The following is a 70,674-nucleotide window of genomic DNA, read 5'->3' as shown; positions in this document are numbered from 1 at the left end:
AAGGAGGCGCGGGGCGCTCGGGCCCGGGAGGGCCTCCCGCGGGCTTGGGCAGGCCGGCGGCGGCTGGCGGCGGGGAGCGCCATGTGGCGGCGGCGGACTGGCTGGGCGCGGCGGCGGGATCCGTCCGGCGGCGACGGACGCGTCCGGCCGCGGAGAGGACGAATTTTAGGGTTTTATTTGCGAAACGTTTCGGGAGGGGAGGCAAGTATATAGGTAGAGGGAGCTAGGAGAGTCCAAATGAGGTGCGGTTTTCGCCCACACGATCGTGATCGAACGACCTAGAGCATGGAAGAGAGTTAGGTGGGTTTTGGGCTGTTTTTGAGAGGGGTTTTGCTGCAACACACAGAAGGCATTTGCGGTTACCCGGTTAACCGTTGGAGTACCAAAGGACCTCCAAATGGAACGAAACTTGACCGGTGGTATACCAAGGCCACTTGACAAGCCTCGGTCCATTCCGAGAACGTTAGACACCCGCTCGCGAAAGAAAACAAGAGGGGTGCACCGGAGGAGATGGGAGCGCCGGATTGCAAAACGGACAACGGGGAAAATGCTCGGATGCAAGAGACGAACACGTATGCAAATGCAATGCACATGATGACATGATATGAAATGCATAACATGAACAAAATGCAAAACGAAAGACAAAACCCGACCACGGAGGGAATATCATAACACATCGCCGAAAATGGCAAGAGTTGGAGTTACAAATATGGAAAGTTACATCCGGGAAGTTACACCACTAGAGCCAGACGAGGTCATGGCTTACCTTAACTGGTGAAGACACCACCATCACCATGTACAAGAGGGTACCATCAAGTATGTCGTCATACTAATTGCCAATGACCTACAGGTCCATCTCTCCTGCTCTCTCTCTCTCTCTCTCTCTCACCCCACTCGGTTCTTGACATGCTCTTTGCAGCCACATCCCACATGGCATTGATGGAGATTCATCTTTTATGATTTTAAGTTGAAATTCATTTATTATGATCCGAAGCTGCAATTCCTTTGTCAACAACAATAGTGGTTAGTACCTTTAAGTCAGGTTTTGATTACAAATCCTACTAAGTCAGGTTTTTATTACGAATCCTACTATTTTTTGACTCTGGTAGTTAGTTACCTTTAACAGAGCTAAATTTCTTATAGTACTACATGTGTTGCTACTATTTTTCCTGCAGGAGTGTCATTCGTAGCAAACTCAGTAGATTCTCCTTGCAGTTTTCTGGGTCGTTCTTGGTCATAGAATACATATACCTACCTTCTCATATATATGATTATATTTGGTTTTTCAGATTTAGCTATATATTCCGTGAATTTCTTTAGTAGCTCATAGTAATAATCAGATTTTAACTATTCATATGTTTTGCTTACCTAACAAGACAGTAGGAGAATTACAATGGAATTTGTGCGGGCTTGCTTACCAAACAAGACAGTAAGAGAATTAGAAACATTCATTCTAAATGGTTCAGCCACTCAGGCTTGCCTGGATCTTTGTTTTGGTACAAACCTCCCTACATTTTGAGTTTATGATAAATAATTGTGATGTCATTTAATCATGAGGGTACTGCTCTGCCTTGCATAATTGCTTCTTATATACTCTGCCTAATGAGTGAATGGCTTTTCCAGCCAGTAAGATTACTAAATTTCTATTGGTTAATCTTGGTAGCTCCACTGTATTAGTTTTTCATGTACATCACTATCCTACCAGTTAGTGTACTCCTTTGATATTGATAATTCCTTGTGTTTTTATGCTCACTTCCTCTCCTTGATTTTCAATCCATACCAGCAGAGATGCATCATTATTTTCTTACAAATTTACAATTTTTTTTCTACGCAGATTGCCTATCTATTTGTTGCATCGGAGGAGGTAAGCCAGAGGCGAGAAATAGAGCATGCCATGTGTGGTTTTTCATTTCAGGTATCCGTTTCATATCATTATTATAGTTGCATATAATATGGTCACAAAGTATGTTTCTCGCATATTAACCGAGGATCATGCTGCTACCAGGCCTAAGAAAATCCCTCATGCTCAAAATATTAGTAATGGGGGTTTGTGGCGAGAGGGGCGTTATTTTACATCAGTCAATCCATTATGCATCTTCAGCATGTCAATCACCTCCGCATCCATGTCCCCTTTGATAACATAGGAAGTAATCGAAAGGCTATATGTCCCTTGACTAAATTTATCAACCTCTAGGTCATGGTTGGTCATCTTGCTGCACATCATAAGGGCTTAGGTATAGAATACAAGTGATTCGTTATCTGATTCAAAACACTACTTGTTGAGGATATAACCATTAGAGTCACCCGCCCAGGAGGGGCCGGGTTACGTCATAATGGTCATCACGTGAAGCCCAGCACCAAACTTGAAGACGGCGGGTCAATAATGGGCTTAAGACCCGGAGATGGCTTAAGGCCCGTAGTGTTAACCGCCGTTAGGGTGAAACTTGTAGCGTAAGGCAAGAATAGTTAAGAGTCCGGGACGGACACTATTATGAGCCGGCCGGGACTCTGAGAGCCGCTGGGCGTCAACCTCTCTATATAAAGGAACGAACCGGCGGCGGTTTAGGGACAAGTAAGACAAACTCGATAAACAGGCAGGACGGTTTAGCTCCTGGTCATCGAAACCCTAATCAATACCACCTCAACTGGACGTAGGCTTTTACCTTCACCGTAAGGGGCCGAACCAGTATAACCCTCGTGTTCCTTGTCCCGCTTAACCCCTTTAAGCTTCCTAGCTGCGATGGCTCCACGACTAAGTCCTTGCGCGAGGACATCTGCCGTGACAATTCCACGACAGTTGGCGCCCACCGTGGGGCCAGCGCACGGTGGATTTGAGTTCTTGAAGGGCAGCTTCGAAGGGCTCAAGGGATACGCTGTGGGCCAGATGACCAAGAGTCGTCGCGGCAAGCTCTACATCAACGATGCAAACTGGGGCCCCGACGCCGGCTCAATTGAGTACGGGTACCGGGTCCCCTTCGGAGGAATTCATGTCTTCATTGGCAAGATTGGTGAGCCGGGCCCTAAGTCGGATCTCTGCGCCGATCTCATCGAGACGGCTCAGCGCGCACGACCCGCCCGGGCTCTACCTGCCTTGAAGCACGCTTTCGTGGGATGTGTCCATGGAGGACTCTCTCAAGGATCTGGATCTGGTGATGAGACGGCCGCCGGCTCTGACGGCGAGTCGTCTACGGATGAGTCAAACTCGTTGTATCAACTTCAAGATGGCAGGCTCAAGGGTTGTTCCGATGGTGACAGCATTCCGGACCCCTTTGAGCCGCCGAGCCGGGTTGGAATCTTCATGGCCGGCGCACAACCTGTTCAAAACCCCGCCTCCGGGTCAGGAAGCCCGGTGCCCTCGCCGGCTCAGGCGCTGATGGATCTCACAGACAAGATGACGGTCCTGTTGACCGCTACGGTTGCTCCGGCGGATCAAGCTCAGCATGACGCGGAGGTGGCACAGTTAAAGTTGGATTTAGCAAAGGCCAAGGAGGATCTGGCGGCGGAGGGGATCAGGATGGCTGCAGAGAGGGCGGCTCTCGACGCCCAGACTCAGCTGTTCAGGCACGGTCCTTCCGGCTCACGATGGATCAAAACGCGTCCAATGAGGTCATGAGAAGGAGGCATCAAAAGGCCCAATCTCGACTCCCTCCGGTTTACGATCCTCGAAACCTCTTCAACACGCCGGGTGCAGGGTCTAGTAACCCGCCAGAGATCATAGTGCCCGGGGCTGGGACGCCAATTCAGCCCCAAGTGATGGGACCTCCTCGGGTGAACCCTGCCCCACCTCAGTACGTGCCAATACCACCGGGTCATTATGCCAACCCGTTGGAAAACATGGTCGCCGCGGCGGCGCGGCTGGCGGCTCTCCCAATTGATGGTGACTCTCCAACGGCGGTTGAAACCCGCCGGGTCAGAGAACTCCTTCAGACGGCTCTGGCGCAGCAAGAGGCATATTCTTATAGCCGGGACAGGATTCATTCAACCCCTCGTCCAGGCCGGAGCCCGAGTTATAGCAGACACATGGTCTCAGCGACCGGCTCAAGTAATGTCCGATGCCATGACTTGCCTCCTGGCCACGGCCCGGCTCATAACGGAGCCTTTCACGCAGTAGACCAAGACAGAGCATGGCAAGAGGCGGAGAAGGTGCCTCAGTTGACGGCTTACCAGCCACCCCCGGCTTATCCGACGGCTTCCATCGACATGGGTATCCCTACGAGGACTGGAGGTGTCCCTTGTCTGGTGCCGGCTCTCCGCAATGAACGTCTGCCCAAGGATTTCAAAGGGCCTAGGAAGGTGCCTAATTACACGGCTGATTTACAACCCAGAGCCTGGATCGAGAGTTACGAGATGGCCATGGAATTGCTGGAGGTCAGCAAAGCGGCAATGGCCAAGTACTTCACCATGATGTTAGATGGGACTGCCCGCACTTGGTTGAAAGGGCTGCCACCGAATTCTATCGGGTCTTGGGCTGAGCTGAAAGCCCAGTTCATCCAAACTTCAAAGATACCTGTAGGCAGTCTATGTCGATTGTGGATTTGACTAACTGTAAACAGCAGGAGGGTGAGTCTACAACACATTGGGTTCGCCGGGTCAAAGAGATAATACATTCATCTGATAAGATGGATGCCGGCTCTGCAGTCTTAATGTTGGAGCAGAATTGTCGTTTCCTGCCCCTGAAGATGAAACTCGGGCGGCTCAAGCGTGATTGCAATGATATGGGTACGCTGATGGCGGCTCTCGTCAAGTACGCCGACTCTGATAGTACCAAGGACCCCGCGTCAGATGATGAAATGATAGGGAAGGGAAAGAAGAACGGCAATGGCAAGGGTCCTCAGCATAACCCGGCGAACCAAGGAGGTAGCAAGCGTAAGGCTGGTGGCAGCATAGAGTTTTTGGCCAATACCAGCTCACAGGGTAACAACCAGCGACGTAAGGGGAGGCCACCTCCCCGAGCCGGCGGTTCAGGCCCAACGCTTGAGCAGTTGTTGAATGAGCCTTGTCCAAGGCATGGCCCTAGGGAGAAGCCAGCTACTCATCTATGGAAAGATTGCGCAATCATGAAGGCCTTTAAGAATTCCAATGCCTTTAATGGCAACAATGGCTCGGGCGGCGGCTCAGGCGCTGGCAGCTTTCATGGCCCGGGCGGCGGCTCAAATTCCAACCCTCAGAATGTTCAAGGGGGCTTTAATCAGCAGTCCAGCCAGGGTCATCAACAGCAGCAGGGGGATACTAGACCAATCCAAAGCAGCTCAATGGTGGACAGTATCATGTGTTTACCACCAGTCTGTGTAAGCGAGATCAGAAGCTTCATAAGAGGGCTGTGAATGTTGTTGAGCCGACGGTTCCACGCTATTTAAGATGGTCTGAGCAGCCTATTGTGTGGAGTAGGGAGGATCACCCTCCCCGGGTTGATAATCCGGGTCACCTGGCCCTGGTGGTGGCTCCTCAGGTGGGAGGATATAAGTTCACTAAAGTGCTCATGGATGGAGGCAGCAGCATCAACATCCTCTATTATGAGACCTTCCGTCGTATGGGGTTGATTGATAAGAACCTCAGCCAGTCCAATACTGTTTTCTATGGTGTGGTGCCTGGTAAGTCGGCTTATCCAGTTGGTAAGATCGAGCTAGAAGTGGCCTTTGGAGATGAGTACAACTATAGGGCGGAAAAATTGACCTTTGAGGTGGTCAAGATAAGAAGTCCGTATCATGCCATATTTGGGCGGCCGGCTTACGCCAAGTTCATGGCACGGCCGTGTTATGTATATTTACAGCTCAAGATGCCGGGTCACAATGGGACCATTACGGTTCATGGCAGCCGAAAGATAGCCTTGGAGTGTGAGGAAGGTGACGCGGCTTATGCAGAATCTGTTTGTGCAACAGAGGAGTTGAAGTTTTACAAGGACAATGTTGACCCAACAGATATGACATCTCTGAAAAAGCCGACCACGGAGCATGAGCCGGCAATGAAATTTAAGTCAACTGATGAGACTAAACTTGTTGATTTCGTTCCAGGTGACTCATCTCAGCAGTTTAGCATCAGTGCCAACCTGGATCCAAAATAGGAAAGCGCGCTCATCGAGTTCGTCCGTGAGAATAGGGACATTTTTGCATGGAAACCTTCTGACATGCCAGGTGTACCTAGAGAACTTGCTGAGCACACTCTCAATATTGATCCAAAATTTAAGCCGGTCAGGCAATTCCTTCGACGGTTTAATGAGGAGAGGCGGAAAGCCATTGGTGAGGAGGTGGCCAGGCTCTTAGCGGCCGGGTTTATTGTCGAAGTCTTTCATCCAGAATGGTTAGCTAACCCGGTGCTCGTGCTCAAGAAGAATGGCACCTGGCGGATGTGTGTGGACTACACGGACTTAAACAAGGCATGTCCGGCTGATCCTTTTGCTCTCCCCCGTATTGATCAAATCATTGATGCTACGGCGGGTTGTGAGCGCTTAAGTTTTTTGGATGCTTATTCTGGATACCATTAGATTAAAATGGCAGTTAAGGACCAGGAGAAGATGGCGTTCATCACTCCCTTTGGAGCCTTCTGTTATGTGTCTATGCCTTTTGGACTCAAGAGTGCACAGGCGACTTATCAGCGTTGTGTGCAGAATTGTCTTCATAACCAGATTGGGCGCAATGTTCATGCCTATGTGGATGATATCGTGGTTAAGTCCAGGGAGAAGGAGACCCTGGTCTATGACCTTAGAGAAACCTTTGATAATCTCCGGGTTTACAAGATGATGCTTAACCCGGCCAAGTGTGTTTTTGGTGTTCCCGCAGGCAAGCTCTTGGGTTTCCTGGTTTCTAACAGAGGCATTGAAGCTAACCCGAAAAAGATAAAGGCAATCACCTCTCTGGCTAAGCCGGCGTGCATCAACGACGTCCAGAGTCTGGCAGGCCGCATCGCTGCTTTGAGCCGGTTTATCAGCCGTTTGGGTGAAAAGGCCATGCCACTGTACCAGTTGATGAAGAAAACAGATGACTTTATCTGGAATGATGCTGCTAATGCTGCTTTTGAGGATTTGAAGAGACAGCTGGCTGAGCCCCCAGTTCTTGCTGCTCCGGTTGACAAGGAACCCTTATTACTGTATGTAGCTGCTAACACACGAGCCGTCAGTGTGGCTGTGGTGGTGGAGCGCAAGGAAGAGGGTAGGGAGTATCCGGTTCAGCGGCCGGTTTACTACGTCAGTGAAGTGCTCATTGAGTCTAAACAGCGGTATCCACATTGGCAGAAGCTTGTTTATGGTGTGTTCATGGCAAGCCGGAAGCTTAAGCATTATTTCCAGGGTCACCCCATCATTGTGGTTAGTTCTGCTCCCCTTGGAGATATCATCCAAAACAGAGAAGCTACAGGAAGAGTGGCTAAGTGGGCTATAGAGCTTGGGCCTCATGGTCTGAAATACGTACCACGCACTGCTGTCAAATCTCAAGCATTGGTGGATTTCATCAACGATTGGACAGAGCTGCAGGTGCCTGAAGAGAAGCCGGATAATACATATTGGACTATTCACTTCGATAGGTCTAGGCAATTGGAGGGCTCGGGGGCTGGAGTTGTATTGACTTCCCCTAAAGGTGACAAGTTCCGTTATGTGCTATGGTTGATGTTTCCCTGCACTAACAATGCGGCTGAATACGAGGCCTTGCTCCATGGTCTTCGGATGGCTAAGGAGATGAGCTTGAGCCGGGTAAGGTGCTTTGGCGACTCAGATTTAGTGGCTCAACAAGTATCAGGCAAGTGGGATTCCAAAGACCCTCTCATGGCGGCTTATCGCCGTGAAGTTGATGCCATTGCTGGACACTTTCAGGGTTACCAAGTAGAGCACATCGATCGTAGGAAGAATGAGGCGGCTGATGCATTAAGCCGGTTGGGCTCTCAGCGAAAGTCGGTGCCGCCTAATACTTTCTTGGACATCTTGCATAACCCTTCTGTTAAGTTGCCTACAGAGGAAGACTTGGCTGTCCCTGACCCGAAAGCACAGTTGGTGGCGGCTCTCCACATCACCCCAGACTGGACAGTACCATACTTGGCTTACATGACCCAGGGAGAGTTGCCTGAGGATGAAACTTTGGCCAGGCAAATAACCCGGCGGTCTAAGTCAATGATAATTATCAATGGTGAGCTACATCGCCGCAGTGTCACTGGAACTTTCCAGCGTTGTGTTTCCCATGAGGAAGGCCAAGATATTTTGCGTGAGATTCACGAGGGGGATTGTGGCCATCATGCCGGCTCAAAATCTCTTGTGGCCAAGGCTTTTCGTCATGGTTTTTATTGGTTGACGGCTCATGCTGATGCGGAGGACTTGGTCAGTAGATGTGACGGTTGTCAGAGGTTCTCGCGATGGGCTCATGTGCCGGCTCAGGAGCTGAGGATGATTCCAATTACTTGGCCATTTGCGGTCTGGGGGCTTGATATGGTTGGGCCTTTTAAAAGGTCCAAGGATAAGAAGACCCACCTTTTGGTGGCAGTTGACAAGTTCACAAAGTGGGTTGAGGCAGAGCCAGTTAGCAAGTGTGACGCGGCCACAGCGGTTCAGTTCATGAAAAAGGTGATATTTCGCTTTGGTTTCCCACACAGCATTATAACTGACAATGGTACTAATCTGTCTAAAGGCGCCATGGAGGAGTTTTGTCAACGAGAGCATATTCGACTTGATGTTTCATCAGTGGCTCACCCTCAATCCAATGGTCAAGCTGAGAGAGCTAATCAGGAGATCTTGAAGGGCATCAAGCCCCGGCTTTTGGTCCCTTTGCAACGGACGCCGGGTTGTTGGGTGGAGGAGTTACCCTCCGTGTTATGGAGCATTAATACTACTCCTAACAGATCTACGGGTTACACGCCTTTCTTCATGGTTTATGGAGCGGAAGCAGTCCTCCCTAGTGACATCCGTCATGACTCACCTCGAGTGGCGGCTTATGTTGAAGCGGATAATGAGCGAGCGCGCCAAGATGCTCTTGACTTGTTGGACGAACAGCGTGATGTGGCAGCAGCTCGCTCAGCGATTTACCAACAAGACCTGCGCCGTTATCACAGCCGCCGGGTTAAGTCCCGGGTCTTCCAGGAAGGTGATCTAGTGCTCCGGCTCATCCAAGATCAAACAGATGCACACAAGTCATCTCCGCCTTGGGAAGGGCCCTTTGTGGTCAGCAAGAACTTGCACAACGGGTCATACTACCTTATCGACGTTCGGGAGCACAAAGATTCACGCAAGTCGGAGGAAGAGACCCGTCGGCCGTGGAACATAGCTCAGCTTCGGCCTTATTACACTTAAGCCACCGGCTCTCATAGTGTACATATTTCTATAGCCATGTATATATTATGATAAATAATAAAGCAGGACCTCTGTCCTTTTCTCCTCCAAAGGTAAACGTGTTATTTCCATTACAACATCACATGGTCACTTGGAGGTGGATCCGGCTTATGATCGTATTCGAATCTAGCCGTAAACAATATGATCACCTGGGGGCTTCCTGTTCAAACATAGGTTGCATTCGAACCAAAGAGAACATAGCTGTCGATACCCACTTGATTGGCAAATTGCCGAGCTCATTGGGGAGTTTTCTTTGATCATATTTGAATCATAGCTCAACCCCCTTTGGGAACCGACGTGGATCGTATTTGAATCAGCGTCGTTAAACAACTCTGAAGGTCATTTGGGGGCTTCCTGTTCAAACATGGGTCGTATTCGAACCAAAGAGAACATAGCTGTCGGTACCCTCTTGATCGGCATCGCCAAAGCCACTGGGGGCTATATGATCGCATTCGAATCTTAGCTTAACCCCTTTGGGACGGTTCTCTGGTCGTATTCGAACCGGAAGCCCCTATGTTTTGATCTTCTGATTTACAACAAGTTCTTTTGGTCATATCAACAGTGTGCAAGGGCGGCTCTTACTTTGCCGACTTAATCTTGCTTCACAACGTCGATAGCACATAGTAAGTATTATTGATGCTGGTGAACTGGAGTTGAGATCTTAACCTCATTATTCGGGTTACATAAACCGAAAGTATACTTGAAGGCTTGTAAGTATGCTATTATGGTTACCTCAAGGATATAATTGAGGGCCAGTCTTTGGTGACTTTGGTTCATATTCCAGGTTATATAAGGTTTATGATTCTCGGTGCGGTAAGCCACCCAGAGACTTGTGGCTTGTTTTCTATGCAGGATGGTTAAAGACAGCTATTCGAGCTTAAGGAAAATAAATGATCAATTATAACCCGGAGGAATATGAAGAAGCAGCTTGAATGGAGTTAAGCATTCAACACGTGCACGATGGCACGACAAAATTAAGTGTTTGACCTACTCTATTACAAGACTCCCCGAGTCCAAAAGGTGAGGCATTGTTTTAAGGTGTATCCATGAGCCGCCTAAAAGTCAAGGTGCTTGTTGAGTTGAAGCTTCCGGCTCATCCCTCTCCGCTCCTCCGGCTGATTCCATGACCTGGAAGGTTGATGATTTCCAGTCAATGCCGCTCAAAGCTTCAAATTGAGCCTCGTCATCAATTAACCCGGCCGGGTCAACTTCTGGGGCGAAGGTATGCTTACGAGTCGGAGGGATCAAGCTGATGGCTTCATAACGTGGAGTGGGGATCCTTTGATTTTCCGCGTCGTAGCCCGGCTGATACTTGGTAAGGTCGGTGTCATTCCCAATCAGGGTGGCCACCGGGCGCACGCTCTTCACACAGGCAGCAAAGTCTTTTTGGTCAAAGGGGGTGCCGTCTTCCTTCAGGCTGGGGTATCCAAGAGCGATGTCGGCCGGGTCTAGCTCCGGAAGAAAAGCCTTGGCCCGGCTCAAAGCAGCTATAGCTCTGGCTCTTGCAGAGGCCCGTCTTAGCTCTTGGAAGCGCTGAGGAAGAACGGCAAGCCGCCTGAGTACATCCGCCAGGTGAGTTGGAACCTCGTTGGACAGAGCCACAACGGCTAACGCACGCTGTGACCCGGTGTAGAGTTGCTCCACCAAGGTGTACACGGCCTTCAACTTGGTCAGAACATTCTGATTAAGGTTGGAGCTTCTGGGACCTGCATAACCAAATTAGGTGAATTGATGGCAATTGTGGGATTTCTAAGACATGAAGAATGTAAGCTTGTTAAAGGCCTGCAGAATGACTTACCGAAGATTGTGGCGACCATCTGTGACACATGGCGCTTTAAGCCGGAGAGTTCGGCGGTTCTCTCCGTCAGAGCAACCTCAGCTTGTTCGGCCCGGCTGACCAAAGCAGTTTTCTCCTCGGCCCAAGTCTTTCTTTCGGTTTCAAATTTCTTCTTCAGCTTTTCTTGTGCAGCAACACTGAACTCAAATTTGGCGTTGGCCTTCCGGGTCTCAGTTTCCTGAGTCTTCAGGCAGTTCTTCAGCTCAGAGATTTCAGCTTCAAATTTCTTGCAGGCAGCCTGTACAAATTCCGGGTTATAGTATGAGTAATTATTATGCAACATTAAAGTCCCAAGCACTTTGCAAGCAAAGACACTTGGCACTTGGGGGCTAATGTAAGCTGAAAGATTCTATTTACAATTGTCGGTTCATGAAGGTAAGCCGGAAGTTAAGTCTACAACATATTCTATCATAAGTAATAGACTTGGGGGCTAGCATAGTAAGACTGACTATGGAGTAAGCAAGAGGGTTGTACCTCAGACTTTTGCTGTATCTGCTTCACCATATCAATCTCCAAGTCCCGGCTGTTGTGCACTTGACCAATGTAACCAGAAACAATGTCTCCAATGCTCAAGTTAGCATAATCAGTGATCTCCAGTCTAGCCCGGCGGCGCTCTAGCAGCTCTTCCTTGGCAGAGCATCTGGCCAGCACAGTGGGTCTTCCCGGCTCAACATATTCAGTCCGGGTAATCACCACATCCGGGTCATCGGCCGGTTGAGCTGAGTTGGGAATCTCCGGGTTGTCGGAACCCGCCATGGTTTGTTCTTCAGTTGAGGCGGCGGTGTCCGGAGCTGGTGCAGATGGCGGCTCATGAGCAGAAGCTTCCGGTTCAGTCAAGACCAGCTCTTCGACCGGCTTATTTTTCTTGGCCCTTTTGCTGAGCTTGGCTTGGGCACTGAAAGTCAAAAGATTAGTACAAAAACATAAATAAGATAAGCACAAATGAGATGATTATCATTACCCGGGTGCGGTCTTGAAAGCCGGCAGGTTAGATTGCATGGAGTCACCAGAGGAAGGTGAAGTTTCCTGATAATTTGAGTCAGACGAATTGAGTGGTTGACGAGTGACGCCCGCTAAAGGATGAAAAGGGTATAAGTTGGAGATAACCTCAGTCCAGCGCTTTCTTGATGCCTCAGGTAAGCCGGAGGAGAGGTCTGCATCCTTGCTGGCCCGGGTTTGCCTCCGGCTCTCATGAATCTGTTGCTTCAAAAGAAATTGAGGATCTTGATAAGCTAAAGGATGCGAAAATCTTACTTTCCGGGTTACTCTTCGGACTTTCAGCCTTGGCAAGGGGTCCGAGTCGGAGGAAAGTATAGTTACCTCTTCAGTCACCGGGTTACTCGCTCCGGTATCATCCTGCGGATAATCAAGTCAATAAGGTGGTTAAAAAGTAGACAAAAGGCAGAATAGGAGCCTAACGAGTCAAGGGTTACCTCTGACTCGGAGCTATCATCCAACTGAAGCAGCTCTGAGGCGCTAGGCCTACTTCCCTTCTTACGGGGAGCGGCTCTCCTGGCGGCTTTCTTAGCCTTCCTGGCTTTTTTAGCAGCCTCATGGTCATACTTGACCTTCCAGAACTTGTCATTAGCCTGGAAAAATGCAATAAAGGTTTCCTTGAAGTTAAAACGAAAACTGTTAAAATGGAAGGTAAAGTGCTCAGATTGGTAGCTTACCACCGGAGCCGGGTTAGCTTGGCAGAAGGGGCTTAAGCCGGTCCTCCCGCAGTCGGCTAAGCTCTCGTTCAAGAGAGACTTGGTCATGTCGTCCACGACGTCCTCAGGAAGATTGTTGGAGCTGTGCCGCAGAGGGTCATCCTTCCGGCCCGTGTAATCACACATTAAGCCGGGGCGGCGGCTCAGGGGAATCACCCGCCAAGAAATCCAGACCCGGACTAGATCAACGCCGTTAAGGCCATTTCCTAGAAGAGCCTTAATCTTGTTGATGGTAGGGATCAGTGGTTGACGTTCAGCTTGAGATAGTTTGTCTGGCAGGGGGTGAGTTGGCTCCAGACGCAGGGCACGAAAGCCGGGCAGAGGGCTCTCATCAGCCGGAGAAGTGTCTTGGCAGTAGAACCATGTCTGGTTCCAGTCCTTTGGGTGGCTTGGCGGCTCAGCATAAGGAAAAAAGGAAATCTCTCCGTCGTTGAATGGAGATTCCGCCAAGCTCCAAGCTAGGCCCGTTGGCGCACTCATTCTGGCGGTTCAGATAAAACAACTCCCTAAAAAGCAGTAGGCTGGGCTCTTCTCCAAGATATACTTCGCAGAATACTTGAAAGTTGCAAATATTCGACACGGAATTGGGTCCTATGTCTTGCGGCCGCAGATCGAAGAAGTTCAGAACATCTCTAAAGAATTTTGAGCCAGGAGGTGCGAAGCCCCGGCTCATGTGATCAGCAAATATCACCACCTCGCCATCTCTAGGTTGAGGTCTTTCCTCCGACGGGTCAGGGGCACGATAAGACATGACCTCCTTCTTGGGCAGGTAACCCATCTTCACGAAATCAGCTAAAGTGTCATCAGTAACATTGGATCTCATCCAGTTGCACGTGATGGGTGCCTTGGGAGCCTTGGGTGGCATTGTGAAAGACGAAAGCCTATGACAAAAGGAAATGTCCGGTTCAACTATAAGCCGGAGGAAGTTTACAGTTCAATATTCAAGATGGCGGCTTATGAAGGGGCCTAATGACATATGGCTAATTGCGTCGGGTTATCTAAGCCGCTGAGGGCATCGTGAGTAATTCAAGTTGTCTAAAACTTTATCATAAATGAGCCAGAAATTTTACAGCGCGTGGCCTCTTTTAAGCCGGAGATATGAGCCGCCATAGCTAAACAGATGCAATTTTTGACTAAGTGTGGCGCAAACAAGTTTCACAGATCGCAGTAATTATTTTGGATCAAACGATCGGCTAAAAAGGAAAAATTTCTAGACCTAGAAAGCTGATACAGAGAAGTTCATGAGCTCTAAGGGGATTTCTTTGCAAGTAAAGGGGGCGTGCTACTATTGAGAATGGGTGCGAAACCACAGCCGCACGAGTTCTATATGTTTTCTGGATCTAAGGGGGCCGTGCAGAAGAAACTGTGAAGAAATGGCGACGCACTGTGAAGAACAGGGAAGAACAGCAAGAACCCTAATGCGGATCTACTCTATGGAGTGGCAAGGACTTACGGGTGCGGATGAGTCGCGGAGGTCGCCGCCGTTTCTCTGGACAGGTCAGGGTGATGCAGCGGCCGAGGTCGACGAAGACCAGGAGAGCGGCGGCAGAGCTCGAGCTCTCGGGTGTTAGAGGAGGAAGACGATGGAGGCGACAAGTGAATGAAGGCTTATGGGCCAGGCTTATTTATAAGGTGCGGCTAATAAGTGGGCGCGAGAAACGAGGAGGCCACGGCGTGATTATCTCGCCACAGAAACGCCTCGATTCTCAGGATGGCCATTAAAGATAAGATCCGTTGGGATATGACAGAATAAAAAATGAACTTAATGGAAGATGACGTCATGGCGGGTTATCAGGAATCCAGAAGATGACATCACGGCGGGTTATAACCTTCGCACAAATATAAGCCGGAAGATTTTCTCTCAAGGGGATTGAAGATTGACATGAACCGGTTCAAATCAATCTGGGGCCTAATGTTGAGGATATAACCATTAGAGTCACCCGCCCAGGAGGGGCCGGGTTACGACATAATGGTCATCACGCGAAGCCCAGCACCAAACTTGAAGACGGCGGGTCAATAATGGGCTTAAGACCCGGAGATGGCTTAAGGCCCGTAGTGTTAACCGCCGTTAGGGTGAAACTTGTAGCGTAAGGCAAGAATAGTTAAGAGTCCGGGCCGGACACTGTTATGAGCCGGCCGGGACTCTGAGAGCCGCTGGGCGTCAACCTCTCTATATAAAGGAATGACCCGACGGCGGTTTAGGGACAAGTAAGACAAACTCGATAACCAGGCAGGACGGTTTAGCTCCTGGTCATCGAAACCCTAATCAATACCACCTCAACTGGACGTAGGCTTTTACCTTCACTGTAAGGGGCCGAACCAGTATAACCCTCGTGTTCCTTGTCCCGCTTAACCCCTTTAAGCTTCCTAGCTGCGATGGCTCCACGACTAAGTCCTTGCGCGAGGACATCTGCCGTGACAATTCCACGACACTACTCTTTACTGCTGTTGTAATCAGCATAATGGTCTTTCTTTTAGATATTATTGAAGCTGCCTAAACAAAATGTGTTGCTGCAGATACAAATAGGTTTTTTTATAAAGGGCGCTTTTATTAACTCAAAATGTAGCATCAAGCGGATACAAAACATCATGAGTATCACCCGGCCTCTGCATAACTAGGATGCACACAGCCAAACAACAAAAGTCTGTCAAAAGGAAAAGTAACCAAAATGACAAGTCGACAACAGTAGAGTCCTACAGACCGACACTGTGCCTATGTCAAAAATGGAGGTAGACCGATTCGGAGGTTATGATGCCACCCATGTTGGGAAAAAACCTCCATAGCCGCCTGCTCCAACCGCGTACACACCGCCTTGAACAACGGGTGGTGCTCCGGTCGTTGTAGCGTAGACCACATACGAAGCAAGTGCGTACAATGAAAAATAACCTGTAGAGGAGAAGCATTTTTTTCCTTAAAAATGAAATCATTTCTACATAGCCAAAGCGACCAAAGTAAGGCATACGCTCCCACCCTTATTAGCGTTTTGAACTTATTTGAAATACCGTCCAACCAATGACCAAATATATTGGCAACACTTGTGAGCGGATACAAATTTGACGCTATTTGGATGACTGACCATGTAGAACGTGCCTCCTTGCCGTAGATACAAATTTGACCATGCAGATACAAATAGGTACCACCTTTTATGTAACGCCCCAAGACCGACGCTTCAGAAGACTTCCGTATTTTCGTGATCACCGTGGGTTTCTTTTGTGCTTGCTCTTTTATTCTTTGCATTGCATCATGTCATCATGCCATCACGTCATTAATCTTTGCATCAAAACTCAACTAAATAAATTGCATGGATCTCCGATCCATTTAAATCGAGGGAATTCACATGGTGTTTTCTCTTTATAATATATCCTCCTAATATTTAAGCTATTATAAATATTCCATTAATTGGAGTTCACCTTAACACACGTGCAAAATTAATCCTATGCCTTTTCTGCTTTGATTCGATCTCTCTAACTTTGCCAACAATTCTTTCTCCATTTATTGTGGCTCCTCTAAAATTCTCAACATTTTTGGGCCTTCCAAACCTCCTCTTCCTATTCACCCATTTGAATTAAATTCAAATGTTTTTGAATCTAAACCTTGCATCCATGCCCACTCCTATTTTCTTGGATTAAACTCATTTTTCTGAGTCTGAGAAAAATTATCCGCGTGCCCAACTTCTTCCCCTAACCTCTCTTTCTTTTCTTATCTTATCGCTGTTTTGTTTTATTTTCTTTAGAGTGTGAGAGAGGAGAGAGTCCAGCAGCCAGCCGCTCCATTTGGCCCAAGGCCCATTTGCACCGAGGCCCAGCCCGCGCTCTCTCTAACCCTAGCCGCCAGAGACCGAGCCCATCTCTCCCTCTCGTCCTCCCACAGCGCCGCCAGCCTCCCCTGTCTCATCCTCCCGATCCCCTCACCCTCTTCCTCTCGTCCTCTCCCTTGCACCGGCCGCCCGCAGCAACCTCCTCCCTCTCGCCCCCTCGCAGCCTCCCGCCGACGCCCTCTCGCCATCACCACAGCACCTCGTCTCCCTCCTCGAGCCAGAGGAGGAGCCCCGCACCCGTTTCCCCAGCGCCGACCTCCTCCTCGCTCCCATGGCGTCGCCGCCCGTCAAGCTCCACCGCCGGCGCCCCGAGCCCTCCGCTCCGCCGTGCCTCCTCCCCTCTGCAGGCCCCCTCTCATGGCGCCGCCTTGCCTCCATGGCCGCCGCGCCTCCCTCTGCAGCACCAGGCCGCGGCCACCTCTCCTCGCCATGGCCGTGGCGAGCTTCCTCCTGCCGCCACTGGAGGCCAACTCCGGCGCCCCTGCCTCGCGTCGCCCTCTGCTTCCGTCGACGCCGCCTCTCCTCCTGCTTCTCCTCGTCGCCACCGACCGCGGCTCCGCCTCCCCTCTGTTCCCTCCTACCCGTGCTCCTCGTCCGGCCCCGCCGTCCAGCCGCGCCGCGCCCTCAAGCGCCTCGCCTCGCCGCTGCCTCCCCGCCATCCCGCAGCATCTCGTCTTCCGTCGCCGTGGGATTTCCATCAAGTTCGGCTACAGCACAAGGATATGTACAACTACGCGTAGTCGCCGAGTACGATTACTCACGGGACCCGTCAAGTTCATCTACGTGCGTGCACGACTACACATCCGGGATGCGTCCAGTACCTCTACGGAAGACGCGAACGTCTATGAACCGTGTACGACGAACATTGCCAAAGACCGTCGAGTACCACTACGTTGGCCAAGTACACCTTCGTCAAGACCGATGCCCGAACAAGCACCGTTGGCATGGATTGCGTCAAGTACCTCTACCGACGACCCCGAACATCTACGGAGTTTGCACGATTGCGAGATGTGAACGACTACTTCCACGATGACCCCGTGAACAACTACTTCCACTTCGAACGCGTTCCGCCCCGAATGCATGCTTCGAAGGTATAACCCCGAGACGACGTCCGTGGACCGAATGCATGTGTGTTGTATGAGATGCTCGTGTTTGCACCGTTTCCGAGAGAGGTCTTTGCACGTTCCTCGTTTCCATACCACTAACCCGTGGGAGCCCGGAATCCAGGAGCACCCCACCATCCTTGCGCGACACGCTCACGCCCATTTCTTGTGCACCGGTATCTCCGTGAGCTACCAGAACCGATACGTTGCCATGGCATCGTTTCCGTTTTCATCGCCGTGGCACCCAATTCTTTCTGCCATGGTGACCAAATGCTCCTAATCATCTTCATGTCAACATTTTCATAAAATTGCTTAAACCTTGCATATGTCATCCGCATCATGATAACAATATTTAAAATGTAAATAATTGATGGTTGCTTTAAAATTGCTAAATGACATGAGGATTTTCCGGTATTGTCGTTTGTTATTTCCGGCCTCATTTAAACTTGCCTTCATAGATAGTTTCCATATGCTTCACCTCTTGCCATGGTTAAAAACATTTAATATTGTTGGGTCCATAAACGAGAGAGAACTAAATAATTGATGTGGTGTTTCGTCAATATGCAACTCGTTGCATATTGAGCTCCACTTAATTTGAAGTGTTGTTTGTTGCATTTTGCCATGCCATGCCTCATTAAACTGGACATGCATCATATTTGTTTTTGCATCATGCCATGTGTATGTGGTGGTTGTTTACTATGTTGTTTGTTTCTTTCCGGGTTGCTTCTCTCGTTAGCTTCGGTTTCGTTCCGGAGTTGTGAGGATTCGTTCGACTACGTCCGCTTGTCTTCTTCATGGACTCGTTCTTCTTCTTTGCGGGATCTCAGGCAAGATGACCATACCCTCGAAATCACTTCTATCTTTGCTTGCTAGCTGTTCGCTCTATTGCTATGCCGCGCTACCTACCACTTGCTTTTCAAGCCTCCCAAGTTGCCATGAACCTCTAACCTTTGTCACCCTTCCTAGCAAACCGTTGTTTGGCTATGTTACCGCTTTTGCTCAGCCCCTCTTATAGCGTGTTAGTTGCAGGTGAAGATGAAGATTGCTCCATGTTGGATTCTATTTATGTTGGGATATCACAATATCTCTTATCTTAATTAATGCATCTATATACTTGGTAAAGGGTGGAAGGCTCGGCCTTATGCCTGGTGTTTTGTTCCACTCTTGCCGCCCTAGTTTCCGTCATACCGGTGTTATGTTCCTTGATTTTTGCGTTCCTTACGCGGTTGGGTGATTTATGGGACCCCCTTGACAGTTCGCTCTGAATAAAACTCCTCCAGCAAGGCCCAACCTTGGTTTTACCATTTGCCTACCTAAGCCTTTTTCCCTTGGGTTCTGCAGACTCAAGGGTCATCTTTATTTTAAACCCCCGGGCCAGTGCTCCTCTGAGTGTTGGTCCAACCCGTCAGTCGCCGGTGGCCACCAGGGGAAACTCTGGGCTGGCCTACCGGAAGCTTGGACAATCCGGTGTGCCCTGAGAACGAGATATGTGCAGCTCCTATCGGGATTTGTCGGCACATTCGGGCGGCTTTGCTGGTCTTGTTTTACCATTGTCGAAATGTCTTGTAAACCGGGATTCCGAGACTGATCGGGTCTTCCTGGGAGAAGGTTTATCCTTCGTTGACCGTGAGAGCTTATGATGGGCTAAGTTGGGACACCCCTGCAGGGTATTATCTTTTGAAAGCCGTGCCCGCGGTTATGTGGCAGATGGGAATTTGTTAATATCCGGTTGTAGAAAACTTGACACTTGACCTTAATTAAAACGCATCAACCGCGTGTGTAGCCGTGATGGTCTCTTCTCGACGGAGTCCGGGAAGTGAACACGGTTTCTGGGTTATGTTTGACGTAAGTAGGTGTTCAGGATCACTTCTTGGTCATTGCTAGATGACGTCCGCTCCTTTGCTTCTCTTCTCGCTCTCATTTACGCAAGTTAGCCACCATACATGCTTTTGCCGCTGGAGCTCCACCTCTTTGCACCATCCTTTCCTTCAAGCTTAAATAGTCTTGATCTCGCGGGTGTGAGATTGCCGAGTCGTCGTGACTCACAGATACTTCCAAACAGTTGCAGGTGCCGATGATACCAGTGCAGGTGATGTAACTGAGCTCAAGTGGGAGCTCGATGAAGATCTTGTTCGTTGTGTTGTTTCTTTTCATTTTGATCAGTAGTGGAGCCCAGTTGGGACGATCAGGGATCTGGCAGTTGGGTTGTCTTCTTTTCTTTTGGTTCCGTAGTCGGACCTATGTGTGTATCTCTGAATGATGTATGTTTTATTTATGTATGGTGAAGTGGCGATTGTAAGCCAATTCTTTATCCCATTCTTGTTCATTACATGGGATTGTGTGAAGATGACCCTTCTTGCGACAAGACCACAATGCGGTTATGCCTCTAAGCCGTGCCTCAACACGTGGGAGATATAGCCGCATCGTGGGCGTTACAAGTTGGTAATCAGAGCCATCCCCGACTTAGGAGCCCCCTGCTTGATCGAATCGCTGGCGTTGTTGAGTCTAGAAAAAAATGTTTTGAGTTTTAGGATTATATATATCGGAGAGTAGGATTCTTTTTACTCCTCTGTCCCTTCGTCGCTCTGGTGAGGCCTCCTGACGTAGAAGTTTTGACTATTCTCTCCTCAAATTTCACTAAAAAAATTTAGAATCACGCGGGTATCTTGGAATCGTTCCGATCGATTTGTGACGAGAACATTGTTCTTGGTGCCTCCTGTCATTTAGGGGTTGTGGCAGTGTCCCGGGGAGTTGAGCTCCGAGGTGTTGTCGTCACAATTTTATCGTTGCAGTTCTGAAATACCTGAGTTTCGCCGACATCGAAATCTCTTTTATGCAGTTGTTGGTGAGATCACCTCGACGCCACCCAGTACTGGGGCGGGAGTTCGGGAGTATTGCCATAACTTATATAACGGATGTTTTTCGAAGGTTGAGGTAAACGATTTCCGAAGATTTCTTGGTTATGTGTTGACGGATGGATACAGCTGGATCTAGGTATTGTTAGTTTGGGTGATATATTTTGTGTCCCCTGTATCCCCAACACCTGATTGCATAACCAGAAAGTTTCGGGAGTTTATAAGTGGGAATTCAAGTAGCTCTTAGAATATCTTTCCGACAGATGCATGATATGGGATTGGGGTTCGACGTCTAGTGGTCCGCTTTTCCACGGTTGATTTTACAGTGGTCTCGTTGTGTCTTAAAGAGTCCATGGCTTTGCCGACTCGGGGACGCTTCGTATGTCATGTGCACAGCCTTGTACATGATGGTGCTGTACGATTGAGCCCGTGTGGGCCCCACCACGAAAACTTCGGACGAAATCTCTATCATATGTTTGTTCCGGCTTATTCCGCAAGCCAATCCTTTGTTTTGTTTTTATTTGTGGTATTCAAGTTGCTCCGAAGTCAAGTGTTGATTCCATACTTTCCCTAAACGGTGTTCTCATATTTCTATGTGAATACTAATCCTTTCGATCATCGAGATTGTCATTCCAATTCTTTCCAACCGGTGCATTTCTCTTCGAGATGATCCCATCATATTCCCCATCCGCAAGACCAATTCTAAGTTTTTTTCTCAACGGTGTTCATTTCATCCGACCCAAGTTGCCTTTGTTTTTCCCGCCCTCCCACCCTCTTTCTTCAAGGACTCAGATTCCTTAACCAAGTAGCCCTTTTATTCACGTGAAGCCCCTTCATTCTTTTCAATCAATGTTCTTACCCGGTGGTTCTCATGAAGATGTTCTTCAAGTTTATTATTCTTCATTCTTTTTCTTCTCCGGTGGATTCAATTCAAGCTTTGTCGATCATGTCCTTTCCTCGTTTCAAATGTTTTCTCATGCCGGTGCAACTCTTAATCATTCCCCGCTTGCTATTCAATTGTTCCGGAGTGCTGAAGTTATCCCAGAAGATTCAAGTTTCTATTCGAAATCCTTTCAAGCTATTTCGAGGTCTTACCTTATTCAACCATTTAATTCAACCGGTGCAATCTCATTTTCAAGTAATCATTTCAACAGTGTTTCTTTTGAGTGGGCCCTAACCCACAGGTCTTTTCCCAGGATCTTACCTGACTCTTATAATTCTTTCCGGAGTTATTCTCAAATTCTTTTCGAAGTTTGACGTAAGAATGAATTATCATCAGTCAAATGTCTTTCTCCAAGATCTTTTAAATTCTTTCATCGTTGGTCCAACATTTCTAAATTTCATTCCGAAGTGCCTCAACAATTCATGGTGGTGTTTCTCATCGTCATTCTCAACATTTGAAGACCGAAGAAGAATTTCTCCTAAATCTTGGTCCGTTCTCTTGAAGATTCATGGTTCTAGCTTATGCCATCCTCTCATAATTGTTTTCGATTGTGAGAACTCTTCTCATACCCATCCGGAGCATTTCATGAGTTGTTTTCGCTTCTTGATCATCCAAAGGCCATCATTTCAGAAGATTTCTTCGTTCTAAGTTTTCAGCCTCGTTCTCCAATTATTCTAAGTTGATGCCTCTTCGTTCATTTTCAATTATTCCGGTGCATCGTCCAAGTATTCTCTAATCAGCTCGTGATCTCTTCGTTCTCGTGTATCAAATTCCCTTGAGTATTTTCGCGCGTTCTTTAATTCTTACGGTGTTTCGTCCTCTTTTCTTCAATTGTTTTCAATTCTCGCGGTGGTTCGTTCAAGATTTCTCTTCCTTCGTTATCATATCAATGTATTCGTTGTTTCAATCCTACCGGTGGTTCGATGAAGACCTTCCCAAGTTTGCGCTGTGTCTATCTTAATCCTTTCTACGGGGATAAGTAGTTTGACAAACCCATTGCTTGTCATCAATTAATTGGTGAAGGATGAGCATAATGTAATTCTTATTCTTGTTTCATCGAGTAAATTCAATTCCTTATTCCGGAGGTTCATCAAAATTCTTGATCTCATTTGTTCATTTTCTTTCCGGAGCTTCAAGTTATTTCAATTATTTCATTTCAAATCTTCATCTAATCATTGCAAGGCTTCTCCCGGAGTTCTTTTTAAGTTTCCATTTCGTTTGATCATTCTTATATTACCGGAGTTCTTCATGGAGGCTCTACATGGTGGTTCGTCAAGGATTCTTTTCATTCTTCAATTGTTCTTCAAGATTTCTCTTGGAGTCAAGATCCGCCAAGCTATACTCTAAAATATACATGGTGCTCAACACATGTTTGACTTGAGGAGTTCAAGCATTCTTCATCTCGCATTCCGAAGTGCAATTCTTTCTACCTTATCTTTTGAGATGGTGCTATGTCATTCTGGATAATTTCCCTTCAGGTTCATGATTCACAAAGTTTTCAAGAGTGACATATTTAAATCCATCATTTTATCTTCGTTCAAGACATCTTTTCAACCAATCAATCTTTTTGTTGGAGTTGTATTGGGTTATATTTCACCTAAAGCCTTCCCTAAGGATTGTTGCTATTATGGTGTCTATCAATGATCCAAAATTTCTCCTATCCTCTCGGCGAGAGAAGTTTTCATCTCTTCGTTGATCTCAAGCAAGCAATTGTTTCCGCTAGTGGCGGGTTGTCACCTCATAATTTTGAGATGTGTTCCATAAGCCCTCAACAAGTTTGTTCTTTTTCGTTGTTGATTTTCCCAACAACTCCGTTCTAACCTTCTCCGAAGGGTGCTTTCCAAGCTCATTTGTGACAGAAGTTGGCATTTTCTTCTCCATTCTTATTTCAAGGATCTGTCTTCTATTATTTATTACTTCCGGAGGCATTGTGATGTTGCTCTCTTCACTCATCTTCTCGGATTGTGAGGACCGTGTTCTTTTCGTGCTTATCCATTTTTAACCGGAGTGTCGTGTTTTCATTCGAGCTCTCTCATCTTATCAAGTTTTGTCTCCTTCCTCAACCGGAGTGCTGTCTGAAATTTTTCTTACCCCTAGTGTCATTCTTTCATTAGTTCCGGAGGCAATGTGTTGGTAATTTCATCGAGTATCCTCTCATCTTGTCAAGTTCATGTTCAATTCCTTCCAATTACAGTCGGAGTGCTGCCCAAATTATGTCATTCTTATTCCTTCCCTATCTTGTTTTAACCGGAGTGGTTTAAATATCTATCATGTCAATTAACCTCAAGGTTCACATGGTGTTCCTTGTTTCTCTTTTCTACCGGTGTGCTTTCATACTCCTTTTGATCCGTTAAGCACTTGTTTCATGTCCTTCAACCTACAAGGTTCTCGCAATGTTCCTTGTTTCTCTTTTATAACGGAGTGTTTGCAATCGCGTTCATCTCCATTGTATTCTTCTTTAATTTATTAACCTCTCAAGGTTCGTGGTTTCACTCGTTTGTCAAAGAAGAAATTTTGTTTTACCTATTCTCTTCCTCTTTCCGTTTCTCTCCGGTGCCATCCTAGATCTCGGGACGAGATCCTCTTGTAGTGGTGGAGTGTTGTAACGCCCCAAGACCGACGCTTCAGAAGACTTCCATATTTTCGTGATCACCGTGGGTTTCTTTTGTGCTTGCTCTTTTATTCTTTGCATTGCATCATGTCATCATGCCATCACGTCATTAATCTTTGCATCAAAACTCAACTAAATAAATTGCATGGATCTCCGATCCATTTAAATCGAGGGAATCACATGGTGTTTTCTCTTTATAATATATCCTCCTAATATTTATGGAGCTATTATAAATATTCCATTAATTGGAGTTCACCTTAACACACGTGCAAAATTAATCCTATGCCTTTTCTGCTTTGAGTCGATCTCTCTAACTTTGCCAACAATTCTTTCTCCATTTATTGTGGCTCCTCTAAAATTCTCAACATTTTTGGGCCTTCCAAACCTCCTCTTCCTATTCACCCATTTGAATTAAATTCAAATGTTTTTGAATCTAAACCTTGCATCCATGCCCACTCCTATTTTCTTGGATTAAACTCATTTTTCTGAGTCTGAGAAAATTATCCGCGTGCCCAACTTCTTCCCCTAACCTCTCTTTCTTTTCTTATCTTATCGCTGTTTTGTTTTATTTTCTTTAGAGTGTGAGAGAGGAGAGAGTCCAGCAGCCAACCGCTCCATTTGGCCCAAGGCCCATTTGCACCGAGGCCCAGCCCGCGCTCTCTCTAACCCTAGCCGCTAGAGACCGAGCCCATCTCTCCCTCTCGTCCTCCCACAGCGCCGCCAGCCTCCCCTGTCTCATCCTCCCGATCCCCTCACCCTCTTCCTCTCGTCCTCTCCCTTGCACCGGCCGCCCGCAGCAACCTCCTCCCTCTCGCCCCCTCGCAGCCTCCCGCCGACGCCCTCTCGCCATCACCACAGCACCTCGTCTCCCTCCTTGAGCCAGAGGAGGAGCCCCGCACCCGTTTCCCCAGCGCCGACCTCCTCCTCGCTCCCATGGCGTCGCCGCCCGTCAAGCTCCACTGCCGGCGCCCCGAGCCCTCCGCTCCGCCGTGCCTCCTCCCCTCTGCAGGCCCCCTCTCATGGCGCCGCCTTGCCTCCATGGCCGCCGCGCCTCCCTCTGCAGCACCAGGCCGCGGCCACCTCTCCTCGCCATGGCCGTGGCGAGCTTCCTCCTGCCGCCACTGGAGGCCAACTCCGGCGCCCCTGCCTCGCGTCGCCCTCTGCTTCCGTCGACGCCGCCTCTCCTCCTGCTTCTCCTCGTCGCCACCGACCGCGGCTCCGCCTCCCCTCTGTTCCCTCCTACCCGTGCTCCTCGTCCGGCCCCGCCGTCCAGCCGCGTCGCGCCCTCAAGCGCCTCGCCTCGCCGCTGCCTCCCCGCCACCCCGCAGCATCTCGTCTTCCGTCGCCGTGGGATTTCCATCAAGTTCGGCTACAGCACAAGGATATGTACAACTACGCGTAGTCGCCGAGTACGATTACTCACGGGACCCGTCAAGTTCATCTACGTGCGTGCACGACTACACATCCGGGATGCGTCCAGTACCTCTACGGAAGACGCGAACGTCTATGAACCGTGTACGACGAACATTGCCAAAGACCGTCGAGTACCACTACGTTGGCCAAGTACACCTTCGTCAAGACCGATGCCCGAACAAGCACCGTTGGCATGGATTGCGTCAAGTACCTCTACCGACGACCCCGAACATCTACGGAGTTTGCACGATTGCGAGATGTGAACGACTACTTCCATGATGACCCCGTGAACAACTACTTCCACTTCGAACGCGTTCCGCCCCGAATGCACGCTTCGAAGGTATAACCCCGAGACGACGTCCGTGGACCGAATGCATGTGTGTTGTATGAGATGCTCGTGTTTGCACCGTTTCCGAGAGAGGTCTTTGCACGTTCCTCGTTTCCATACCACTAACCCGTGGGAGCCCGGAATCCGGGAGCACCCCACCATCCTTGCGCGACACGCTCACGCCCATTTCTTGTGCACCGGTATCTCCGTGAGCTACCGGAACCGATACGTTGCCATGGCATCGTTTCCGTTTTCATCGCCGTGGCACCCAATTCTTTCTGCCATGGTGACCAAATGCTCCTAATCATCTTCATGTCAACATTTTCATAAAATTGCTTAAACCTTGCGTATGTCATCCGCATCATGATAACAATATTTAAAATGTAAATAATTGATGGTTGCTTTAAAATTGCTAAATGACATGAGGATTTTCCGGTATTGTCGTTTGTTATTTCCGGCCTCATTTAAACTTGCCTTCATAGATAGTTTCCATATGCTTCACCTCTTGCCATGGTTAAAAACATTTAATATTGTTGGGTCCATAAACGAGAGAGAACTAAATAATTGATGTGGTGTTTCGTCAATATGCAACTCGTTGCATATTGAGCTCCACTTAATTTGAAGTGTTGTTTGTTGCATTTTGCCATGCCATGCCTCATTAAACCGGACATGCATCATATTTGTTTTTGCATCATGCCATGTGTATGTGGTGGTTGTTTACTATGTTGTTTGTTTCTTTCCGGGTTGCTTCTCTCGTTAGCTTCGGTTTCGTTCCGGAGTTGTGAGGATTCGTTCGACTACGTCCGCTTGTCTTCTTCATGGACTCGTTCTTCTTCTTTGCGGGATCTCAGGCAAGATGACCATACCCTCGAAATCACTTCTATCTTTGCTTGCTAGCTGTTCGCTCTATTGCTATGCCGCGCTACCTACCACTTGCTTTTCAAGCCTCCCAAGTTGCCATGAACCTCTAACCTTTGTCACCCTTCCTAGCAAACCGTTGTTTGGCTATGTTACCGCTTTTGCTCAGCCCCTCTTATAGCGTGTTAGTTGCAGGTGAAGATGAAGATTGCTCCATGTTGGATTCTATTTATGTTGGGATATCACAATATCTCTTATCTTAATTAATGCATCTATATACTTGGTAAAGGGTGGAAGGCTCGGCCTTATGCCTGGTGTTTTGTTCCACTCTTGCCGCCCTAGTTTCCGTCATACCGGTGTTATGTTCCTTGATTTTTGCGTTCCTTACGCGGTTGGGTGATTTATGGGACCCCCTTGACAGTTCGCTCTGAATAAAACTCCTCCAGCAAGGCCCAACCTTGGTTTTACCATTTGCCTACCTAAGCCTTTTTCCCTTGGGTTCTGCAGACTCAAGGGTCATCTTTATTTTAAACCCCCGGGCCAGTGCTCCTCTGAGTGTTGGTCCAACCCGTCAGTCGCCGGTGGCCACCAGGGGCAACTCTGGGCTGGCCTACCGGAAGCTTGGACAATCCGGTGTGCCCTGAGAACGAGATATGTGCAGCTCCTATCGGGATTTGTCGGCACATTCGGGCGGCTTTGCTGGTCTTATTTTACCATTGTCGAAATGTCTTGTAAACCGGGATTCCGAGACTGATCGGGTCTTCCTGAGAGAAGGTTTATCCTTCGTTGACCGTGAGAGCTTATGATGGGCTAAGTTGGGACACCCCTGCAGGGTATTATCTTTCGAAAGCCGTGCCCGCGGTTATGTGGCAGATGGGAATTTGTTAATATCCGGTTGTAGAGAACTTGACACTTGACCTTAATTAAAACGCATCAACCGCGTGTGTAGCCGTGATGGTCTCTTCTCGGCGGAGTCCGGGAAGTGAACACGGTTTCTGGGTTATGTTTGACGTAAGTAGGTGTTCAGGATCACTGCTTGGTCATTGCTAGATGACGTCCGCTCCTTTGCTTCTCTTCTCGCTCTCATTTACGCAAGTTAGCCACCATACATGCTTTTGCCGCTGCAGCTCCACCTCTTTGCACCATCCTTTCCTTCAAGCTTAAATAGTCTTGATCTCGCGGGTGTGAGATTGCCGAGTCCTCGTGACTCACAGATACTTCCAAACAGTTGCAGGTGCCGATGATACCAGTGCAGGTGATGTAACTGAGCTCAAGTGGGAGCTCGATGAAGATCTTGTTCGTTGTGTTGTTTCTTTTCATTTTGATCAGTAGTGGAGCCCAGTTGGGACGATCAGGGATCTGGCAGTTGGGTTGTCTTCTTTTCTTTTGGTTCCGTAGTCGGACCTATGTGTGTATCTCTGAATGATGTATGTTTTATTTATGTATTGTGTGAAGTGGCGATTGTAAGCCAATTCTTTATCCCATTCTTGTTCATTACATGGGATTGTGTGAAGATGACCCTTCTTGCGACAAGACCACAATGCGGTTATGCCTCTAAGTCGTGCCTCGACACGTGGGAGATATAGCCGCATCGTGGGCGTTACATTTTAATTGGCTGGTCGCAATGGCGGCGCATCAAGGTGCAAGGCAGCGGCGTCATGTTCATACTACGGGAAAGGAAGAGCTCCTAATAATTTGTATGCTCCTTGCCGTAGGTGAGTTGCCACCTCTTCCCACATGTTCCTGCTAATTATGAAGTAAACTCGAGAATGAATTGTGATTGTGATTAGTATCTTTAGATATTGGTCAGTACTTTTACTCTACTTGCTTATGTAGCCACTAATGTGGTTCCTTGATGCTTCTTTGAAGGCAATTGATTAAGTCAAAAGGCAACAAGAAGGCACGATGGCGATCAAGGTCCTTATGTACGCCGAGTGCTATCTTTTGTCTACCATATCGTATGAGAGTAGATCAGGATGAACCAACTAAGTCATGTACTATGTATGTAGAACATATCCGGTCTATATCTGAATCTATGAATAATTATATCGATGATGTTTTATGTCTACATAGCCTGCCTTTTGTATGCTATATAAGCTCAATGTATCATTGTACTGTTCTTCTTTGACTTAGCATATATGCCCATTTTTTGATAAATTTTCATGTGACTACCAGTGTTGTAAACCAGAATTCTCTTTCTGAGGATGCTTATGGCTGAACTGTTCATTATCTTTGTCAATATATTCTATCCAATATATTATCCACGGCTAAAACACATGTTAAATTTTCTTATCTTACTCATAGATAATGATTTGGTGTATGGCACTTACTGAACCAATATCATTGTTATTTTTTATATTTGCAATGCTCATATGACTATTACCGGATTGGATATGATTTTTTTTTTATTTGCAATGCTCCTATGACTTACTGGATCAGATATGATTGTTGCCGGCAACATCGCTGCCGGGTGCGGCAAGCCGCACTTCCTACCTAGTTATTGACGAGGCCATCCTGTATCGTATTTGTTGACCACCATTATTGTAAAGTCATATGACACTATTGCAACAAACTTCTTCTTCGGAGTCGACTGCAGCTTACGCCTATTGACAACCGTGTCGTAGGCACAATTGCATATAATTTAGTTGCAACAACAGAAGTTTGGATGATATGTCAATTTTTTCTCCCGTTGCAACGCACCGGCATACGTGCTCGTATTATATAAGAAGATTAGATCTAGAGGAGAGGAAAAGCCTGACTCGGTTGTCCGTCTCATGTCTCATCTCATCAATCAAAAGAGGGAGTAGGAAGATGGGAGTGAGGCTGACGATGCATCACATGGCCCGCGGCGGCTGGGTCTCCCTGCCGGCAGAGCTCCTCAAGGAAGTCTCCGACCGTCTGCAGGCCGACGCGGACCAAATCCAAATCCGCCAGGTATGCTCCCACTGGCGCGCGTCCACCGCCCCGCCTCGCGGACTGCCGCCCGTGGGTCGTCGCCGCCCACGACCGCCACCGAGATCCTTTCAGCGCGGTCAACCCCGTCGGCGAACACTCCTTGTGGCTGCCCCGCGGCGGCAGCGACCCAAGGATAGACTCCCGGGCACCGGCCCCGGCCGGCCTCCCCTACTGCTGCGGCACGCCCTGCGGCTGGCTCGCTCTCACGGACCACCTGCGATCCCCCACCAGGCTCATCCTCTGGGAGCCCCTCTCCAAAGCCGATATCCCTCTGCCCAGTCTCACAACCGTCGCCCAAGTGTTCCTCTCCGGAGACCCGCTCGCCTCGCCGGGCTGCCGCTGGATGGCCATCGCGAGCCAGAAGATCCCCGGCGCACAGATCGGGCAGAGGCTCTTCTTCTGGCGCCCCGGAGACGCAGGCTGGGTGATGCAGCTCGAGTACCCTAACGACAGGATCGAAGGCGCGGCCTTCCACAACGGCAGATTCTACATGTCCACCATCAACATGTCCCTCGATATTTTCGATCTCCAAGACCATCCTCCCAAGCGCCTGCGCCGCATCTGCCTCTACGCTCCTCTGCAAGCGCGGTATCCACGCTACCCTGGGAATCCGGTGCCGCATGCTGTGGCCTGCAACAACCAGATGCTGCTCGTTATTGTGTATCGCGGACCACGCCAGGCCGTGATACTTGCGGAAGTGCACTGCCCGGATTGGGATGCCGACCGCCTCGACCTCCGGGAGGACAAGGTGTCGGATCTCGGCGACTACTCGCTCTTCCTGGGCCGGGGTGACACGCTCGCGCTCTCTGCAAAGGAGTTCCCAGCCATCAGGAGAAATTGTGTCTACTTTGTGGAGCATGATACATACAAGCATGAGGCGTGGGTGGTTGTGTTTGATTTGGGGTCAAACGATTTGGAACGAACTCCCCACCCACAAGAGCACAGGGAGGGCGGCAGCAAAAGCACTGGCTGGCTGGCATATTCCTGGTTCTGTCCCAGAAGGCCCTTCGTTGGGGAGCAGGCCCTATGAGGTATTGGCATAATTTTGGTCATTTGGAATGCCAGATAAATCAACTCATGCCCTTCGCATTTTTTATGTGTTGAGATTCAAGTCATACAAAGTACGGAAATACATGATCGTGCGCGTGCACGATTTCGCGTCATCGGGCGCTCACGCTACAGACAAAAACGGCCCATGCGTCTTATCCACTTAGCCCACCATCTCGCATCATCTCGTACCTCTCACTGCCGCCCCGCGCCTACTTCTGATGTGACCTCCGCCCCGCTCCTCCACCTCGAATCGACTACGCCCCCACGGCCGCACACCTCCAGCCACCTCCCGGCGGAGCAGCAAGCACACACCCGGCCGCACACATCCAGCCACCTACCGGCGGAGCGGCAAGCACACCCCCGGTCGCGCCCCTCCTCCTGCCTAATCCCGGCGACGCGCACCAGGCCCGGCTGTCTCGCTCCTCCCGCCTCTTCCTGTGAAGCGCGCCGCGCCCGGCAGGGCCTGCTCCCCGGCCCCCTACGCCGGCGCCCAGCTGCGGGAGCACGACGTCTCTCTGAACTGTCTCAAGCAAGACAACACGTCTAAGCAAACCGACCGGATGCCACGTATGTGCATGCATCTATGTACAAGAAGACGCTTGATTCATTTTTTACTCCATCATGATCCAATCCTAGCTAGTTCGTCTACCTCCTCTTTTGTTATTAATTGCAGGAGTTGCGCACTCTTGTCGATATAATAGCTCACGCATCATTGTGGTAGTTGCACACTCTTGTCGGCATAGTTGGCATCCGTAGTAATTGTAATTGCACACATAATACTTATCAGTTGGCTATGATTGTTAAAAAGTTGCACAACACGACAATACAAAGATGATTAGACAATGTCTCGCACTTGCATTCCTTACTCAAGTATAGCTAGACGGACGACATTATAAGCTCGATCAACTATTACTGCAGACTGAAAGACTGTGGCACGCATGAGCATGGAGTTGCACAGTCTCATCGATATAGTCGCACATGCACGACCACGAAGATGCACACTCTAGTAGGCATAATAGCTCACGCATGACTACGGGAGTTGCACATATGTGACGGCATAGTCGCATATGCATGACCGCGGAGTTGCACATTCTCGTCGGTGTAGTAGCTCACGTATAACTGTGGAGTTGTACATTCTAGGTATAATCGCACATGCATGACAGCAGAGTTCCCCAATCTCGCTCGCATAGTCGCACACGCACGGCTGCAGGGTTGCACACTTTCGTCGGCACAGGTGCCCACTCTCTTTCGCTACCGGGGTTGCACACTCTCCTTTGTATAGTAGTTCACGCAAGATTGCCGGAGTTGCACACGCGCGGCGGCATAGTCGCACACGCACGGCTGCAGGGTTGCACACTTTCGTCGGCACAGGTGCCCACTCTCTTTCGCTACCGGGGTTGCACACTCTCCTTTGTATAGTAGTTCACGCAAAATTGCGGGAGTTGCACACACAGGACCACAATTTGCACACTCTTGTTGGTGTGCTAGCGCACGCACGGCCGCGGAGTTGCACACTCTTGTTGGCATAGTCGCACATGTGTGGCCGCGGAGTTGCACACTCTTTTCCGCATAATCACACACGTACTACTGCGGCAGGTGCTCACACACGGCCGTAAAGCTGCACACTCTCGACGGCATAGTCGCACATGCATGGCCACGGAGTTGCACAATTTCGTCTGCATAGTAGCACATGAATTGTTGTGGGAGGTGCTCACGCCCGCCCGCGGAGTTGCACACTCTCATCAGCATAGTCGCACATGCACAGCTGCGGGAGTTGTACATGCACAATGGCATAGTTGCTCACGCGCGACTGCGGAGTTGCACACCCTGACCGACATAGTTACTGACACATGGACTGCGGGGGCTGCACACGCGCGGCGACTACTAAGTAGTTAACCAGGATAGTTAGCCGAGGCAGCAGACGAAATTGCACATTACACTGTTAGGGAGTAGTATGGGGTGATGCCATCAGTGAAAACTGCATGTCCATGGTTAGAGAAAAAAGTTGCACATCGAATGTCAACTAGTTGCACATCGACGGCTAAACTGTTGCACCAAACGGAGACTAAGTTGCACAAAAAAAATTCGTCGGAACATACCCATGCGGGATCTAGTTTCGAAGAGCACGTCGCGAGGGTTCCAACGATGAAAACGGAACTTAATTTCGATACGCGGTCCAAAAATTGTGACTTTTTAAAAATTTGAAAACTCAAATTAAATGTGTTCACACCTATTAACATGGATGCTTTTGTAATATTTTCCGTTTTATATGATACTTATGGATTATAAAAAAATTTATATATTAATTAGGGGGACAAACTATTACCTTTCATGGATTATGGGACAAAAAAATTCATTTTAGGCCGGTCGCTCGCGTAGGCTAGCGATCAGCCGGCCGCTTGCTAGACAGGTCCTACAAAGTATACAAAGACGTAGGCAATCCATGTTGTGCACTTGTAATATTTTACACATTCGACACACGCATCATTTTTTTTACTGAATTTCATAGCATGGATTTGAACACTAAGAAACAAACTGGAGCGCAAACTGAGTCATACTACAAAGTATAGCTTGTGAAGATTGAGTGAGAGCCGAGGTGCGCGTGGGATTACACAAGTGAACCTTCAAATCATTCGATGTTGCCACAATGCGGAGGAGAAGAAATTCAAACCAGAAGCAGCATATGATTCGTGCAATTGCTTGTAGCTAAACCCTCGTGGTCATACCTGCACCGAGCTTCTTCATGGACGGCCTGGACATCAGATCCTCCCACCACGCTTTCACGTGAGGGTAGGAGTTGAACAGAGACGCATAAGGCGTCGCATCCATGAGGTAGAAAGTACACGCGAAATGGTTCAGATCTGCAAAGCTGACGAAATCACCGGCTAAATACTTGTGTTTGGACAGGTGGGCTTCATAGATTTCTAGAACCTTCTTCGCCTTCACCAAGCTTTCGTCCACAATCCTTTGATTCGTGGGAAGACCGCGTAAGGTCGGGTATATGAAGCACTCCAGCACGATCGGTGAGAGGGCCGGGTGGTATTGATGTATTTCGACCTCTGTCCATATGTCTACCATGGCAGCTTCCTCCAGATTGCTCTCCCTCAACAAGTCCACTTGCTCCGACTTGTATTTGCGAAGCACGTATTTAGCAATGGCGCGTGACTCTAGAAAAGATGAAGAAATTAGTAAACATGAGTCACGAGGAATATGAAACCAAGATTATACTTGTTCGATTTACTCAAGCAAGTTGTATTATAGTAATCTTTGATTTGTTTGCGGGTAGTGAGTCAAGAAATATATGAACGTCCGAGGAAATTTAACTACACAGCTCACCGAAGAGGATGAGATCGCCATCTTGAAAAGCTGGGACCTGCCCAAACGGCTGCAAGAAGGCACCACAGTGTGAGTAGCCTGTCAGCACTCTGAAGCTCCTGAAGTCTAGCAGCCGACGAACTAAGATGACCGAATAGAAGGAGGACAACTGTGGTGTTTATCATACTTACATTCCTGGCGAGGTGCTCAGGGCGCTTATGCCCCTTGCCGGGGAAGTCGATGTCGACAAGCTCGTACTCGGCGCCCACCTCCTCCAGGCAGACGAGCACCCTCGCCACGTTCGTCGACGCGGCCGGCCCGAACACCTTCACCGGCGCCATTTGCTTGTGGAAGTGATGCTGTCCGGTGGCAGTATATCAAGAGAGGGTGGTTGCGGTGTGCAGGCAGAAGGCAATCGCAAAATCTGCACGAGAGTGCGCGTCCCTTTCGATGGGCTGGTTTGTAGGTCCTCAAGAATGTTGTTTTTCTTGTTCCGGCGCCAACAAACCACGAGGGCCGAACACTGTTGTTGTCCTTTTTTTCCCTCGAGATTCAGTTATCCAAATATAACAACCAAAAAATTTTAGAGGAAAGTATTTAACAACCAAATTAGAATTTTCTATAGGAGCCAACATTTCAGTTTGGTCAGGGCGGAAAACCCGGAAGCAGGGGCGGCAGAGTCGTCGACTATGGAGAAGCATCTGGCGGGGGCAGGGGGGAACGCTGATCTCTGAGCCTGGGCTACGTTGGCAGGAGGAGGAGCACGCTGTGGGGGGCTCGGGATCTAGGCGACGGCGGCAGGAGTGGGACCTGGGGGAGGTAAAGAGAAGGAGACGGCCATGGGGACATCCAGACCTTGCTGACGGCGGCGCAGGTAGATCCAGGGCGCGGCGGCGCGCTGTGGCGGGGAGGGGTGTGGCGAGGTGCTCTTCGCTGTCGGCGGGAGAGAACAACGCGGACCGTGAGACCGAGAGGGAAAGGAGAAGAACAGGGTGGCGGTGAATGACAAAGGCAAGGTCCAAATTGTTTTCCTAATCCAGATCTCAAGTGCTGAATAGTAACTACAAAAATGAAATGAAATAAAATGCATTTAAAACTTTTTTGCATATTTTTAACAACAAACTTTTCTTAATTATTTTGGAGTATCAATTGTTTTTCAGAGCATTAGGTATGTTTTTCTCCATGAAAATTTGCACTTATGTAGAAAATCCAACAATGTTTGTTGCAAAAAAACAGATTCTTTCCCGAAAATCCAATTCGACTCCATGTGCACGTGCGCCTGCATGTGAAAAATAATGTTAAAAAATTTCCAATAAATATTTAATGTGCTCATAGTTACATCCAAATGTTACCCGTAAATTTTTAGGTAAAAAAGGTTAAATATTTTTTCAATTTTACTGTTTATGCGGGAGCAAATGCACCCAGAGCCAAAACGCCCTTCCCCGTAGTCTTACAACCACTAAGAATAAAGAAGCCGCCAAAGCTACAGGATGCCATCACCACGTGCCCAGAAAAGAGTAGCAACATTTGGACGTCTTGCATAGTCCAGTGACAACACTATGGGATTATTAATTTCGAGGAGTTTGCTCATCGATACACATCCTGGGCGGCTAGCTAACTACAACAGTCAGCCGCTTCGTTGCGTATAAAGTGACGGTGCACTCCATATCGAACTCGGCGTTCTCGGCGATCAACAGCGACTTCACGCCTGCCTTGCGGAACTCGTACTATATCACCTTGGATTTAGAACCGCTTCTGCATGTAAACCTCATGTGACCTGGACCGAAATAGCACCGACAACTATCCAGCTTGGCGTACGAAAATTAGGCTTGACCTCTTCAGGCTCAGGTTCTGGTGACGGTATTTTAAGTGCCATTGTACCCATCATCAAAATATTAGAATTTGTAATCTGATAAGTTTTTGCTACGGCATTGACGGGCACATCAGACATTAACATGGCTTATCATGGTGAAGATTTGACAGGAAATCACTGGCTGCTGGTTATTTCTTGGAATGAACGTTAAAGATGGGCTGAGAAGGATAGGTAATGATGGAAGTGTGTCTTTTATGGAGAAATGCATTATAGAACATTGTTGTCGATATATATGTTCAGTTAGAAGAGAATGATGGTGAAGATGGACAAGACAATGATTCTGAAGGTGGAGAAGAAAATAACTCAGAACATGGACAACAGAGGTCACAAGAGCACAATAACAGTGATTGGGAAGAAGAGCATGAAGATTGTTCTGATGAGGATGACCCAGAGGATTGTTCTGATGAGGATGGGCATGAGGATGTTCTTGAATTTCCTGAAAATGAAGAAAATGACCAACCTAAAACTGATATTGTTCCTTACAAGGGGGGCTCACCCATAGTTCAAAACCGCCTTTGACCGTGTCCACATCCGTACCCATTCTAGGCAAACCACCTAGGGACTGTTTTTGCCCGGTATTGGATTGTTTAGAGGGGAAAGGGAGCAGAAATAAAGATCAAAGGGTCATGTGACCCACCAAGTTTTTTCGGTGTAGTAAAATGGACCTTTTTCTTTTAAAGTGCTAATACGATTAAAAAATTGTTCACGGGTTTTTTCTAAAATATCTCATACCTTTCAAAACGATGTTCATGAGATTTTAAAAAATGTTCATGCGTTCAAAAAAATATGTTCACAACATCGAAAAGGAAATTATACAATGCTAAAAATGTCCACATATTTTTTTAAAGATTTCTTATACCATTCAGAAAAACGTTCACACATTTAGAAAGAAAAAAGTCGTCACATTTTACAAATTGTTTATAAAATGCACACAAAAATGTTCACGGAAATCTTTTAAATGTTTATTACCATCCAAAAAAATGGTCAACGTGTATTTGAAATTTTTAATATTTATTCAAAAAGATGTTCAAACATGTTTGAATAAATATTCATCAGATATTTGAAAAATGTTACGCATGTATACCAAAAATAAAAAAATGTGAAAATTTTAGAAAAGTCTTAGAAAAAATAAAAATAAAAAACAGAAGAAAACCCAAAGAAAATGATCAAAAAGTAGAAACCAAAAGAGAAAGAAAATTACTACACGAGAGGTTCTAAAACCAATCCATAGAACTTTTCAAAACACGCTACAGAGGGAGCTACACTGTTGGACCGGCCTGTTTAGTGGAGCGCCAGAGGCGAGGGGGTGTACATCTTGCATTAAGCGAAATATAGCCCCCACGCACAACCATGAGTAGACCGCTCATTCAGCCCAGACAACAAAACAGAACAGCAACCGCTTAGTCCGAGCGAAAAAAGCGCAAATATTGAAGCACTGCATCCAATGGCAAGGAAGTTGACTGAACCATCGCTAACAAAACTATAAAAATAAAAACAATAACATTTTTCAAGTCATTGGAAACAAATTTTAGTTGCATTTGAAGCAAATTCACTTATTGGCACAAGCACATATTGTCTGGTTAGAAACAAAATAAATGATTTAATTATTTGTGGACTATGTAATCATATTTTATGTTAGATTAACACAAATTTCATGTACACTGAAAGGAATTTCTCTAGTTGAAAAGCCAGGTTTCAGATTCTTTTGGTACAAAATAAATAGTTGTGTTGGATATAAATTTTGGACTAAACAAATTTGAACGATATAGGACGAAAACAGAAAAGCGATGATGAATGGGATTGCAATCATATTTGAAATGGTTTGTGGAATCAGTTATTTTTTGAAAATAAATCAAAACTAATTAAAGCTTGAGAGACGTGTGCATATTTTCAATCGAATCATGTGACTGTGATATGGTTTTCCAGCATACTTGTTTTTTTTTCAAAAAGAGTCTGTCTGGTCTCTGCATCCAAGGATGCACATAATCATCTTTATTATTCAACAGAGCCTGATAAAACAAATACATTGATCAATCCAAAGCCACATTTCTAGTGACCTCTGTTGCTACAACAACAAATTCACAGAAAAGAAATATGTGCCAACACGTCTTTCATTTAATAGAAACTACATAGTCTTACAGCTACTAAGGAAAAAGAAGCGACAAAAGCTGCTATCCTGGGACACCTATCAGTCGGTCAACAATCTAATCCATGAAGCTACAGAATGCCATCACCAGGTGCCCAGAAAAGAGTAGCAACATTTGGACGCCTTGCATAGTCCAGTGATAACGTTGTAGGATTATTAATTTCGAGGAATTTGCTCATCAATACATTAAGAGGCTAGCTAACTACAATAGTCAGCAGCTTCGTTACGTATAGAGTGACGATGCACTCCACATCGAACTCGGCGCTCTCGACATTCAACGGAGACTTCGCGCCTGCCTTGCGGAACTCGTAATCGCAGCCTCGAGGGATGTTCAGCGTGGAGCTTCTAGTAGATCTGGAGATAAGTGATGATTTGTGTATCCATCTGACGTCGATCAAGGGAGCCAACAAGAAGCTTCGGATAAGGGTTGCAGAGTTGTCTACAAATATTACAGGCGTTGAGGACAGGTTGTACGAGCGTCTGACTGCCAGCGATCGACAATGCACTAATAGTCTATAAGTGGTGAGCGAAAGCATTAATCGGCTCACTGAAGCAGTTCAACGCCTTCAGGCGGGAGACATGGCACCCCGACAGTCTCGCTCACCACAACGGCAATTTTAGTTTTCAAGAGTTCAAATACAGAATAATCGCCATGTTTGTTTGGCGGCCAACCACGGTATGAGTTGAAAATCTTCTGAAGATTTGTTCTTGCTACATGGAAATTGGAGAGAAGTTTTCTCTAGTTGCTCTAGTGAGAAGAGAGAGGGGAGGGAGAAGAGATAAGGGCCGACTTAAGAGATAGCATGGATTTTAAGAAATTTGATGAGAGTGTGAGGTGGGTCATATGTTAATAAAGTGGCACCATACTCCTAGAGAGATAATGTATTCGCTCTTACGTAACTAGCACCTCGATATATTGGGGTGCCATGCGTCAGAACAAGCATTCATGTCTACTTTATAAACTAAATTCGAATCCATTTTATGTTTGAATAAAGATTTATATCATTCACAAAAAAAGAACTATATACTCCCTCGGGTCCTTTTTAGTCCGCATATAATTTGTGTGAAGTCAAACTTCATAAAGTTTCTATCGCAAAATAAAAACTTCGTAAAGTTTGACCAACTTTATTAAAAAAACTCTATCAACATTCACAATAGTAAATCAACATCGTTGTGGCATCCTGTTGGCGGTGTCGTGATAGAAGGAGAGGCGCAGGGGACAGGGCACCTGAATTAGGGTAGGGAGAAAGAGAGAGACCAAGATTAGGAAATAGAACTTGTGCCTTGACTTATAAAGATGATGGCTGCCTCATATAGAGGTTGGCCTTACACATAGGACTCAAAGGCAAAGGTTGGACTAGGACTCTTCCCTAGACTGAAAGTGCAAGTACTAAAACACTTGTAGGACATGGACTCAAGCTGCAACCAACTAGTACTCCCTCCGTTTCATAATGTAGTGCCTATAGATTTTTGCAAAAGTCAAACATTACAAACTTTGACAATATTTATAGAGAAAAATAGGTACATTTAGAATACCAAATAGACATCATTAGATACATCATGAGTTATATTTTCAGAATGCTCATGTTTGGTATTGTAGATGTAGACAATTTTCTTTATACACTTGGTCAAAGTTAGCAAAGTTTGACTTTCACAAAAATTTATAGGCACTAAATTGTGAAATGGAGGGAGTACTAACGATCCTTGATTTGTTCAGCTGTAGGTCTGGATGCATAGTGCCTCCTGTGATACTAGATCCTCACGTGGCATTTTAGTAGTTGTACCAACGCAGAATAAAATCAACTTGATGTGTAGGTAGCCTTTAGTCACTCGAACTGGAGCAAGAAGCCTTTCCGCTCGGGGGGGGGGGGGGGGGGGGGCAATGGCCCCCTGACAAACACATAGCCCCGCCACGGCGCCATACTACTGCGGATTCTGGAAGTACATTAGAATACCTCATGGATAATGCTTCTGATCCATTTGTTCCAACATTATTTTTTGATGCTACTATCCTTTCAACTCCTTGCAAAATGCTTCTGTGCTTCTTAACAAGTATCTTCAACCCTCGCGATTGGTGTCCAGTGTTTTATAACATCTAGCAGGTCTTTTAATTTATTTATGAGAATGCAATTAACAACTCTTTATTTTTTTGACTATTTTAACAACTCTTTGTTATGATGGAGCAACCTGAATTACTTACACATACTTTTCTTGTCCACTACTAGTGTTGACTTGTCATTTCCATGGATGACTCTATATTTTGTGGGTGTTGCAACTGAAACCCCATAACTATCTGATTTTACCTGTGCGTCTTAATAAGACCCTTGTGTGTTGTGCTATAGAATCTTTAGAAGTTTGTAGCTGTATACCTAGTTGATTGTTTATTCATCTAATTCAGCAAGATATTCATCGCAAACATTAATAATCTTTCCAATTTTGAAGAGATAGAATTGAAGTCTACTGTGGTAAAAAAATGGAAATGCACCTAATAATTCAGAATTCACCTCAAAAAGAAAAACACGCAATAAAAATTCACATAAAAACAAATACATTTAATAAATTTTTGGGAGGAAGCAGCATCATTTCAAGCATGTTTTTTTAGAGAAGCGGCATTCATTAAAGACCCGGTTTAAGCATGTTTCTACCTGAAAATAACCAGAAACTACAGTTAGGGAAACTTCTAATGAATAAGGAGGAATTAATTGTTGCTTTGCTTAATGGTACAAAGGAAAAGGAAGGTGGGCAAAGTCATGGCCGGCGCTTCTCCAACTCCACTGAGAAAACATAGAACGCATTTACTGCCGTGTTTCTCAGTTTACACTTATCCTCCCTGCTGAGAAGAAATCACAAATCACCATTAAAAGAACAATGAGCTCAGAGACCATTTTTGGTCTTTGCACAAACAAGCTTGAGCAGGAAAAGGACAAGCCATGGGTCAGGGTGAAGAGAGCCGCGCCGCTTGCCATCTGCCTCATTGCGTTGCCGGCTCTTCTGATCCTGGTCGGCATGCCGTCGACGTCGAGGCTCCGTTCAGCCACAAGACGAAGTAATCCAGAAAGTAGGAATGTACATGTAATTAAGCTTTGGTCATCAGTTTTTTTTTTTAACCATGCAGGAGGACTGCATGTATAATATTAGAGAAAAAGAAATACAACCGACCAATAGTCCACAAGAACTACCGTACAACACCACTCAAGATCATACAACATCGCCCACAGCGAAACGACCATAACCATATCACAGTGAGTGTAGAACAAAGCGACCCATACTTGCTTCTGCCCATTGTTTGGCGTCAGCAATAATTTGGTCATCAGTTTACGACCTTAAATTTATTCTTAGATTCTTAGGTGCGAACCAACCTGTGGTTGGATGGTTAGAGGGACAGTGTTATTCCTGACCCATTAGGGTTCAAGTTCTGATGGTCGCATTATTCCTAAAATTATTTCATGATTTTCAGCGATGCACTTTCAGTGAGAGGATACGTTCCCGTCGACGACGAGGCGCCTACGATGACCTCGTAAATCTCAAGATGATATGCCGGTTTAGTCTCTCGAAAGTGCTCATAAGGATAGAGTATGCGTGTGTGCGTTCATAGGATGAGGGCATGGGCATTAAAGAAATTATTCTTAGGAAATTATTCTTAGGTATTGTGGGAGTACGATTTGGGGAGAAATGCGACTTGTCGACGGGCAGATGGATGAGCGAACCACGTGGCCCGGTCTACACTAACCTGACCTGCCCAACCATCCCCGACCCCAAAAATATCCAGAAATACGGCAAGGATCCACTGCGAGCTACCGGGGTTCGCACCGGCGAGGTTCCTCGGCGTCGTCCGCGGCAAGCGGCTCGCCTTCGTCGGCGACTCGCTGGCGCGCAACCAGATGGAGTCTCTTGTCTGTCTCTTGTCTTAGGTACGCGTACACATGCACTCACTGACAATATAAACATTCCAAGATCTCACCGACGTTCAATGGAGTCTCAGTTGGTTGGCTTAATGGCCATGCATGCAGGCCGAGGCTCCCACGGACGTATACGCGGACGCCTCCGACAATGTCCGGGCATGGCACTTCCCCGCGCACGACTTCACGCTCATGGGTCATGGTGCTCACGAGTCACGACACGGTTCTTCGCGCTCGCCGATCCGACCATCGATGCCGACGGAAGTCCACCGACTCCTTCGACATCCACCTCGACAGGCTCGACGCCGTCTGGCGGAGCCGCCGCCGGTTCTTCCGCGTCAACTGTTTCCTGGAAGGCGGCCGCCGCGTCGCCTGCGCCGGCTGCCGCGGGGCCGCCTCCAACCTCACGGACTTCGGCATCTCCGACGGAGTCAGACGCGTCGTCCGGGCGGCGCTCGAGGGCATCGCCCAATGCCGAGACTGCAAGCCCGGCCTCGTCACGCTGCTGCGGACCTACACGCCGAGCCACTTCGAGCACGGCTCGTGGTTCGACGGCGTCTACTGCAACAGGACGCGGCCGTCGGAGGAAGGAGAGGTCGCCTTGGAGGGGGTCGGGTGGGAGCTGAGGAGGGTCCAGAGGGAGGAGGTGCGGAGGGCGAGGGAGGCGAGCGGGGGGAGGAGGTTCTCCGGGGTGATGGACGTGACCAAGGCCATGATGATGCGCCCCGACGGCCACCCGAACTGGCATTCCGGCAGGCGGAAGATCGACAACGACAAGCAAAAAAATCAGCAACGACTGCTTGCACTGGTGCCTGCCGGGGCCGGTGGACATGTGGAACGACGTGCTGCTCCAACGGCTCGCCGAGATCTCGTCGCCGGCGGTTGCCCGGTGACGCAGGAACTGTGCGTCGGTTAGTTGTTTGTTCACTGTATGTTGCATTGTGACTTTGTGAGTGACCAACCCTGGATCGAAGTTGATCAGCAAAAAACACATGATTCTACTCCTGACTCACAAGATACATTCAGTAGCAGGAGAAGGAAGCTAATCTTTTGGAGCGAAAAGAAGATCCCGGCATTGCTCAAGCTGTACCAAAACATTCCCTAATTTGTTACAAGCACCAATGGACCATAGTAATCTAGCTCTACTAGTTGATTGGCCGATTACAAAACATGAGATATACACACACTGCAAAGTGCAAAACATGAGATAAAAAACTACTACCTCTGTAAACTTTTGTAAGGCGTTTTACGACACTACTTTAGTGACCTAAAACGTCTTAACAAGTTTACAGAGGGAGTACACAAGCTGCCGCTTCCGCCTTGCTCAAATAATTCCCTGATCACCATGGAAGGCCTTTGATCACTTGAAGCATGCCAGTTTCCTTCTAGACAGGACACCCCTGCAACCGTAACAAAAAATGATTCAGTCTTTACAAGTGATTTTGTGTACGGTATGTTCTGGAAACCGATTCGCATAGCTCCAGAACATGGGAGTTCAGAGTCCAGTACTATGGCTTTACTAGACATTCAGGAGTGGTCTATTCTATGAACTCATCCTACTTCTGTTAGGTATCGATAACGGATCGGTTTTACCAAATGGCAGGTAAACATGCACAACCTAAAAAGTGAAATTCAGTCCATTTTTAGAAATTGCAGAATTTTTCTAAAAAATAGTAGCAATCATACATGCTGACTGAAAACAAAAATCTTTCAGCAGTATTAAGAAAAGGCAACAAAAGCTTTATAAGTGCGGTCATAAAAAAGGCGAAGCGGGCAAACAACAACAGCAAAGTTATATTTACTCACAATGATGCACATCCTTGCCGTGCTTTCTTCTTCTTCCTTTCCCTCTGCTTTGTTGGAGGCTTGATCACTACTTTGATGGCAGCATCAAACACAGCTTTGACATTCTGCACAACAATTTAATCTAGAATTCGAAGGATGCACCGAAAATATAACAGGGATTTATGTAAGCCTTCAGAAAGCCAACACAAGAAATTAACCTGCTGTGTCTTTGAGCTGCATTCGACGTAGCAGGTTGCGCCAATGTGCTTGCGGAGTTCCTCCCCCTACGAGGTAAGGGTGGAAGGAAGAGTAGACAAACATGAGATGATGGAGTGTGGTGATTTCAAATATGAGATTTCACACTTGGGCCGACTCCTCCCTCCCCTCGTTCCCTCGCATCGCCCTCTCGAGGGCGACTCGGGGGCGACCAACCCCCCCGTCCGCCTCCTTCCCTTCTTGTTTCCTGTCCTCGCCGCCGCCGGAGGCGGGCGCCGGGTCCCCCGCGCGGCCGCCGATGAGGGTGGCGGCGAGGCCCTCGGCCGCGACGCTGCTTGGGCTCGGGCCTAGGGTTTGAGGCGGCGGCCTCTGCTGGTGAGGGCGGCGTCGTCCTGGCTGTGTCGGCTGGTGGTACTTGGCAGCATGGTGCTGAGGTGTATCAGTGGCGACCGCGACGTGCTCAGTTTTTTGCGCGCAGGGAGGAGGTGCCGTTGGGCGCCGTGGTGGCGTCGACGATAGCTAGACCGAGCAAGGTTGATGCATCAGTACAGTTCTGAAGATGGAGCGGTGGCAGTTGGCGGCGGCGGCCTCTGAGTGCACGCCGGACCGGTGAGACCCATACCCGGCAGGCGTCCTGGATGGGACCTCGGGTCTTAGATGTTAGGTTTGGCTGCGATGTCTGTTTGGTATTAGGCCCACGCTATCTGCGCCCCTTCATCAACTGGATAGAGTTGCTTAGACGGCGGCTTTAGGCTTACTGTTGTATTACTTTGTAAGGTCTTGTGAGAATAATTAATAAAGTGACCGTATGCATCGCCCAGATGCAGAGGCCGGGGGTCATCCTCCTTTTCTAGAAAAAATGTAGTCCTCCGTTTCTAAATATAAGTCATTTTAGAGATTTCAATAAGGACTACATTCGGATGTATATAGACACATTTTAAAGTGTAGAATTATTTATTTTGCTTTGTATGTAGTCCGTATTGGCATCTTTAAAAAGACTTGTATTTAGGAACAGAGGGAGTAGATATGAAGAAATCAAAGGCCAACTGTGAACGTTTTCCAGCCTTCAGGTAACCATGGTGTATGGGGACCGGGGATAATACCTGAGCTGCAGTAACAGGCACAACGCCAGGATGGTCAAGCAAGTATTGTTTGTCTTCACGGAGATCTGTATGTAAGTAATATCATGATTGATTGACAAAAATTGTATGATGGACAAAACTAAAAGGCTTGCAATATATGATTGCAGGCACTGTATTTAAAAAACAACAAATGGCTTCTGTATAGTTTGCTGTGCAAGAAAGATCAGTATTTGCAGAAACGAGTTCAGATCTTTAAGAAAAGTTTGTCCTGCCTGATCAATCAGCCTATGTGTCACATTATTAACACTGCACAGGCATCTTTAAATGCTACCACTTGACGGGCATATATGGAAAAACTCATCCTTTGAGCAACCACGTGAGACTCATACGGGTAGTATATTCTGAAGTTGCTCAAATTTTGGATTTGAATTCAAACGCCAGCATTCCAAGATTTTCAAAATCTCGGCAGGAGCAAAAATGGAAAACAGAAATCCAGATTATTTTCCTTGCTTCGTGTAATCCTAGAAGCTATGGCTTCAGCACTTTTTTTTGTTTTCCTTTTTATATGAAAGAATAGATGTTTTCTTACGCCAATCCATTCGCGAAGTGTGATGGAAGGAGAAAGCAATCCCTCTTCTCAAGCAAGAAGTGATCCATAAGAAATGGTCTTCTGGGCCACTGATTGTTGAGACTGACAACGAACTGGGTAATATATATGCATTTGCTCCAAACATGCACTACTACTAGTATCATTTATCCTTTACTTTTGGTAGCATTTAAACATGTACTACAATAATTAGTAGTATGACAGTAGTCCAAGAAGCATCACAAGGAAAGCAAGCATAGTATTTCCAACAATGAAAAGACAAACAAGATCCTAGCCACTACCAACTAGGCAGCAACGTACAAACCAAATATCACGGACAAATATGCAGCCAAATGAAAAAAGTGCCTTCCTTGACAGCCACACAACTCACCATATTTTGTACCAACCAACACTATCGGCACGCTGGGCGCATGGTGCTGAAGCTCCGGTAGCCACTGAAAGGGGAAATAAGCAAGCACACGATAAAAACCAACTGAATGAATAGCCAAACCATCGATCCAAGATGGTGTAGAACCACTAGTAGTGGTGTAGAATAGATACGCACCTTCTTCATGATGTTCTCGTAGCTGGCGCGGCTGACGAGCGAGAAGGCGAGCACGAAGACGTCGGCTCCCCGGTAGCTCAGCGGTCTCAGTCTGTTGTAATCCTCCTGCCCTGTGAACAAATTGAACTCCACACGATAAGACCACGGATAAAATCCTGTGGCAGCTCCCAAAGAAAGAGTGGTGTAATAATTATATATACAAGACATGAAAGGAAACTGCAAATGTGGAGCTGCGAAACAAAACAGGCAGCATGGATAAGTAAAGAACCTGCAGTGTCCCAGAGGCCCAGGTTCACGGTGGTGCCGTCCACCACCACGTTGGCGCTGAAATTGTCGAACACGGTGGGTACATAGTCCTGTAAAAAGGCCCAGCACAAACAGAAAGGAAGTTGAAAACCTGACAGAATATTTACTCTCGGATGTGAAATTCTAGCAACGATTTCAAAATTGTATACACAAACAAGTAGGCGAATCTAGCAAACCGGAGCAGGATGCAAATGGGGGAAATCCTGAGCCCTGGCGTTTCCTGGAACCCAAGAGAGCCCGAAATTTGTAACCCAAAGACAAATAGAGAGGAGGGGGTGTGGGCATTACGGTGGGGAACTTGTTGCTGGTGTAGCAGATGAGCATGCAGGTCTTGCCGACGGCGCCGTCGCCGACCGTCACGCACTTGATGAACCGGGAGGCGCTGGACGCCATGCCGGCCGGCTAACTCGACGACAAGGAAGGGAAGCCGACTGAAGCGGCAGCGGCCTAGCTAGCAGTAGCAGTGGCAGAGCGAGCGGAGGAACGGGGGGCTTGAGAAGTTTCAGTGAGCGAGGGGTTGGTTGGTTCGCTCGTTCTTCGGTTGTGCGTCTGGTGCCGTGGTGGCTTCTTGGCAAAGGGAAGCTGAAGAGAGGGAGAGGCGAAGGGAGCAGGTCACCGTCACATCCTTCTCCACCGCTCTCTTTATATTTTTGCAGTTTTGCTGTGGTGACAGATGCCGTGCTCTGCTTCAGATGCTGCGGCCTACTCGATCGCACCTGGATCCACGAGTCGGATTATGTAATTGATTATGAGTCGTGCTTTTTTCCCCGGAAAATACTCCAATGTCAAACGCTCTTATATTATGCGACGGAGGGAGTAGTTTTTCTATTCATGGCATGGTTAATAGAGAAGCCCACTCAGGACCTCTTAGTACTTATTTTTGGCTCGATAAACAGCTGCGACGTGCCATTCATGTCGTGTCCAATAAACTCAGCCCGGAGATCTTGATGGTTGGGCAAATCCTGCAATCCAACCATAGATAGATGTTCTTCAATCACAGGTGTGTTGTCGATGTGTTGCATTGCATGTGACGTTGACGTTGGAGTGGCAGCGGGGCTGAGGGCTGCACGTAGCTCCGGCGTGGTCGGCGCCTAATTTGACTGCAACCGCATGCATGGCAACGGCTGCAGGACGGTACGTGCGTCCGTCGTGGCCGGTGGCCGGTGGCGGTGCGCGTTTGGCAGCAGCGTCACATGCCGCCGGCGCGCACGTACGCCTGCTTTGGCATGCCATGTGATGCTCCTGCACATCAAACGGGCATGGTGCTGTGGCAGGCCGCGGTGCTGCCACCACCACCTGTCAGTCACACCGTCGAAGGTCCTACTATCCTGTGTCGGGAACAAAAGTTTCTACACGCTCCTGCTGGGGAGAAGGGTGAAAATTGAGACTTTTTTTTTTGAAACTTTAGCACAGAATGGCCCGCATCTAAAAATATTTCATAGAATGGCCCATTTGCATGACGTGTTTTAGAAAAGGGCTAGATTTGTCTATTTTCACGGGAAAGGGAAACAGTGACCAACGTGACCAAGGGCTGTTTTTGGTCAGATTCTTTGCACGACAAAATTGCACTATACCTGTCGACCTCTGTGCATCAGCTATGGTCCCGTATTGATACCAGCTGTTGTGATGAAGCATTTTTTAACAACATTTGCACAGACTGGATCGACTCCACTGGAACGAAAGGGATGGAAATCATACAAGACACCTACCAGAATCATGGCAAGTAGGTATGGCGGATTTGCTTCCACGGGAAGGGATGACCAAGGAAAAAGGCTCGTCAAAATCACGCATCGCCGTCGACCAGGGTCCAAAACTGCACCAGACCCACCTCCGTCACTTGTGCTCCAAGCCAAAGCTCTCTTTACAAGCAACACACACGACAACCACCACTGCCACTCAAGGAATGTATCCAGAAAAACAATACTTTGGTAGAAAAAGACACTTGAGTACTCCAGAAAAGCGAACAATTGGTACCCAAAGAAAAAAGCATCACCACCTGAGTAAAAGATTGCAGAGGTTTAAAGTGAATATATCACGGCAAACATGACGATACGGATACGGATACGCAAATGCAACGAGTTTTCAGGTGTTGATTCAATAAATCAAATGAGAACAAAACTTCGTTTGCTGCTATTCTACAGGTTTCTCGGTTGCTTGGTGCCGCATGCATTTTCAACCTGGCCAGTCAGGATGCGGTGTTTGCCACCATTCGCCTTTCTTTGCCGAACCATAATGCTCTTCCACATCCAAAACTTCAGCAGCACTCATTGCTGCAGAGGGGTTTCTCGTGCACTTGGCATTGTATAATCCAACTGGAATTGTGTGCCAATGGGATCGCCAAATATAGTGGTATCGGCAACCACCGTGCTTTTACTCAGGCCTTCAGGTCATCTGACATCGCTGAAGGTATGCAGTGTGTTGTTAGAATGTCCTGAGTAGCAGCCCTAGCTGTTTTCGTCTCGAGAACGACAACCTGCCAAATCATCCGACGGTTACTTCCAAGCACGCTTGACATTCAACAGAACATTAAAAATATAGGTGGCAATTTGACTACCTGGTCGTAATCCATGTCAAACTTCAGGAACTCCTCCTTGCAATCTTCCACCATGGTCGCCAGCTGCTTCAAATTATTTACTGGTTTCCCATTGAACGCACGAACCTATATTATTCAAAAAAAGAGGGAGATAATACAATTGAATAAGGGAACAGCTAAAAAAAGAATGTTAAGTTTACTACATGCCTTGGAGAATGGCATGTAAACTAAGAATGTCCACTATATTTAGTACCGATGCTACAATCTGGCTTCTGAAAGCCACGTGTGCAGTCATTCCACTTCAGAAAAAAGAACAGCATTCCTCTTACCTTTACTGCTAATTCTTGTTATACTAACAGAACTTCCAAAAATATGATCGTACTTTTGAGACAACAACCATGTTCATACCATTTCTCATGTCCAATCTTAATGCTTACTCCCTCCGTCCGGTGAAGAGTGTACATCTAGGTTCAAAATTTGTCCACAAAAGAGTGTACTTTTATCTTCCCAATGCACTTTAAAGTTGGAAAAAATACTTCTCTCTCATCACGCGGTAATCAAGACCAATAGCAATCTACACATGGTCTTCTTAATTTCTACATGCACTTAGCTCATTGGAGGGTGGGTAATTAAAGAGGAGAGAGATAGTGGCTTGCACCTTTCCAATGCATTTTTTACTCAACTCCATAATTTGTCCTAAATTTTCTAGATGTACACTCTTCACCGGACGGAGGGAGTACAAGTTAAAATTATACAAATAGTCAGAGTTTAAATAGTTTAACTGGCATGCTAAGGATAAATTGATGCAGCAGGACAATAATACTTCATGTGAGTACAGACACACGGATTTAGTTCTTGAACTGCATATGTAGACAAAACTTTGAAAAATCGAAACTCAAAACTAGGAATATCCACATAGGATCACCCATAACTACCTGAGTATTGACTAGTTCTTCATAACCAATATTGATATCTGCCACAAGCACCTGCAAGATGATAAAATTGGTGTCAAATGGTAATTCTATCGCTTTAACGCAAAGCAAGATGGATGGGCTTGTGCGACATAGCATAAAAGCTTTCAAAGTCGGTTAAGAGAAAGGAATTTACAGACCTGTGAGACCACCACAAGCTGCTCATCAGGTGATTGTGCCATTGCATGTAAATGCTTGTCCAACAACTTGACGGGGGCATCAAATTCGTAATCTTTTCCATACTGATCATCAAGCATTCTAGTTAGTTTTACAATCAAAATTATGACCATAAATTTTAAAAGTGAACTAAAAAAACTGCAAAATCCAGAGGAAATAAACTTCAAAAGTCAAATTCCATCAACAAAGAGACCAACTTTTCAATAATGCCGTTCAGGTGATTATATTTGTAGCATACAGAGCACAAACAAGATAATCAGTGCAATCATGACATCATGTTCATTGTTAAAGCATGACAAGCATACATGGCAATTCGCTACATTAGAAAAAGACAGAAACAGTTGTCAAGGCTCAGCACACATACAGGATAAGCATGTATATAACTAATTTTTTTCCAAACAAAACGAGATAGCAACTTTCGAAGATTTTAACAAATTTCCATAATTAAGAACATCTTCTGTAAAGCATTATTTCCCCTGAAGTGTGTCTACGGAGACAACCAAACAAGAATATGATATTTTGGTTACTATTGCCTAGGGCAGAGGAGAGAGGGCAAAGATAACATACCTCAGATCGAAGATATGGAACAGATACAACCATAAAAACAAAGCCTGCAACAATGTAGTACGACGGCGGCCTGCCCTTTATATGAGCTGGAATGAGCTTTTTGTGGATTGAGAGCTTTATGTTGAATTCATGAATTTTCGAATTCCGGAGAACTTTGACACGTGCCTTCTCACCAGTATACTTCTGTGAAACTAGGTAACTGAAGCCAATGCGCTCTCCATGCCTGAATGGAACTGGGTGACCAAGAAAAGAAAAGTAAGCAAGTGGAAGCATTTTCCTTGACTGATAAGCAGGACTTTATCTGGAAAACATGCAATTGTGTATTTTAATCGAATGAAAACATCTAAGTATACTTACTCCGGTATTCTTATTACTGCTCAAAAATCCATGAGAAAAAACTACTTTCCAGCCTAAACTTTGGCAAGAGATATCTTCTCTACCTTAAAATCTAAAACTGTTTGAATTGCAACCTCAAACTATTGAAACCGTCTGTTTCATCCTTGGCTGGTCTCACAAGTAATCTTCGGTGACATGCATGCCACTATCCACAATACTACTACCATAAATAAAACAAATACTACAACAGAAAACAGTCTAAAAAACAAACTCCACCATTCATTCAGATAAAAAGCTTCCAAAAAAATGCCAGAAATGGAAGAAACATTGGTCAAGAAGATCAATAACAGAAACACCGTGACATGGGAATGGCACGGCAGTGATGCGGTAGACACATGGCATCCACATCAGCCAATATCACTTGCAAAACCACCTGAGGGTGAAAAAACGGGCGGATTTCGTAGTTCGAGGTAGCAAATCTTGTCTTAGAGTTGGGGCGTCAAAAAGTGAACTTTTGACAAGTTTGGGGCCAAAAGGTGGACTTTTATTCATATTATCTGACGGTTGTATTTGCATAAAACACTAGTAATCAGATTAGTGATATTTACTCAAATCAACTGGGGAACTACTGGAAAGTGGTATCAGATACATGTATAAACTATGACAGAAGCTATAACAAACCTGTGCCACAATATGACATGATCCATGAAGTGATCAAGAATGCATGATAATATACATGTATAAAGTATGCCAGAAGCTATAACAAACCTGTGCCATCGTTGGCGATGTCAATACCATCAAAGCTAAGAATAATATCAGAAGGTTGCATGCATCCAGATTCAGGAGCAGTTGGTTCAATTCTTCTGATGCGAACACCTTTTTGGTCAGATTTCATTCCCATTGCCTTGCGGAGATCGGGATTTTCCATTTTCTGCCATTCTATCCCAAGTATAGGGAAACCTGGCAGGGGAATGCAGGCAAATGGTAAGCTAGTTGGATGCAAAACAAAGAAGATTATGCATGTCCACATCTACCAGGTTTACCAGTTATAAAATGGCTATTAATACAAGAGAAATAATTAGCACACAACATTTTTTTAACAAAAAAAAAAGCAAGCCCTCTATCCATCAAAAGATCTACTCCCTCCATCCCATAATATAAGATCGTTTATGACACTAGTGTAGTTTCAAAAACGCTCTTATATTATGGGACGGAGGGAGTACGAGGTTATAAGAGAACAAAACGCACACCAGATTGCATGGGGTACAACACTATGTTCTGCACTGTGAATTTAAAATATCTTTTAAACTACTCATACAGGCAATGCAGGTACAATGTGCACCAGGAGCACATGTGACATGCAGTGCATAAGAATAATTTCCAGGTGAACACAAACAACGCCAAAGGAAGAAGAACTAAGGGGCTGCTTAAGTTTCAATTTTTGACAGTGCTAACCAAACAATGAATGAATCGCATCACATTTGCTGCAGAAATTGGATGCGGTTGTTTCTATGAGATCTGATAGTACAAAAATTTAGCAATATGGAATTTTGAAGCTAAAATACATACTCCCTCCATCCCCAATATAAGACGTTTTTTGAAAACTATGTTAGCTTGCAAAAACGTCTTATAATATGGAACGGAGGGAGTACAATTTATTATTGATTATTGAATATGAGTGGCATGTTTGATGGTGCATGTTAAGTTGGGTCTTTTTCCTCAAGCATCGTAGCATGGTGAACTGACATAGATGCATGTTAAGAGAATTAAAGTTAGCGGGGCATGGTTGATGGCATGATGGGTTGGCATAGTTGCATGTTAAGAGAATTGAGTTAGTGGGGATCAACCATTTAAGCATATAGGATATAGGATTCCATATTTTTGGTTAAGACACTGTTTCCCTGAAATAACAGTTTATTCCTCTGTAAATTGTGGTCAACACTGAAAACTTTAGACCATGCCTGTCGGATTGAGGAACTTATAACCGATAAGGATAACAATCACACCAGTCCTTTTGCAATGATAATTACATGGAAGCTGATAGAACTCATAGAAGAAAGTAAGACTAAGACAAAAATTATTAAAATAAACACACTGCTTTTGCAAATATTAATGAAATCAAAATATATACATATGTCTACATAAGATGTTCTAACATAAACCCTTTTCATTCATGCACCATCAAGATAAACATGGTTTACAAGAGTTACAGAATAAGCAACAACGGAATAAGAATTACCTGTGTACTCTCCAGATTTCTCATAGTCTTGAATGAAGTGCTTAATAACCGGGGTGGGTATAACATAGCCTATGTTTTCTGCATCTTCGTGTTTAAGAGATTGAAAAGCTATACCGACACATTTTCCCTGATCATTAAAAGCAGGGCCCCCAGAGTTTCCTGAATTTATAGCTGCATCTATCTGTTCATAAGTAACAATCAACGTTACAGATGTTCATAAAGAGGGTTAATTATAATTCCATGATTACAAAAACAACATATAGACAACTAAAAGCATGCAAATTTCCTGGAAAAATATACCTGTAGTCCAAGAAGTTCTGTAGAACCATGAACATATGAGAGTATTTCTATCCTAGATACTACACCACTTGTCACAGAAATTGTGTCTCCCCCAATAGGGTAACCAACGACGGTGACAGCATCCTGAAGTGCTGGCAGCAATCCAAACTCCAGCGGCAGAACTCCTTTCCAGAATTCATCATCATCAACGGTTAACATTGCTGAAATGGAAAATTGGAAAGGTCGGTTGTGATTATAAATCATGTAAGAAAGTTGCTCCTTGAGCTCATTAATCAATAACTTTGTTTGTTAGGAAAAGGTGCAAATTTGACAATGACTGCATGAATGCTTAGTCCAGTCTAGCTTGTTGCCCTTTATTGTTTGTCAAGTCATCCTCCAACTTACCACCCACCATGTGTCACCATACTACTTCTGTTATATTATGCCCTCTATTTCAAGATAATATTCACAATAATCCAACATATCCAAGCAGTTTCTAAGTACACGAGTATGTTTACGACAATCACAATCCCTGGATGCTAAAACTAGTGTTATAGGATTGCACTGCTCAAGTACATGACAGCACCATGCAGCGCATTTTAGGAGAAAAACTGAAGCCCCAGATTAAAATGAGTGGGTAAAGATTAAAGATGAGATTTTGTTACTTTTTTGCAGCATATAAGCGAGTTCATATAGTATCCTAAACATGTTAATACTATCACAAGGCTTCCAGGCTCCGGCATAAGCTTGACAAGCAGCCAGTTTAGTCTAGATTGACCCTTGTTTGAAAACAATATTATGATCCAAATCCACCAAAACAGTGGCTCTCTCCCATCTTTAGAGTACACATCCAGAGTTCACAATATCAAACAAGATCACCTATTCTGGTATAAGCATGTTCCAATTTGCAGAGAACAAAACATTAATAATCTGCCTGTTCCACAAAAGTCGAATTTTGCGGATCAGCAGTGCCTAGTGCATTTCTGTAATTGCAAAAGCACATAATGGTGATACTAAATTAGTAGACGACCTAATACCACAAACATTGGCATTCCTTAGACAGTGCAAGAGACCCACATGCCATCATAACAGATGATTCACAAGCAGATAACTCGTATAGGTTTGTCAAGTTCATAACATTTCGCGGGCTAAAACAGATAAAGGAGGCGGGTATGGGCATGCATACCAATGTCGCACTCGTTGCCAATGGCAAGGACGGTGGCGAGGTACTTGGTGTCTGAGCCGCGCTTCTTGAGCTTGACTTGGGTGTAGTGCTCGACGGAGTGGGCGTTGGTGAGCACCCTGCGGCCCCCAATGATGAACCCGCTGCTGCTGGAGCTGTACTGCCTCTTGCGCTGCCATGGCATTGAGAAGTTCGGCTCCGTGTGCACGCAGAAAACCTTTACCACGGCGTCCATGGAGGGCATCACCTTCGCCACCTGCTCCCACCGCAACGGCTCCACCGCTGGGACGTCCACTTTCATGTTCGCCGCCCCCTTGGACGCGCCGCGCCGCGTCGGGGAGGGGGGCGCGCGGAGGGCGGCGTCGGCATCTGACGGGAGCTCGTGGCGGCCGCGTCGGGATTTGCGGCGGCCGCGGGGTCCGGAGGAGGAACCTGGCTTGGGGGTGTCGGCGGCGGCGGCGAGCGGGGACGAGGGGTGGTCGTTGTCAGGGGAGGCGGCGGCCGGCGGCTTCGGCTTGCGGCCGCGCTTGGGCTTGGGCGAGGGGGCGGAGTCGTGGGTGCCGTTGGCGGGGGCGGCGGCGGCGGCCGGCGGCTTCGGCTTGCGGCCGCGCTTGCGCTTGGGAGCGTCGTGGTTGTCCATTGTCTGACGACCTAGGGTTTCATGGAGGTGGGAGGCAAAACGTAGTACAAAAAGGGGGCGCGACGGGTCGGGCTTTGGCTCGGTCGGTACATGGCACGGTCTGGTTCGAGTCTCGGGGTCGAGCCCAAAGTGTAGCATTCTTCTTTCCAAAGCTTGGAGTGGATGAAATTTTCGTATTAAACATAGTGCAAATGTGTCATAAGGAAAAAACCATACTAGTACTAATTTTTAATAATGAAATTTTAAATAAAGAAATGACTCAGACGAACTGGATAAGAATGTAATTTTTCGTGGATGAAATTTTGAATAAAGAAATTCTTCTATGCTTTGGATAATTGCTAGTACTTCCCTTCGATCTGAATTAATTGATACAATTTCATAGCCGCCGCCTCCCAAAAAAAGTTAGGGTTCCTCTGCCTCCCTATTGTTGGCGTCGCCGCCGGTCCGCCTCGTCTCTGGTGGCCTTAGGGCCATGGAGCCGTGGTGTGCCCGGCCCTTGCCGTCGGGAGGGATCTTGCTTTGTTTTTACGTGTTTTTGTGAGTTTGTTTTTCTACTCAGGAAGACGAAACGGTGGCGGCTCCCTGAAGATGGAATAAAGTTCTCCTCGACTAACCCCGTTCCGATTCGTTGGAGGGCATGTGGAGATGTGTCTCCGACGAATCTTGTGGATTCGGTCAATGTTATGGATCTGCTTGGATCCAATCGTTGTTCGTCTTTATCTATGTGTCTACAGGTTGAATCTTTTCGATCTATATTTCTCTTTATCGACGACGGTTGTTGCTTTGTTGTGCTGTTTCTGTGGGGCCTTAGCACGATGACTTACTGACTGTCTATCACAACAAGTTTTACCCGACTTCGGTGAGGGTGGGAGATGGCAGCAGCGCACCTTCGGCTCGCTTTAGTGCTTGTAGTTGTCGTTAGGTGGTCTATGGGCATGGGTGTATTTTTTGTTATTTCTCTATTCTTTATATTGTGATGACATGATGAATGGATTGAACGTTCTCTTTAGAAGAAGAAAATCACAACATCTATACAGTGTTGTATAGAGGTTGCGTTAATTAATTTGGATTGAAGTAGTATTTATCTCTCCGGATAATAGCTCCATTCCCCTATCCTGATTGCTCCTGGATCTCCTTAACCACAGATTTACAATCACATGTCACAAAGAGATGTCTCAACTAAGCAAAGTGCCCCTCTGCATGTCAGGGTCTCCAGCATGGAAGGGGTCCGAGATGCCCTAAAATGCCACTGCTGATGCACCCAAGAAATTGCCTGTTTGATCGCGACATACCACTGCTGCAGATCCGGCTTCTCCCTCCCAATAAAGAGCACCATCTACATTAAGTTTAGACATACCATTCGGGGAAGGAAACCACGGTTCACAAAATATTTCTGACCGTGGCGCTTGGCGGAACTTTGCGACATGGCTCGTCCCCCAAAGCTATGTCGGCCAAGAAACTTTTGAGGAACATAGGAGTATGTGTCGCCATCGGAGAGCTTTGAACTCTTGGAACAAGTGTTTGAGAACAGCGAACAAATGGTAAGGACAGGTGGAGTGCCACTCCCAGCCCACGTGAAAAATCGCCCAAGAAACAAAAGGCCCGGCGTTAGGGAGTGAGAGAGATGGCCCACGAGAAAGTAACCACGTCTAGGATTGTATGCCGCTGCTAGGTCAACCGACTGATTTCTCTAAGAAATCCGTCGGGTCCTGGGCCATCAGATCCGACTCTCGCCACCTGTTGGATTTGGTCAACATCATCTCGCGGGGTCGTCCCCTCCTCTCAACGCAGCGACGACGGGAACAAACGAAAGCAGCGCCGCATCCCTCGCCAGCCGACGACCATGGACGAGGCTTCACTGCAGCTTCAACACCGTGCAGCGGCGCTCCATAGTAGCACCCGACTCTGCTGGCAAGCGCTCTCCACTGCAGCACCGAGAGTCAGGTCGCAGGTGAAGCTCCATCGCATATCTCAGGTCGCCGGTGAACCTCCATTGCAGCACCGCCCGCTGCATCACAGCTCCAGGCGTTGCCGGTGAAAGCTCCATCGCAGCTGCCGGTGCAGCTCCATTGCAGCACCGCCCGCTGCATCGCAGCTGCGACGCGTCGGCGATGCTCCATAGCAGCAAGGGAGCTGCTTCATCGCAGCGCCGGTGGTCCGGCGATGCTCCATAGCAGCAAGGGAGCTGCTCCATCACAGCACCGGCAGCCGCCTGTCCATGCTCCATCGCAGCAGTACACGCGCTGCATCGCAGCTCTGCCGCGCCGCCGATGACTTGCAGCTCCACCATAGCAGCACCGGTGACCCCCACGTAGCACGAAGGCGCTGGAGGGGATGCTCCACTGAGGATTGCGGTGAGGCGGGCGACGGCGTCGGGCGGGGGGACGAAGCCGGTGGCGGAGCCGGCGAAGACCTCGTGGCTGGTGTCGAAGAGGCGCTGCATCGGCGTGGGCGGCACCGGCGCCGGAACAGCGACCACGGGGGCAGCCGCGGCCGCGGCGTTGGCGTTGGAGGACTTCTTCTGGCGGCGGCGGTTCCTGCGGGACGAGGCGCTGTCCGCGGCCACGGGTTGCCCTCCCGCCTGCGCCACCGGCATGGTCGTCGGGGAAGGGCGGATCTCGGGTCGCCGCTACGGCAGAGGAGGGGCGCGTCGTCGGTGGCGAGGGCGGGGGGTGAGGTGGGGTCGAGTGTGGCGAGTGTAGGGGGAGAGCGTGGAGGAAGACGAAGGATAGGGGAGAGGAGGAAATGAGTGGCTCTATGCTTCGCTGTGTGGGGATAACGGAGAGCTAGCGGTGCATGGGGCCCAGCCCATGGGACGCGTGTCGTTCGCTCCAGCCGGCTTACGCGTCGCGTGGTATAAGCCGGTTGAAACAGAGACTTTTCCTTGTATGATGGCCCGTGATTCCATCCCAGAAAAAGGGGAAATCTGATGGCCCGTGGACTATCTGGTTACCTACCTAATGCGCGTGATTATCTCAAAGAAAAAAAAGCAAATGCGCGTGAAGGCAGAGGAGGTACGTTTATAAATACCGATTACAATTCTCTCTACCCTCCAAAAAAGATTATAATTCTTTATCAAAATAAATCTTTATCTTTACCTAATAATAATAAAGCAAATTGGGTTTCGGTCGTCCGTCATGGCATTTTTTTAAAGAGTCCCTGTGTTTTGATGAAATCAACCCGCGGTCCGGATTTAAGTCACACCCGAACCGTTATTTTATATTTTTCGAACCCCCTGATATTTTAGGTAATTCATCCGCGGATCATATCTAAGTCAAACAAATGCTTTTTTAAATCATCCATATCTTTTAAACCGTAACTCCGATTTGAACATGTTATATATGAAATTTGATTAAAAAATATGTAGAATATGAATATGAGATTATTATTATCTGTTAAGTATTTTAAATATTATTTTGGAATATATTTAAGTCAAACAAATAATTTTCTAAACTACCCGTATCTTTTAAACCGTAACTTCGATTTTAACATATTATATATGAAATTTTATTAGAAAAATGTGTGGAATCTAATATGTTGTTAATTTTATCTTTAAATATTTTTAAAATATTGTTTTGGAAGCAAACTTATAATTTATAGCGCAAGATCCATTTTTCTTTCATACCGGCGGCGATCCCGATTGCAAATAAACACCCCACTATAACCATATAGGGAAAAGAAAACATCGCTAACTACACATGCATACCTCTGAAAAATGTCACAGGGGAAAACAATAGATTTCTCATCGCGGGAGTGAGAGATAGCGAGAGAGAGACGCCTTAGGATTAACCATATTCAAACATGTTTTTTTTTTGTTTTGTGTGAATACCGAGGCCATCGCCGGCGAGGGTGAGAAGGAGGATAATCAGCAACACAAATATGATGCCTCGCAAAAATAAAGAAGATGGACCTATTGTGGTCTTGAGTGATGGTAGTTGGGTTAAGAGCGTGTGTTATGTTTTCTCTCCCGTTGCAACGCACGGGCTCTTTTGCTAGTAAATATAAATACTAATCACAATCAATGCATACACACACATCATCACACAACACTCACATAGTGCCTACTGGAATTGTGTCGGTGTTGTGGAGTTTTAAAATTGATGTAGTCATCGTATATGTCTCGCTGTTGATAAAAATGTCATTTCACACTAGAAAATAATTCACATTAATAAGACACTAAAATTATAAAATGGGGTTTAATCCCTAATGGGTTGGGGGTATCACCGTACTTCTAACCATCCAATTACTAGTTGGTTCTTGGGCGGGGCAGATGGATGGCATGTGTACCTACCGCCTTGGATAGTGGGTCAATTTCGTCCCATACTTTTCTCTTTATGAAGAATAATAACTAAAATAAAATTGGAATTCCTATTTTTTTTAAATTATTTGTAGGATTAATAGAGGCGAAATTGAGCTTCATCACTAGACAATATTACTTGCTGTAGACACATGTCAATTCTAATAAGTGCTTTGTTGCCTCGTATATTGTTATTTATTTCCTTTTTGAGACTGAGAGAAAAGAGTGGTGTATTGTTCTTATGTCCATTACCACTTACCAGATGCATAATCACCCCCCCCCCCCCTTCTAAAAAAAACTCCTTCAGCTTTTGTTAGACATATCTCAGGTAGGTAAGATATCTATGTCAATATTAATATGGAATAACTACATCCATGTTACATGGGAGACCACTAGTTTGGAGTCGACATATTTGCCATAGAACTGGATGGTCAAGAGTCACAACAATGCACGCAATCGTTTCTAAAATTATTTGTTCTACAATCTGACCAGGTCTAGATTCACTGGCAATGACTTGAGCACAAGAGACGCGATAGTCTATAATAAGTTTCTAAGGAATTTATCGAATTCACGAGATGGTCGGCAAATCATTAAATGTGACAAATCATGAATGATGGCATCGATGTGGGTGGAGAACTAAATCACAAAAATATACATATACCAGAAATTTTCAAGTTAAAGCAAACATTTGGTGATTAATCCAGTGGACCTATTTTTTAGCAATGGATCTTTATAATTATGCACAAACATATCATAACCAATAGATTCATATTTGTACTTAACTATGTCACACATCTACATGTTCATCATAGATATGTAGTATTGTGATATTTACAACAGTTGGATGTAGTGTCGCTCGGTGCAACATAAAATGATAATATGGTTTGATTTGCAAATACCGAGAACAATGCTAGCGCACACACATCACGCAACACCTTTTGAACACTGAGAAGCTTCAAAATCGACGAACACCATATCTAAGTCTTATCCACCAAACAACAATACCTCTTAATGAGACATACATAACGTCAAACATGTGGTATATGATCCCTATTGGGTTAGACACGACCATCCCCATCCACTAATCGGTATGACTATTTTCAAGAAGTCAGTGATTGTAGTCGTCGCTAGGTGGTCTACGGATCTGGATGTAATTTTTATTAGTTCTAGTGTTCATTGTACTGCCGTGATAGAAGATGAATAGATTGAAAGTTTTCTCGCAAAAAAAATTACAATAATGGAGCGGCATTATGTGGAGGTGATCTGTATTCCACCATGCATAAGTGGTAGCGTCCCGCCAGGAAATGTTTGAATTGCAATTAAGTTGATGTGCCATTTGTATGTGATATTAGATAGTATATGCCATTAAGGTTTTGATCATGAGCATGTTGCATTGTTGTTTGTAGTATCTATGTTGACATGTAGGTTGTTTGCACGCGCATGTGTGTGTGTGTGTCGCATGTGTGTGTGTGTGTGTGTGTGTGTGTGTGTGTGTGTGTGTGTGTGTGTGTGTGTGTGTGTGTGTGTGTGTGTTATAAGATGTCAATCTCAAATAATCTAAAGTTCATATGGTGAGTCGTTCGATCTTCTATAAGTTGGTATCATAAGGGTCCACAGGATCAATGACCAGTTGTGATTGATTTAGACACAACAGAGGTGAAGTTTCGTCGATTGTGACACATTTAGGTAGGTGGCACTTCAAAGGTCTATCAGTTAGATCTATGCATTGTTAGAGTAATTTGAGCCATGTGGTCAATCTATCGAGGAACAAGCGACCACAACATGATGACGACAGAGATATATTAACGAGGTTTGGCTAACTTGCTAATTCCTCGGGACATGACTACAGACGCTCCTTCCCCTAATATCGCAACATTGGCTGCATGGGCACGATCCCTCCCCCCTGGTGTCGGTGTGCTAGTCCCTACCTAGTCATCATGGATTACAAGTGTGGTTCCCCTCACATTATATTGGAAGCCAAGGATACACCATGTTTGAATCCAACGAGTCGAAACGTAACCCGACCCGTACACTATAAGTTGTCTTAATGAGACATACATAACATCAATCATGTAGTTTGATCCCTAGTGGGTTTGACATGGCCATCACAACCCACTAAGCAGTATGGCTATGTTTGAGAAAAAATGAAAAGAATAACAATAATGAGGTGGCCAAAACATTTTTGTGGAGGTGATCTTTATTCCATCATGCATAAGTGGTAGCGTCCCGCTGCGAAATGGTCGGATCGCAATTAAGTTGATGTGTATGTGATATTAAATACGTATATGCCATTAAGCTTCCGACTGCGAACATGTTGCTTTGCTGTTTGTAGTATATATATGTCAACGTGAAGATTAATTGTTTGTAGTATATATGAGATCTCAACTCGTGAATAATGTAAAGTTGTTATGGCGAGCGTCCAATCTTCTATAAGTTGGTATCATGAGGGTCTGTCGGATCAATGAGCATTTGTGATTTTTTAGACGCAACAACGAAGAAGATTCGTCGATTGTGGCACACTTAGGTGCAACTATGAAGATTGGAGTAATTCGAGGCACTTGATCGATCTACCCAAAAACAAGCAATCACAACATGATGAAACACCAAGTTTTGTTAGCAAGATTTGGCAAACTTGCCTACTCTTCGGGGTATAACTATGGGCACTCCTCCTATTAACACCACAAAATGGGCCGCTCGAGCGTCGATTCCCGTGTCATGGGTTACAAGTGCAACCTCCCCCCCCCCCCCTCCCCTCCCGCCTCGGTTATATAGGAAGCCAGAGATACAACATGTCAAGTCCAAGACTCCTATGTACACCAGTACAACACCAAGTCCAAACGTAACCTGACCGGTACACAACATTTTGACACAAACTCAGCAAACCACACCATGGCGAATATTCTCCGGCACATTGAATTCGTCCATGTGAACTTCCATGTATTCCGGACTTACCTTTTCTTCTTTAGTAGCCTACCGAGAGCTACCGGCGATCTATCGACCTTCAACGTACAAATCTGTCGACAATAATTTAGCTACGTACAATTATGAAGATCTATATATCATATCAGATCTGACAAATTTATATACAGTCATGATGATCTATCCATCTCTCGTGGTCCATTAATCATAAGAGGATTCACCGGATCTATGACCACACATTTTGAGCCGACATTTATAAAAAAAACCAGGGAAATATTTATATGTGAGATAAAAAGATCGAGCGTTGTTCGAATTGCTTTCAACGCAGCTACGTTGGACACCATGCTAGTTTAGAAGAGTTTCACATACTAGTGAAATCAACGATGAACCAGTGTATCCAAGGTTTATGTCTACTCTCCCATGAGATAGAGTATATATACTTGGTTACGGAAATATGGACGGAATACGTAACGTACGAGTTATTGAGAAGAGCCGTACATGGTGGGTGCAGAATGGAGCAGCAGCTTCCCGGGTTGTGCGTGCACGGACGACATGTGGGAGACCACTGTCGACGAAAATTCTTGTTGGCAAAACACTCTCAATATTAATGGAATTGGTTGCATATTTATTGTGTCCCGGATCATTGGCAAAAAATCGTCTGCATATTTGTCTTTGAGTTTAAGCATTGGCTGTGACACAAGAGCGCATATAGATATATATGGTCACTAAGATTGTCCAAGTCTAAAACAAAATGAAGGGTGGATGCAAGGGTTGAGAGGCTTTCAACGTCCAGATGGTGGATCGACCTTCAAAGTCTAACGGGTAAAATATATTTTGCTTCGGTATACATCATGTTATGAGTTTTGCTTCGGTACACACACCTCATAGAAGTTTGCACGAATCTTGTGTTAAAGACAAGTTTTTTGGCTCGTCTATTTATTAGTTAAGGATAGTACGACAATGTTTTGAAGCGAAAAAGAACCAAATATTATGAAAGGGGACTACTCCCCCGGTAAGATATCACTCAAATGTTTAGCTCCCGTGATTTTCCAAAGATTAGCATCACTCTTGATGTTTTCAACGATGATTGGAGATGGCATTGATTTCTTCATAAAGATCTGAGCATTTCGCTCATTCCAAATGGGCCAATTGACAAGCATCATGACGAACGGCACACATCAAGACACGCTTAATTAACCAACGACACTAGAGCAAGATTCCGTACATTACAGGGCCGAGAGAAGTAAAAAGACTAAAAACCAACCAACAACTTCTCGATCCTCTTTACACCGATGAAAAATACTGTATATGCATGCGTGCGCATGGTCACCTCTCTCGACCTTCAAGCGGTCGAGCCGCTCCTCTTGAGCGAGCCCAGCTTTTCTAGCGACTCCTTCACCACAGCCTCGTCGCGCAGCACGATCTTGTGGTAGAACGCCGCCAGGGCCGCGCCGGTGAAGGGCCCGACCCAGAAGATCCACTGCAGCAGATCAATGGAGCACTTCAATCTCATTCCAACAAAATCAATGGCTACAGGAATTGTATACAGTACGATTTAAATACATGGTGCATGGATCGCACGTACGTGTTGCTTCCAGGTTTTGTGCTGGTTGTACAGCACGGCGGCGCCCAGGCTCCTCGCCGGGTTGATGCCCGTGCCGGTGATCGGGATGGTCGCCAGGTGCACCACGAACACCGCCAAACCGATTGGGAGAGCCGCCACCAGCTGCAATTAGCGACAGATCATCAGATGCCGCCGGCCGTGATCACGGCGAGCTAGCTGAGAGGAGAAGGAGAAGGCGCGCGATCGACGTACGGGGACGAAGGCGTCGCGGGCGGTGCGCTTGGGGTCGGTGGCGGAGAAGACGGTGTAGGCGAGGACGAAGGTGCCGAAGATCTCCGCGCCGAGGGCCGCCCCGAGCGAGTACCCCCCGGCCACCGCGTTGGCGCCGCCGCCGAAGTCGTCGTAGGGGTGCTTCATGATCCCCTTCACGATGCCCACGCCGACGACGGCGCCGAGGCACTGCGCCGCCACGTACAGCACCGAGCGCACCAGCGTCACCTTCCCGGCGATGAACAGCGCGAACGTCACTGCCGGGTTTATGTGCCCACCTGCACACATCACGGGAGGCGATGATAATTAATCGCCGCAACAACTTGCGCACACCTGTATGTATGTGGTCACGGGAGATGTGTATGCATGCGTGCGTGCCTGAGACGCCGCTGGTGGAGTAGACGAGGACGGAGACGGTGGCGCCGAAGGACCAGGCGACGCCGAGGTAGCCGACGCCGGTGCACCGCTCGTCGGCGGCGGAGGACTGGTTCCGGTACCCGATGACGGTGGCGATGCTCACGTAGAGGAGGATGAGGGAGGCGGTGAACTCGCCGATGAGGGCGCGGTAGAGGGACCAGGTGGTCAGCTCGCTCGTGTCCAGCGCCCGGACCGTCGGAGGGTCCCAGTACGGCACCCTCTGGACGATGATGTCTGTCACCTCTTCGTTGGCGGTGACCACCTCCTCCACCTCCTTGGCCGGCAGGATCGGCGACGGCATGGTCGAGTTGAGCCTCCAAGGCTAGGCAGAGGATTTTTATCTAGCTTGGTTCCTGGGTGCTACGACTGCCCACGCCATGAGAGGAAGCTTAAATAGGGATCGCGGTGAAGTGTTTGCACAGCTGCGTGAGGGAGACTGTGCTTGGATACTTGGAGGAGGTTCTCTGCTTGGAATCCACTACGGGTGTGTTCAGTTGAAGGGATGGCCTGGAATGGCACGGGTCCGACCCGCCCCTAGCCCCCGTTCTCGCGTTCAGTTGAAATTGGGATCGGCACGCACTGGTTTCTTCCGAGCGAATATTCCGCCGCCTAGATGCGAAACGAAGTCATACCCCGAAAACGGTCGGACCACGCGGAACGGCTGCCTCCCTCACACTCGTCCTCAGCCCCGCAGGTGCGCCGCCTTCCTCCCCTCCCTCCCCTCCTCCCTTCCCCATGGATCTGGGCAGCGCCGCCGGTCCACTCTCCCCTCCCCCCTCCCCCTCCTCTCCCCTCCTCCCCCACTCCATGGATCTGAGCTGCAGCGGCCCTCCCTTCCCAGTCGGCCGGCGCCAGTTCGTCCCATCCCTGGCCGCCCGTTCCTCCTCTTCCCGGCCGCGGCCGGGTCCTCCTCTCCATGGCGGCCGGTTCCTCCCATCCATGCCGGCCGTTTCATCCCTTCCGGATGCCTGATAATATCTCTTTCTCTATCGTTTTGCAGCAGCTCGACAGAAGGACTCCAAGCAGCGGGTGCTCGACGGCCGGACTCGAACTGTGAAGGTAGAATAACCCCCCCACCCCACCCCCCTGTATATGCAGCTAGTGTTCATGTTTATTTGTTGTCCAGTGTATGTTTGCAATATATATGTTGATGTAAGCATCATTGGTAACTTGTAGATGGTCATGAAGATGAACACAAGAAAAAAGATGGTTAGGGGAGCTACTGTTTTTGTTGCACTAGCTGCAATGGCTGCTGTTTTTGATGCTTTTGGGAATTTCTTATGTGAACTATATGGTTGTATGTGCAACTTGTTGAAAATTATGTTCTGTGATGTCATTCATGTGTTATAAACTTGTCAATATCTATTGTTATGTTGTTTTTAATCAAATTACAAACAAAATGCTGCCGAAATTTTAAATTTTAGGTCGTTCCATTTTTCATTATGTGCTTCCAACCAAACACCAGAACGGAACCGACCCGTTCTACTCTTTTGCTCCTACCAAACACAGGAATGGAACGGAGCCGTTCCTCTGGAATGGAACCATTCCATTCCATGACAGTTGGTCCCCCAACTGAACACACCCTACGTGTCCGAGAGCTTCTACTGTACAGGTGACCAGATTGCTATATTCCAGTTACCAATTACGTCGACTGGATCTCCATCCAATGTCCCATACATCGCTCGACTTATTTCTCTTTGTTTATTTTTGACAATCACTAAATACCTGGTCGTATCCCCAATTTCAGATCTCACATTTTGACCTTTTTTTTAAAAAAAAGGAGCAAGCCGGGCCTCTGCATCGAGCGATGCACATAGAAATTACTCCCCCTATAAAGGATGTTGGAGTACCCGCCTTCTTGGGCTCCTTGCGGATGGAGAGAGCCTCATGGGCGTCCATTGCGGGTGGCTTTGCCGCGGGGCGGCTTTGAGTCGTCCGATCTGCCCGGACGGCTCGGACCCAGGCGACCCAGCCGAGCGGTCCATGACGGGTGGACCACGGGGCCCGTTCGGGGCTACCGTCATTGGGCGATGGCCGTCACGCCATCGAACAGGGTCTGTTGCGTTGTCCCACACGCGACGGTCCAGCTGGCCCGCCTGTCGGTGTGTACGCCCCGCGCCGGGTTGGTCCGGTCGCGTCTGAAAGATCGTGGATGTCGCCTAGAGGGGGGGTGAATAGGCGCTTTAAAATAATTACGGTTTAGGCTTGAACAAATGCGGAATAAACCTAGCGGTTAATTTGACAAGCACAAAACCTACAACAACTAGGCTCACCTATGTGCACCAACAACTTATGCTAAGCAAGATAATCAACTAAGTGATAGCAAGATATATGACAAGAAACAATATGGCTATCACAAAGTAAAGTGCATAAGTAAAGGGTTCGGGTAAGAGATAACCGAGACACGCGGAGACGACGATGTATCCCGAAGTTGGATGCTAATCTCCGTTTGGAGCGGTGTGGAGGCACAATGCTCCCCAAGAAGCCACTAGGGCCACCGTAATCTCCTCACGCCCTCGCACAATGCAAGATGCCGTGATTCCACTAAGGAACCCTTGAGGGCGGTCACCGAACCCGTACAAATGGCAACCCTTGGGGGCGGTCACCGAACCCGTACACTTTGGCAACCCTTGGGGGCGGTCACCGGAACCCGTCAAATTGCTCGGGGCGATCTCCACAACCTAATTGGAGACCCCGACGCTTGCCCGGAGCTTTACACCACAATGATTGAGCCCCGAACACCACCAACCGTCTAGGGCGCCCAAGCACCCAAGAGGAACAAGCTCAAGGGCACCAAGCACCCAAGAGTAATAAGCTTCTCAACTTGTAACTTCCACGTATCACCGTGGAGAACTCAAACCGATGCACCAAATGCAATGGCAAGGGCACACGGAGTGCCCAAGTCCTTCTCTCTCAAATCCCACCGAAGCAACTAATGCTAGGGAGGAAAATGAGAGGAAGAACAAGAAGGAGAACACCAAGAACTCCAAGATCTAGATCCAATGGGTTCCCCTCACATAGAGGAGAAAGTGATTGGTGGAAATGTGGATCTAGATCTCCTCTCTCTTTTCCCTCAAAAACTAGCAAGAATCCATGGAGGGATTGAGAGTTAGCAAGCTCGAAGAAGGTCAACAATGGGGGAAGAACACGAGCTCAAGAGATAAAGCTCATTGGGGAAGAAGACCCCCTTATATAGTGGGAACAATCCAACCGTTACCCCCACTTCAGCCCCACAGAGAGCGGTACTACCGCTTGGCCAGCGGTACTACCGCTTGCCCCTATAAGCGGTACTACCGCTCCCCCTCGCGGTACTGCCGCTGGGCCCAGAGCGGCACTACCGCGGTGGCAGGGCGGTACTACCGCATACGAGTGGTACAACGGCCCCCACTGCCGTGGCCAGTACCGTAAAACCCGACACGAAAAAAGACCCCTCGAATCGAGGCGGTACTAGCACGAGACCGCAGCGGTACTACGGCTGGGGGCTACCAGCGGTACTACCGCTCAGGAGCGGTACTACCGCTCTAGAGCGGTACTACCGCTTGTAGCACCCGAGCGGTACTACCGCTCCGGCCCGCGGTACTACCGCTAGGAAACCAAAACTGCCATAACTTCTGCATATGAGCTCCGAATTTAGCAAACTCAAGCTTGTTGGACAGAGGAAGACGAGTAGCATCAAAACAACGACTGGTTATAGTAAGAAGAGGCAGGGGAGGTATGCCAACAAATAGAGGAGTGAAACCTCCAACCGAGAAGAACCGACATAACCTCCAACATCGAAAACATCATAGAAGATGCGAGTGAACTCCGTTTTCGATGAACTCGAGCTTGTCATCAAGATGACCATAAGCTCCAAAACTCACAAAGAGAACCAATAAAGATGATGCAAGGATGCAATGGTTTGATCAAGCTACTCATCGAGAGCCCCCTTGATAGTACGGCAATCGATCCTATAACCCGGTCTCCCACCTACCATTATGAGACCGGTAAAATAGAAAACCTATCAAGAGCAAACCTTTGCCTTGCACATGGTCCACTTGAGCTAGATGATGACGATCTTGACTTCTTCAAGTTGGACCACCTTTCTTGGTTGCGTTGGCTCGATGAAGACTAGTTGATTGCTCCCCCATGCTCCACTATGGGTGAGCCACTCTTCCGCACATCTTCACAAGTCCATTGTCACCACAATGGACGGCAAGCTTCAAGCATTTGATCTCTTCATGATGCTTCACTTGAACTTGCACACCGCAACCTAACCCCACAAAGAACTCTCACGAAGATCATGGGTTAGTACACAAAGCGTAATTGACAATGCTCACCACACCATGGGATCGCTTGATCCCTCTCGGTACATCTTCTACGCTTTGTGAGTTGATCAAGTTGATTCACTCTTGACTTAGTCTTGATCAACCATGAATCTTTTCAACTCTCTTCATTTGGATGATGTCTTGAGGATATACATGAATGATCACACAATCTTCTTCTCCAAGACATGCTTGCAATAAGCTCAACTCTCACATGACCAATCTTTGGATAATTCCTTAATAACACCTTGGTCACCACATAAACTCCTTGAAACCAACACATGAACTTCAAGAAATGCCTATGGACAAATCCTTCAAATATAACTCAAGGCAACCATTAGTCCATAGAGCCTTCGCGGGCACCGCATGTTCTTTCAGCGTCTCGCGGGCTGAGAGAGCCTTCGTACCGTCTGTTTTTGGCTGGCGTGCCGTGGGGGTTAGGACCCAGGCGGTCCATGACAGGTGGACCGCGAGGGCGCGGGGGGGGGGGGGGGGGGGGGGGGGCTCTCAAGGGCCACCCTCATTAAGGGGTGACCGTCGCCCCAACAAGCGAGGTCTGTCGCGCTGTCCCGCACTTGGCGGCCCAGGGCTCGCTTGTCGGCGTGTACGCCCTGTGTTGGGTTGGTCTGGTCACAATAGGCGTGGCATGCGTCGCGGTCACATCGTTGGCTCACGTGTGGGGCGAGGTGACCAGGATGCACACGGGCCTAGTCATGTGGTGGCTTCAGTCCCGGACGGTTTGCTTTGCCCACGCGAGCCATGCACCGTGCGTTGTGTCGTCTGGCCAGGCGTTGTTCTGTGTGAGCCGGGCTCGCGCGTACGCATGGTGGGCCCAGCCGATTGTGTGGAGGGCCATTCAGCCGGCTGTGCTGCCGGGGGGCGCAATTGCCCGGTCGTTCCGGCTACCTGGTTGTTCACCTAGTCGGCTGTGCGAAGGGTCGTTCAGCCAGTTGGGCTGCCTGGGGAGACGCTTGCCCAGGCGTCCTGGCTACCCAGCTCTTTTGTTGGAGCCGTTATGTTGGTTTGCCTTTGTCGTGGCCTCGATGTGTCTTGGACGCTAGAGTCTTTTTGTTGTGGCTTGGGTGTTTTCAGTATTTTTCTTGAGACGATTACATTTTCCTACAAGTTTATTGTTTTACGCGCAATTCGGACCCAACGCACTCTCGCTGCTCTTACCCTTCGCTTTGCAGGTCTTGCTCCGGAGGTCCCTTGCCCATTCCCAACGGTGATGTTTTTTTCTCGTCCGGATTGATCTATGTCGTTGGTGGGAGAAGGTTGAGCCCGTGGAGGAGGAGGAGGTGGAGGAGTCCGAGCCAATGGAGGACAAGGTAGACGATGACAGGCTGATGGAGGAGGAGCCTACGACCGTGCTGGTGTCGGTCGAGCGGTCGCCCGTGTCGGGGTCCACCACACTTCGGGAA

At 47.3% G+C, this 70,674-nt stretch overlaps 4 protein-coding genes and 2 pseudogenes across 4 annotated transcripts; 2 read left to right on the top strand and 4 right to left on the bottom strand.

The window, feature by feature from the left end:
• Positions 1-28,387: 28,387 nt before the first annotated feature.
• On the top strand, positions 28,388-30,807 carry LOC109761273 (uncharacterized; annotated as a pseudogene).
• A 2,442-nt stretch (positions 30,808-33,249) lies between these two features.
• Positions 33,250-35,053, bottom strand: LOC109761272 (probable glutathione S-transferase GSTF1). Its single transcript, XM_020320071.4, has 3 exons — positions 34,294-35,053; positions 34,124-34,172; positions 33,250-33,954 (listed from the first exon to the last, which is right to left on the bottom strand). Exons 1-3 carry the CDS (start codon positions 34,441-34,443, stop codon positions 33,494-33,496), a joined length of 660 nt encoding a protein of 219 aa, XP_020175660.1. The 5' UTR covers positions 34,444-35,053; the 3' UTR covers positions 33,250-33,493.
• Positions 35,054-41,717: 6,664 nt separating this feature from the next.
• Positions 41,718-43,016, top strand: LOC109761276 (xyloglucan O-acetyltransferase 4-like; annotated as a pseudogene).
• Positions 43,017-43,068: 52 nt separating this feature from the next.
• LOC109761271 (rac-like GTP-binding protein 4) lies at positions 43,069-47,179 on the bottom strand. Its single transcript, XM_020320069.4, has 8 exons — positions 46,849-47,179; positions 46,523-46,610; positions 46,255-46,364; positions 46,081-46,144; positions 45,125-45,189; positions 44,024-44,089; positions 43,827-43,930; positions 43,069-43,420 (listed from the first exon to the last, which is right to left on the bottom strand). The coding sequence occupies exons 1-8, from the start codon at positions 46,951-46,953 to the stop codon at positions 43,381-43,383; spliced, it is 642 nt and encodes a 213-aa protein (XP_020175658.1). The 5' UTR covers positions 46,954-47,179; the 3' UTR covers positions 43,069-43,380.
• Positions 47,180-48,466: 1,287 nt separating this feature from the next.
• LOC109761274 (protease Do-like 9) lies at positions 48,467-55,586 on the bottom strand. Its single transcript, XM_020320072.4, has 9 exons — positions 54,849-55,586; positions 53,684-53,883; positions 53,384-53,564; positions 51,913-52,104; positions 50,809-51,041; positions 50,205-50,306; positions 50,029-50,079; positions 49,115-49,219; positions 48,467-49,033 (listed from the first exon to the last, which is right to left on the bottom strand). The coding sequence occupies exons 1-9, from the start codon at positions 55,483-55,485 to the stop codon at positions 48,935-48,937; spliced, it is 1,800 nt and encodes a 599-aa protein (XP_020175661.1). The 5' UTR covers positions 55,486-55,586; the 3' UTR covers positions 48,467-48,934.
• Positions 55,587-63,775: 8,189 nt separating this feature from the next.
• LOC109761278 (probable aquaporin PIP2-7) lies at positions 63,776-65,482 on the bottom strand. The gene is made up of 4 exons (XM_020320074.4): positions 64,914-65,482; positions 64,518-64,813; positions 64,287-64,427; positions 63,776-64,181 (listed from the first exon to the last, which is right to left on the bottom strand). The coding sequence occupies exons 1-4, from the start codon at positions 65,251-65,253 to the stop codon at positions 64,044-64,046; spliced, it is 915 nt and encodes a 304-aa protein (XP_020175663.1). The 5' UTR covers positions 65,254-65,482; the 3' UTR covers positions 63,776-64,043.
• Between the last annotated feature and the right edge of the window lie 5,192 nt (positions 65,483-70,674).

This window comes from Aegilops tauschii, chromosome 7 (assembly GCF_002575655.3).
Source record: "Aegilops tauschii subsp. strangulata cultivar AL8/78 chromosome 7, Aet v6.0, whole genome shotgun sequence".
Classification (NCBI taxonomy): domain Eukaryota; kingdom Viridiplantae; phylum Streptophyta; class Magnoliopsida; order Poales; family Poaceae; genus Aegilops; species Aegilops tauschii.
Note: the sequence above shows the minus strand (reverse complement) of the source record. Positions and strands in the feature narration are given on the sequence as shown.

Excerpts from the sequence above, each read along its gene's own strand:
- LOC109761272 (XM_020320071.4), bottom strand. The coding sequence starts at position 34,443 with ATGGCGCCGGTGAAGGTGTTCGGGCCGGCCGCGTCGACGAACGTGGCG. Across the intron at positions 34,173-34,293 it reads CTGAGCACCTCGCCAGGAAT|CCGTTTGGGCAGGTCCCAGC; the intron begins GTAAGTATGATA and ends GCCTTCTTGCAG. Across the intron at positions 33,955-34,123 it reads TGGCGATCTCATCCTCTTCG|AGTCACGCGCCATTGCTAAA; the intron begins GTGAGCTGTGTA and ends CATCTTTTCTAG.
- LOC109761271 (XM_020320069.4), bottom strand. The coding sequence starts at position 46,953 with ATGGCGTCCAGCGCCTCCCGGTTCATCAAGTGCGTGACGGTCGGCGAC. Across the intron at positions 45,190-46,080 it reads GTTGGTTGGTACAAAATATG|ATCTCCGTGAAGACAAACAA; the intron begins GTGAGTTGTGTG and ends ACTTACATACAG. Across the intron at positions 43,931-44,023 it reads GCAGCTCAAAGACACAGCAG|AATGTCAAAGCTGTGTTTGA; the intron begins GTTAATTTCTTG and ends ATTGTTGTGCAG.
- LOC109761274 (XM_020320072.4), bottom strand. The coding sequence starts at position 55,485 with ATGGACAACCACGACGCTCCCAAGCGCAAGCGCGGCCGCAAGCCGAAG. Across the intron at positions 51,042-51,912 it reads CATCGCCAACGATGGCACAG|TTCCATTCAGGCATGGAGAG; the intron begins GTTTGTTATAGC and ends TTGGTCACCCAG. Across the intron at positions 49,220-50,028 it reads AAGAACTAGTCAATACTCAG|GTTCGTGCGTTCAATGGGAA; the intron begins GTAGTTATGGGT and ends TGAATAATATAG.
- LOC109761278 (XM_020320074.4), bottom strand. The coding sequence starts at position 65,253 with ATGCCGTCGCCGATCCTGCCGGCCAAGGAGGTGGAGGAGGTGGTCACC. Across the intron at positions 64,814-64,913 it reads CTCCACCAGCGGCGTCTCAG|GTGGGCACATAAACCCGGCA; the intron begins GCACGCACGCAT and ends TGATGTGTGCAG. Across the intron at positions 64,428-64,517 it reads CCCGCGACGCCTTCGTCCCC|CTGGTGGCGGCTCTCCCAAT; the intron begins GTACGTCGATCG and ends CGCTAATTGCAG.